This window comes from Quercus robur, chromosome 8, assembly GCF_932294415.1.
Source record: "Quercus robur chromosome 8, dhQueRobu3.1, whole genome shotgun sequence".
Classification (NCBI taxonomy): domain Eukaryota; kingdom Viridiplantae; phylum Streptophyta; class Magnoliopsida; order Fagales; family Fagaceae; genus Quercus; species Quercus robur.
The window spans coordinates 31,622,213-31,694,301 of NC_065541.1; the positions used below are offsets into that span (position 1 = coordinate 31,622,213).

General features: G+C 33.8%; 3 protein-coding genes and 1 pseudogene across 3 annotated transcripts; all 4 read left to right on the top strand.

Moving 5' to 3' along the window:
* The first annotated feature begins 6,973 nt into the window (after positions 1-6,973).
* LOC126695215 (cytochrome b561 and DOMON domain-containing protein At5g47530-like) lies at positions 6,974-9,750 on the top strand. Its single transcript, XM_050391883.1, has 3 exons — positions 6,974-7,812; positions 8,657-8,908; positions 9,245-9,750. Exons 1-3 carry the CDS (start codon positions 7,192-7,194, stop codon positions 9,569-9,571), a joined length of 1,200 nt encoding a protein of 399 aa, XP_050247840.1. The 5' UTR covers positions 6,974-7,191; the 3' UTR covers positions 9,572-9,750.
* Positions 9,751-29,361: 19,611 nt separating this feature from the next.
* Positions 29,362-30,848, top strand: LOC126696155 (zinc finger BED domain-containing protein RICESLEEPER 2-like). The gene is made up of 3 exons (XM_050392940.1): positions 29,362-30,253; positions 30,329-30,436; positions 30,580-30,848. The coding sequence occupies exons 1-3, from the start codon at positions 29,362-29,364 to the stop codon at positions 30,846-30,848; spliced, it is 1,269 nt and encodes a 422-aa protein (XP_050248897.1).
* A 2,343-nt stretch (positions 30,849-33,191) lies between these two features.
* On the top strand, positions 33,192-37,562 carry LOC126695220 (threonine--tRNA ligase, chloroplastic/mitochondrial 2). Its single transcript, XM_050391889.1, has 8 exons — positions 33,192-33,599; positions 33,991-34,137; positions 34,273-34,420; positions 34,944-35,197; positions 35,336-35,713; positions 35,953-36,261; positions 36,499-36,699; positions 37,050-37,562. The coding sequence occupies exons 1-8, from the start codon at positions 33,273-33,275 to the stop codon at positions 37,308-37,310; spliced, it is 2,025 nt and encodes a 674-aa protein (XP_050247846.1). The 5' UTR covers positions 33,192-33,272; the 3' UTR covers positions 37,311-37,562.
* Positions 37,563-40,840: 3,278 nt separating this feature from the next.
* Positions 40,841-45,251, top strand: LOC126696157 (exopolygalacturonase-like; annotated as a pseudogene).
* Positions 45,252-72,089: the final 26,838 nt, after the last annotated feature.

Genomic DNA, 72,089 nt, shown 5'->3' on the forward strand with positions numbered 1-72,089 from the left:
TGAGTTTTCCTCCCGATTTGGGAGGAAAAAATTTGTGAGTCCGGGAGAGAAAATTTTATCCCGAATTTTCCACCCTTCATATTTTCTTTATATTCCCAAATAGTGGAAAACACTGTTATATCCCTTTTTTCCTTTCTATATTTTCTATCCTTCCTAAATTCCATCCCACCAAACATAGTGTAACAGAAAGCGTGAAAGAAATGTTTTTGAAGATTCATATAATTTCATTTCTTGATTACAACTGGCCTAAAAATGAAATAGAAAACCATATAGGGTGGAACTTATATTAACTAGAGCTGTCATGCATTTTATAAATACAAGTTGGCGAAAGGCATTCATCCGAAAAAACAAAACATAATAGTCAATAGAGGGGGCAGTTGGGAGTAGTTTATTTTATATGAAGGAGTGCATTAACAGTATTACATATGAGCCATTGACTCCTGCCTAATTTCTCGAAATTTGTCCCTGAAATTGCTGAGGGTTGCTCATAATTGCTAACAGTATCAAAATCAAATACACTATTATGCTAGTTTCACCAACATACTTTCTTATTTTTTATGGGATTCACCAACATATATACTCACACCTGCCTAATATCTGGAAATTTGTCCCTCAAATTGCTCACACTCTATAAAGGTTCCTCATTGCTAAAAATATCGCAAATCACAATCAAAAACATTCTTGTGCTAGAACTAAAGCCTGGAATTACAAAATTTAAAAGTTGATAAAAGTGCCTCAAATCTATATATGTAAAGTGTGATCGAAGGGAAGGGATGTTGTTGTTGACATGATCACAGGAACAAGGTTGCTTTATATCATACCCTAGGCTGAGAATATTCTGGATTGATTAATGATTACACTTATTATTTGATGGTAGATGGTGGATTAGTGCGCCAACATGTGCATTTATGTCCTAAAAGAAGCTCTCGACTCGTGTGTGGGATTCTATTTCTCTTGTTAGCTTGGGTAGTTGGGTTGGTGATTCTAAATTAGAAAGAAAAGGAAGTAGTAACTATACAATATCCAAAATTAAACTGTTGGAATTCGCTCAACAAAATTAATGTTTTTTTTAAAGAGAATTTTAATTTATGACATTCATTCTTGATGATAGTTCTTTATCATCAGAACAAGACACCAATCGGTTTTTAGTGTAAGTGGGGATTGAACCTTAAATCTCTTATTCAACTATTAAAAACTTTACCAGTTGAACTAACTAGAATCTATAAATTAATGGTTTTTAGAATTTTGTTTTGGTATGAATGTCATTTGGCTAGAGCATATGTTAACAATTTGTTGTACTTCACTCATTTCCACTTGCACTTATAATTTTGCAAATAAGATACAAATACAACATAAGATTATAAAAAGGACGGTGAGGATGTACTTTCAGTAAGGGAAAAACAAAATTAAAAGAGATGTTGTGATATATTCCTATTCTTCACAAGAAAAAGAAAAAAAAGAAGAGAGAGAGAGAGAGAGAGAGAGAGATGTGATATCATGTATGATTATATACTAGGAAAACATTTTAATGTTTTATCATCACACAATGGTCGACGAAGCAACTTTTCCATTTCTGCACGTGACCATCTCAGTTACATACAGATACAGCCTATAAGTATTATACAACAAATTAAAATATCATTCACATTAGAGCACGCCATTTAGGTCCACATTTGCGGCTTAATTAAGTCTTTTTTTTCTTCTTACTTATTCCTTCTTAAATATCTCAAGTTCACCTTCTCAAAAAAATAAATAAAAACTCAAACTTTTCACCTCACTTTCATCTATACGTAAGATATTGCATTTCTGACTGTTTCCTATTTGCTTCTTAATTTAATGCCTATAACCTTTCACATGATCAAATGTATAAAAAAATTGATCTTATGGGTGTTGTCGACATTTTCCCATATTATTTCAAGCCCTCTGTTTTGACATGATCTTAAGGTTCGATCATTTTTAAGTTTACAATTAGGACTCACATAACTCTATTCACATTTTGAAAATGACCATTTAAAAAGGTTGATTGGTTCGATATAGTGTTCATTTGGCATGATTAATTTTGCCAACTTATTTTACTATTCAGATTATTTTTGCTATTATTCATGGTTCCTACTGTACTTTTTGGTACTATTCATGGGTCACACTATACTATTTCAGCTAACTTTTACATTTATGTATAGTACTTTTAACAAAACGTTTTCAATTCCAACAAAATAAGCAGATCCCAAATAGACCCATAAGCAATGGGAACCATTTTAGGATGATTGCAACTCTAAACTTCAAAAAAAGAAAAGAAAAAAAAAGCAGGAATATTATACAAAGCTTAAAAAACCCTATATATGATGAGTATAACAATATTAAAAAAAGGGGGGGGGGGGTTAAATTACCATTTACCTCCCATGGTTGGTCATGTCACAATTTAGTTCACAAAATTTCATTGGTTACATTTATCCCCCTTAAGTTTGAAGTAATATGAATTTGGTTAAAAATAAGCATTAGTCATATACGTGAAATGTGTGGGTGGAATTTTTAATGGTGACTTGAAAAAGTACCCTTAAAACTATGGACAAAGTTTAGTTACAAAATAAGTTATAATTTAAAATTACAACCTTACTCAATATCTTTTTATTGGAAGTGAATTTTGACAAATCCACCATTGGATTACATTTTTTTCTTATATCTTCCATGCTTGCAAAAATTTTAAAAAATTAAATATCAATAATTATGTCATTAATAAATTGTTTAAATTGCAAGTTTTTTTAGTTTAAAATTATGCATAAAAAATAAGCTTATAGATTATATAGTAAATAATATTTGATTAGCACAAAATTTTAAATGTGTATTAAGAGCATAAAGAACATGCAATTCAACCATTAGATTTTCAAAATATGTAATAATATTAATTTTTTTAAAGGAAGTTATAGTCTTAGACTATAATCAATTTTGTAACTAAACTTTATCTTAAAACTATCATTTCTACTATTTTTTAGCTAGAAAAAGTTTAGATGCAAACAAGTTTGGAGCTATCACCTTCCAATTCATTATGTGACTATTGAAGAGATCATCCACATATAATTTTAGTCACATGATTTTTGAATGAGTCATGTAATTTGTTTAAATAATACGCATAGATAGTCCTATAAATCGTCACGAAGTGGGTCAAAGGAGATTTTTTCAAACTGGTTTGGAGCTAATCTTTGTCCTAGTTAGCCCCTTCTCTCTCTCTTTCTCTTAGAATGTCCCTCTAACACTTCTCTTTCTCTCTAATAGTTTTTCGTTCATTGATTATGGCTCCACCTTTGGGAATACTCGACTTAAATTTGGTTGGTTGGAGATGGACTCAATCTTTGATTGGGCTATGTCACTAGATCTTTTGGAGGGAATGAGCCGTCGCTTATGGCAACAAGTAGATATGGTTTAGGTTTTGGGAGTTCCTTAAATATTTTTTTCCCCTCTTTTTGTGGTTGTGATGGGATTTGGTTTTGAGGTCCTCTGATGATGACCACCATTGAAGAACCAATTGTTCATTTTAAGTGACCCCCCCCAAAAAAAAAAAAAAAAACACACACACACACACTCACACACTCACACACTTACTGATATCAACAATTCAAGAACTTTTAATTTAATAACAATATAAATGAACTGGAATCTATTAATTTCTAGTTTTTTTTTTTTTTTTTTTTTTTTTTTTTTTTTTTTTATTGTATTGGTTAATGAAGAAATCGTAATTTGTGGGAATTGAATTTTGGGACTTCAATTTGCATTTTTTTTTTCTATAAGTTTACTTTAAAATTTGTGTAATGTTGTGTTTTTATGGCTTAGAAATTGTGGAATCCACATGATATAAAATTTGTTGATTGATTTGGATGGAATGCTAATGGTTTTTTTTTTTTTTTTACTCCAAATTTTAGAAGTATAAATGTAGCAAATAAAAGTTTATGGACTAAATTGTGACATGATCAAACTATAGGGATAAATTATAATTTTATTCTAAAAAAATAGTTTGAGAATAGTAGATCCTACCAAGGAACTTTCGTAGATTTGAGATTTATTACCAAAAACTAACAATTTAGTTTCTATTTCATCAAAGAAAGTATTGTGTGTGGTTTATTTAGGCTTCTGCAACATCACTGAGACTCTAAGGGCACGTTTGGTAGACTGTAATAAACACTGTAATGCAATAGCTACTCCTATGATATAACTATTCCGTTGTTTGGTTATGTTTTTATTACAATGAATAGTTATTCTTTATAAATAGCTATTCTTCAAAATGAGGAATAACTATTCCTTATTAAAAGTACTGAATATAAATTCCTTCATGTTATATAATAACTTTTTTTAAAAATTTCCTAAAAAGCCATTAATTGCCACATCTTCAAAATGAAATAAAATAAATTTTCTTTATTGTTAATAATTAGCTCCATTTTGAACACTCTAAAATAAGTGTATTTTAGGAAATTTGACTTAAAAATGATTTAATTACACATTTTTTTTATACTCTACTAAATTGTGGATGCATATTTAGAATTTTATTCCTAAATGGTCACCAAACTAATAAATAGTAATATTTATTACATTCCAACTTAATGTATTTCTTGTAATACTTATTCCTATTCCCATGTAATAATCAATTACAGTTCCCATGTAATAATCATTACAGTGTATCAAACGTACTCTAAATAAAATTTCAATTCAACCCAACATACCAATTCGATGTGTCTAGTTGGGTTGGGTTGAGTTGGATTAGTTTTGTACCATTGGTGGGATAGATGTACACGTCTACTTCTTACCAAATAGGAAAAATTGAAAAAGGTAAAAAAAAAAAAAAAAAAAATATTTTTCTTTTCTTTTTTGAAGCCAAAAAATAATATTTTTTATGTTAAGAGTTTTGTGACTCAACTCGCATCTTATAATTATAATGTATCAAAAAAAAATATTTAAGATTCAAATCTCCACTCCAATGGTAACCATCAAATTATGAAAAATAAAATTAAATGTTTTTCACACCAAAACAAGCTTGAATTAGATATTTGCTTTATCAAAACGCCCAGAACAGCTTTTGATGTACTCCAAACGTAATTGCATGAAAGTTTAAATTAATTCAAAATTGAATTGATATATATATATATATATATATATATATATATTGACTTGGAGTCAAGGCAAACCCCAAATATTGTAGTTTACCAAACACCCCATAAAATTAAAAAAAGAAAATAAAACAAAAATAACCGGCCAGTTTGAATTACAAATTTCCAACCCCATCACAAGGTTCACGACGCCAAAAATGGAAAGACACATTCATAGAACGTGTTGACGTAGAACTGACGTTGATTAACGCCACGAAATCATGACACGTGGTGTTGATGAACCGACACGGCATGTAAACCCCCCCATTAACGTCGCTTTTAAGTTTGGTCAATGGAATAGACTGGAACTTTTGGGTGTGAAGTGTGAACGTTCGTATAAAAGAGGGGAAGGAAGGACTCGAGTCAACGCGTTTTATTTTATTTTATTTCATGTTTGTTTTTTTTACAAAGTTCGGCTCAAATCAGTATAGAGTTATTTTTTCTGACTATTAGACGGTGGTTAATAAGGTTATTTATTTATACTATGTAACAAGTTATATACCTAATTAAGAGTAGTAATACTTAGTTGTTTGGATAGTTTATAATATTTTTACAACAATTTTATAATAAATTTTTATGGAAAATTATTAGTGATAGGTGAAAAAATAATGTTAATAGTAAGACTAAATTATAATTAATAACAATTTACTCCCTAAGTTTTGTTATGAAATTTATTGTGAATGTAACATTACTTTATTATGTAACTAAAATTATATACGATAGTCATTATCACTTAGTATGTTAAAAGAAGATATTTCTAAGGTTTAAAACAGAACTTTTTTTCTTCTTCTTTTTTTCCCCTTATATAGGCTCCGTTTGAGATCTATTTATTTTGTTGAAACTAAATTTTTTTATTTATTTATTAAAAGTACGGTAAATAAAGGTAAAAATTAGCTGAAATAATACAATGAAACTTATAAATAATACCAAAAAGTGTAATAAAATCTATAGATAATAGTAAAATAAGTTGAATAATAAAATAAATTGGTAAAATTAATTTTTACCAAATGAGCACATAATAATTAAAAAAGAGAGAGAGAGAGAGAGAGAGAGAAAAGAGGTTCATTTAATTTTTTATGGTACTACCATGACCATGTTCTGTACGTCTATTTTTTTTTTTTTTTTTTTGAGAAATTTCTGTACGTCAATTTGAGAATTAATTTAAAGTTTATTTTTTAAAAGACATAATTAATAACCAGATTTAGTCTCTTGATTATGTCATATGTCATCACCAGTTTTGAAAAAAATTGCTGAGTCTTCTTAATCATCTAATCATACTTGTTTGAACTTAAGCGTTGGAGAAAATTTCTCTTCGGTGGTAGGTGCTACATTTGAACTTCAGCCATGACTAATTACAAAATAATAATGATGCCGACTTTTATTTGCTCATTGCTGATTCAACATGTGGGGCCGCTCATATTTATTTTATTTTATAAATATATTTACTTTCTTGGCGACTATTCCATATTCTAAGAATACAAACTAATTTCTTGGACACCTATACGCGTACAAAAGCAGATGTGAACAAGGAGAGTGGTTGGACTGTAAGACCAAACCAATGTGTACTTTTCAAAAGTTAGAAATGTAGGAAGCAAACAAAAGCCTGTGACTTCTTCCTTCTTCCAATATTGCTTTGGAAACAAAAATCTTTCCTATCAATTTTGCCAATTCTTTATTTCATATTTTATTTTATTTTTAAAAAAACAAAGAAAATGATTTCTTATAGTTTATATTGGACTGTCAGCAATGCAAATCGACAGTCATGCATATGTGTATATATATATATTTATATATTCTAAATACAACAAGAACAAGTCAACAAACCCCAACTCTTCCAACAATATTTTAACGCCCACTTTCCCTTACTCTTTCCTCCATGCTTCCTCTAACATCTATAAATTATTGAATTTTGATCCATAACTTTGATAATAAGATTGAGAGAGAACATACCTTAGGAAACAATTTCAGATCTGGAACATAACCTACATACTGAAAACTTGTTTTCTATTGAGGTGTTCATCTCTACATACTGAAAACTTTATAGTTGTGATCACCAACCATGAGTAAAGCTTTGACAACTTTGTTGTTTTCTTGTATTCTGTTCTCTCTCTCTGTTTCATCCTATGCTCAGACCTGTAACTCCTACACTTTTTCCTCTAACACGGTATATGCCTCATGCCAAGACCTTCCTGTACTGAATGCATTCCTTCACTATAACTATAGCAGTACAGCCAACACACTTGATCTTGCATATAGAGTCACTGGAGCCACAGCTACAAATTGGATTTCTTGGGCTATCAACCCTAGTGGACAACAAATGAAAGGGTCACAAGCCCTTGTGGCCTTTCAAAACTCTTCTGGAGCCATGCGGGTATATACATCCTCAGTAGAAAGTACTGGTATTTCTACGCTGTCAGAGAGTACTTTGAGCTTTGGGGTGTCTAATCTCAATGGATCATTTGTGAACGGTGAAATGACCATATTTGCTACTTTGACACTTAGTAGTGGCATGACAACTGTGAACCAAGTCTGGCAAGTTGGTCCAGTCAGTGGAGATAATCCTCAATCGCATGATATCAGTTCCAATTCAGCTAACAAGCGATCAGTGGGCACTTTGAATCTTCTTGATGGAACAACTTCTTCAGGAGGAGGAACCAGTTCAAAGCTTCGAAGACAGAATGTAAGTGATTCAATCTTCAAGTTTTTTTTAGCAAGTAGATCATATTTTTGCTTAATTTTACATGATTGTTTGTTGCTAAATTTGTTAAAGGGTTCCTTTCCATCTTAACTACCAATCTTCTGGGTTCTTTTGATGAGTTTTTGTGCGATTTATACCTATTTAGAAACTTAAAATTAACCATAAATAATAGATACCCTCGTGATTAATTCTATTGTATGATTATAAATTAACATCTTTGTGATGGTTCCTATATAGGCAAATATTTAATTGGTCTTAATTTTTACCGTTCAACCTTAGTTCTTTCATAGCTGTACTTGAATCTTGTCCTGCTAGGCAAGATTATAGCAAGAGACAGATTCTGTCTCAGTAGGACATGTATTTTTTTTCCCCCTTTTATGAGATAGAATTCTATTTAGCCTAATCTAACTCTATGTTTGGTTTGAGGGAATGAAAAATAAGAGAAAAAGAACAAGGGAGAAGGGAAAAATGTGAGCCCAAGTGTAAGTGTATGTATCCAACCAGCGGAAAGGAGTTAATTTCTCTTACTTTCTCTCCTCTTCCCCTCAAACCAAACATAGTGTAAGTATATGTGGTGGTAAAACACATATACTTGTAAATGACCATCACCTCAAGGGTAAGTGGTGGTAAAACACATATTTATGAGATTCTTTTCCTGAATAAAGACAAGCACTAAAAACAAAGATCTACGCATTTTTCTCATGCTCAACAACATGAACCATTTGTCTGTGTTACTTGTTTGTAAGAATAATTAAGAAACAAAAAAGAAACATCTTCTCTATATTCAAGGGTCTAATTTTTCCAATATTGGATTGACTATTTTCAGGTTCATGGAGTACTAAACGCTGTTAGTTGGGGAACATTGATGCCTTTGGGAGTGATCATTGCTAGGTACCTGAGGGTGTTTAAGTCAGCAGATCCAGCATGGTTTTATCTGCATATTGCATGCCAAACTTCTGCCTATGTTGTTGGGGTGGCCGGCTGGGCAACGGGTATGAAACTAGGCAGCGACACTAGCGTTCACAATTATCCACATAGGAACATTGGCATAACCCTCTTCTGCCTTGCAACACTTCAGGTACTCCATTATTTCATCCATACATGAACTCTAACTCATTGCTTATGAGATGAAATTATCATTCTTGATCATTTAAACTAGTTAAGTGTCATATTATGAGGCAATTTATCAACAATTCAATGTTCTTTCCTCTATGTCATTGAATAACATTCAGCTTATCCTTTTTATGTTTGTTTTCCTCCTAACCGGCTCTGCCTCTGATGTTTTCTGAACATGACTAAATCATCTTAAACAAGTCACATTTACTAATACTATATCAACTATGCAATTTCCTTTCCTGCATGCTTTATAATGTGTCTATTGTAGTTTTCTTACAACTGTGTTAAATGGTTGTAGGTGTTTGCCCTGCTTTTGCGGCCAAAGAAGGATCACAAATATAGATTATATTGGAACATCTACCACCATGCAATTGGATACACTGTCATTATTCTGAGCATTGTTAATGTCTTTAAGGGACTTGACCTCTTGGAGCCTGAAAAGAAGTGGAAGAAGATATATACCGCGATTCTAATTTTCTTGGGCTTCAATGCAGCTATGTTGGAAGCTTTTACTTGGTACATTGTCATAAAAAGGAAAAAGACAGGCTCTGACAAGTACCCTTCCTATGAGAATGGAGCGAACGGCACCAATGCGTATGGTGCGAGAGCACAGCCGGGAGTGTAGTTTGTAGATTAGAACATCTTTCTTAGATGCCATCGGTGAGGGTATTTGGGTGTCCCACTTATTTGGGAGAGTTTATTACTTTTATTTTATTTGATTTTAGCTGCTACCTAGTAGTTGATGTTTGGAGATTCGTAGGGTGTAATTTATTGCAGTATATAGATTGACTTCCTATTTTGTTATTTGTTTTCAGATTGATCTTATTTAATTCAATTATTTTGGAGCTTTTACTAAGACTATGGGGTTCTTCTGATTTGACAATTTTAAAAAAATAAAAATAAAAAGAAAGAGCCTGAACATGAGGGAAGACCAAGTCCCTTATGTTCTACTAAGGACAGGTACGAGTCCTAAGTGGATGTATATTATCCAGGCTGTGTCTGTGTCACGGCCTTTAAATAAATGTATAAGATTGAAAAGGAAGCATGAATCATGGATGTACTCTGTCACTTTGCGTTTGAGTTTCAGTCGATTCTACGTTAAACAATTAAAAGGTATTGAAAACATAATAAGAATTGAGGACCATTACTGAAAGGAGTGAAGTGGGGTTTGTTTCTTAGAGCGTTGATGTTTAGTTAAGGGGCATAGTGTTCTTGGCACATGTCTTACTCAAATCTAGCCAAGCCAAAGGCATGTTTTTTAATACGGCTAAATGTAATATTAAAGCGTCACAGAGCTTATGCACTCCTACATGAGGTCTCTACTTTTATATATCTATATTTATTCTATATAATAACTAATAGTCGAAACGTTTGACTTTTTTGTTGACCGCTTCTTATTGCACCAAATGGCGATACAAATTTTTGCCACATTTACTTAAAACAATATCGAACAATTGTGACTTTAGGATTTCCGTTTCATTAGCCACATGGCGATATAAATTTTTGCCACATTTATTAGGTTTTTCCGTTTCAGTATATATATATAAACATCAAAACAAAAAATTGCTTGGAGAAAACATATGAATGGCGTAGGAAGAGAAAGAAAGAGAATGAGAAATCTAAGGGCGCTACTATCGTCAAGCAAGCACCCCGTTCAGGCCGACATCCCACAACCGCAACTGGTACAGGTATTCATTGATTGTACATATATACTATCAAGTCTCAATCCCTAAATCTTGATTTAGAAGAGAAAGATAGTGAAAAGGAAGAAGGATATCGCCCTTCTATCTCCTTGATGAAAAGGTCAGAAAATATTTTAAAACTACTATACTTGATTATTCAAAACCCAAATTTAATCTAAAAATTAATTCAAATTCTTTGCATTTTGCGCTACTTTGTTGTAAGCGCAGAATGGATCACATTATGTCCTACTATGTCGAAAATTGAGTGAAAAATATGTAATTAGACTATAAAAAGGTTTTCTGGGCAGCCAACTTTAGTGCCTAAACAAAACTTCAGGCTTATTCTAATTTTTTTTTTTTTTGGAAGAGGCTGTCTTTCAACTTCCAAATTTGAAACTAATCGTTTTTTCTATTTTTTTTTTCCTTTTTTCAAATGTTGAAGATTTACTTTAGAGGTTTGTGTTATCTGCTCCCTCTAAGTGTTCGTGGAAATGCCTAGGCAAAACTTTCTGTCATTTAGGAATTATAAGGGAAAAAATCTTATAGATTTCTATCATTTCTTAAAGTTATTTTGTATCTAAACACTAAATCCACCAATGATATCTTAACTACAAAGTGAGTCCCAAGCATTGTTTATGTTTAATAGCAAACTGGAGTAGTTTGAATCACACTTTAGCATTGAATATGTTCAATTTATATTTTAACAATTTTTGTAGTCATTGTTCCCTGTTTTAGTAATCTATCTAACAGTAGATATTCCTCTATACACTCTTATGCAGGGTAAGACATGAGTGCATTGTCATTATTAGTCCATGCTCTACTATTATGTCTTCTAGTGCAACCATGGATTTCTTTTCCGTGGAACGTGTCACTTCTGAAACTAATTGGTTGATCTGCAATCAATGATTATCGATTATTCTTCAAAGGGTACCTGCTCTTATCTTCTTTTTTTTTTTTTTTTTTTTTTTTTTTTTTGGCTTAGTGTCAACAATTTTTTAGTTTGATTATTAAATTTTTTGGCACTTTGGAAGTTCTAATATCTGAGATTTTAGGTTTTTTTTTTTTTTTTGGGTTTATTTTGGTGTTAAAAGTTAAATCTTTCGAAAAATTTGTAACCTACACGATTATCTAACTTATGTTAAATCTTTTGAATTGTGGTTTATCTTCTCAATCTTGTGTTTTTTTTGTTACAAATGCAAGATTGTCTGAAAATTTGTAGCTTCAAATTCTGTTTGGTTGTTTTGAAAATGGACAAAAAGGAGATGAATTTAATTTGAGTCCTATGTTTTATTTTTCTTTTTGTGGTCGTTTCCTTCATGGTATATAATCATTCATAACCAAATGTAGCAGATGGGTTATTTTGTCAGATTTATGCTGGTACATACATTTCATATTTGCTTTTGTTTATGGGTGTTTGAATTTTAGGCTATGGAAGCATTATTTACTTACTAATGGTTGTGAGGTCTAAATGGTTTTGATTGTACACTTCTTTCTTACTTTTGTTGTTGGTGGTATCTTAAGTGAATTTTAATTTTGATGTTTTTAATATGTTAGATGCACCTTCTTCATAATTAACATCTAGAACTTAGTTGCTCTTATGATGATCCATAATGTTGGATGTATAGATTCACACAATTGAAATTTAATTGTAAGGAGAGTAATTATTAAATTAACAACACTGTGTAGCTTTGTCAAGGGTGAATCTCTTTATTAATTTGTAATTGAGTGAAAATCCATAACTTCATATGTATACATTCACACACAATTGGATTTGTTGGTCACGAGAATTTTTTAAATGAGATCAATGTTGCATGACTTTTGTATAGGTTGAATCTATATTGAGGTGTAGTTTAAAGAAAATAATTGATTACATAAGTTTAGGATTTTAGCTAGAATTTATGCGCTTCTCATAACTTTTGAGCTATACATCTGCTTGATGAACAATGAGTGTGGTATATGCATTTTCAAAGTTATCTATAGTGAATAGAACTTTTCTTTTTTAAATATTTTTGCTTCTATATTGATTACTCAACCTTACCTAATGCATGCTTATTATGATGGAGGATTCATTGTTGCTCAACAATGGACTACAATTTAAGGGCTGCAATATATGCTTTAGATAATCTTTAGAAAAATACACTTCATTTTATTAATGAAAACTTCAAATAATTAATTGATGCGCATACTATATGCTTTTAACAATGCTAATGCATATTCTTCCATTGCATCTTTGTCATGCTTTGAGTTTTCTATTTTTTTTCCCTTCCAAATCAGGAAGAACAAATGGCCGTTTATCTTGATCAAATGTTACAACAAATGATTATATATGCTAGGTGTTAGATAAAAGGCCTAAATATGTATTTTGATTCCTTATACTCATCTAATCTTATCTTCTTTTGTTTCTATTTAGCTTAGAGGTTATATACCACATTTGGACGTTAAGATACATTAAGAAAGTAGACAAAATCAATCTTGATTAACTTCCAAAGTTTTTTGGGATGTAGTGAAATTTTCTCATTTTAGCAATTAAACAGATATTTTGAGGAAGAGTTAGGAAAAGATATTAGGTTTTATTCATGGTGTTTTCTTGATAAAAGAAATTTGTAAGTTCTACATTTTGAAATGAAATAATTAATTTTGAAAGCTTATATCCACTTGCAGTTTTAGTTATTAATTTCTCAAAAGGTTAGAAAGAGAGAGATTTGTTTCTTCAAGATTCCAACTTTGTTTTTTCAATAAAGCTTCTTCAAATGCAAAAACATAAAAACACTTTTTTTTGTTATAATTTGTGAAAGCTTACAGGATGCCTCTCATTTCTCAAATTGGAATACAACCATCAGATTGAACTGAATGTACCTCCAGTGAAGTGTACAAGGGTATAATTTAATTTACTACAAAACATGAGTTTAATTATAGAATCTATGGAGAAGAAGAGTTTAGCCTGACATTTAGATGAATATCAAAATAGAAACTTCACAAGTTCCTTTATACATCCCAACGGTACTTAAAGCCCCTAAAAATTATTTTACCTTAAGGCTACAATTAACAATAGAAAAATGACGAGTATCGTTGTCATGTATAATGCACATGACTTATTAAACCATACTTAAATTATTTTTTGAGAAGACAAACCATACAATCATTTCAAGTGATTATAACCAAACTTTGTCCACAGTATTTTGTATTCTAATTTCTTAATGCATATCTCCTCAATAGGTTCTATTGACAACTTGTAAAACTACAATGGAAAAGATTTACATATTCAATTGAAAAAGAAAATAACCTAATGTTTCTTTAGATTTATGTTGAATAAGAAAATAATGCAATGTTTCTTAAGGTTTCATTATCAGTAATTTTACCGTGCATCGCACGGGTTAGCGACTAGTATATATATATTCAATAATAGAAATGTCTTTAATGACTTTGAGCTTTGTTTGCTTCAAAATTTCCATCCTCTGCAACAAATCAGTGTTGTATTTTATGTAATAGTTTAAAAGATAATGTACTGAATTGTAGATTTCAGAATGTTTTCTAACTTTATCAATGTTGAAGTCACCAAAATTCCATGGAAAGTTATATAAAAAGCTCATGGAATATTCAAAAGCCCATGGCAACCATATATAAAAATTGCATGGAAAGTTATAACTATTTATTTTATGACCATGGAAATTATATTCAAAACTCATGGCAATTATTTATCTTCAAAACCCATATAGCAATCATTTGCAAAAAAAACCTATGGAAAATTATATCATGGTAATTATTTATCTCACTAACATTTGGATCTCATGAATATTATCAATATCAAATCCCATAACACATTATTTATAAAAGACCATGGAAACCATATTATAAAAACCCATGGAAAATATTATTTATGAAAGATAATGGAAATCATTATTTAAAAACCTATGGCAAATATTCATGAAAGCCTAACATTTACACTATTTTTGCTAACAAAAAAAAGCTCATGTAAACTATAAACCCATGGCAATATATCTTATAGGCCGAAGAGTTATATCAAAAGTGCAAGCCCAAGTGAAAGATTCCCCAAGACAAGGCCCAACTTGAAAAGTTTAGCCTTCATGGCAAAACCCAGCAACAAACCACAGCAAAGGAAGCCCACATGTGAAACTAAGTCAACCGGGCCTTGACTGAATGCCAGCTGGACAACACTATAAAGCAACTATGTGCCCAAACCAAATTGAGAACAAACCACCTGTTAAAATAAGGTCATATTAGCCCCTTTGTCACTACCACCTCTAACGTGAACGGTACCTAGCAGGTGGGCTGGCACCTAAAAGCCGAAAAGCTAGAGAGCAATAAATGTTTTTCTTATTCTTCACTTTCTGGTCACAATTCAAGGAGGCCATGACCAGTGCTTCAACTAATCAGATTATTGCTTGCTAAAAATATATATAATTGATTCATGGACCAAGCTCATGAATCACAAAAGGGAAAGTTTAGGGAAAAGTGATTTGGAGAGCCTTAGGAGATTCCATCAGAGTTCTCAGCAAGTGGCTTAGAGTGATAACCAACACTTATGAACTTTGATCCTAGTTGCAGCTAACAAGATCATTGGTCCTAATGCATGCTCTAATCCCATGGGCTTAGGATAATCTCCTAAATCCTAGCATTTAGTGTCAAGGTTGCTGAATCTCAGCCTCCAGCTGCCATTACCCAAAGAAGCAAAAACCTCCAAAAGCAAATCACACCATTTTTGACCAAATCCTAGGATAGATAATTTGAGATTCCCTTGCTAATCACTCCCTACAGCTCCATTATAAAATGAACCCACCATCAACTCCTAAAAATACGCCATCTTCTCATAAATACTCCACTTACTATCTTATTTTCAATTGATAAGTTAGTATTCTCAGCTTATAAATTAGTCTCTTAGTTCATATAATAACCTCTTAGCTTTTAGTTCATGAATATCTCCCATACACTTACCCACAAGCATTCTTCCCCACTTCATCAAAATAATTCCAACAATACCCACCAACACTATTATCTTACATCTCCTTATTATATTCTCATAAATACTTTATCCATCATGCTATTCTTACCTCATAAGTCAGTTCTTGAGTTCATAAAATATCTTTCAATCCATAAACATCCTTATATGCATATCCACAAACACTCTCTTCCATCTCATCAAAAAGTTCCAGCAGTATAAAAAGCCTTAAATGTCATGTCTAAAAAGAGCTAAAGACTAGCTCATCCATCTTCTATATTTACACATACCTACCCATCAATCTCCACAAAGTAACTTCCATCATTTACTATATATAAACACCTCATTATCAACATGGCATGACACAAAGATATTGTTTTAATATTTGCTGCATTAGCTGGAATCTCTCTCTCTCTCTCCCTTTATTTCATCATAATTTTTCCTCTTTTATTTGTAATTATGGAGTTTTTAGTCCTTATTTATTGCTTTTCCATTGAAAGCTATAATCTTACTATGAAATTCTTTCCTCCTGTTCACTTAATAATAATAATAATAATAATAATAGAGAAAATACATGATTTTTCTGATGTGAACATATTTCTCAATCTGTCGAACGACCAACTGCTGGACCTTTCTCTTGTTTCATTGTTGGACTATTATTTGAGCACTTGTTGTGGTGGACCATTTTTTGTGCTAGCTTATCTTTGCAAGAGGTATTCTTGGGGTTTTATTATAATCCAATGTTGTAATCAAGACCTTGAGCAAAAGTTGGCTTTTCCCATTTCACCGATAGCCTTTGAGTCATTTTCTGAGCCCAACGTCAGGTCTTGCTCTTAGTTTCCCAAATATTTCATTGGCAATAAAAAACCACCCCCAACAAGATTATATATATATATATATATATATATATGCACCCTCACATTTAAATTCTCGTATGGAGGAATATTATGTTACGAAAGTTACAATTTGAGGCGGGATGAAGAAGAACTTATTTGTTGCATTTATTGATCCTCAAGGATGGGAATGTTATTTTGTGAAACCTTAAGGGAAGTTGATGTAATTTATTCTAATTTTTTTTTTTATTATGTCAACATTTGTCAAATCACTAAAACCCTATTTGTTTTGGCATAAACATTTTTTCAAAAATATATTACTCATTTTTGGACATTTAGGATGACTAAAAATCTTGGTCAAACAAAAATAATTTTCCATTGATTAGGAAAAACATCCACTTTGGGGTTGCAAACATTTCACTCTTTTTACCATGGCTGAAAATATATTACACTTTTAGAGGGCATACAACATTTTCAACCTCAAGAGTTGCAAAAATCTCCTAAATGACAAAAATATTCCCAAGATATTCAAAATAGAGAAAAATACCCTCAAAACCTCCAAAATACATTTGAAACCTTCAAAATAGCTAAAATACTCACTATATTTCTAAAATGACCAAAATATGTCAAAAAAACCTCTAAATGACAAAAATATACTAAAAACCACTAAAATGACAAAAATACCAATAAAATCCTAAAAATGACTAAAATACCCTCAAAACATGTGAAATGCCATTGAAAGCTTGAAAATTATCATAATGCCTCGAAACATCTACATGATAAAAATTTACCCTTGAAAATCTCTAAAATAACTAAAATACTTTGGGAAACATTAAAATAATAGAACTACTTCTAAAATCTCTAAAATGATCAAAATACCCCAAATTTACAGGATGACCAAAAAAAAACCTTGAAATTTCCAAAATGACTAAACTACCTTTAAAACCTGCACTATGATTGAAATACTCCCCTAAAACAACCAGAAGGATCCAAAGCCATTAAAATGATGAAATTACCTCTTGAAACCTAACAAAAATGACCACAATGATTGCCCACCAACTTTTAAAAGTAAAATAAATAAAAAAAGAACTTGCAAGTGTTATTTTGGAGGTTTTATATGTTTGTGATTATTCATATGAATGTGTAAATTTAGTTTTTTGTTTGTCATAAATAGATTTTCCTTTTTTTGGTTTCACTATTATTTTAATTGTACATAGTAATGTGATTTTCAATAATTTTACTGTGGTTGTTCTTATTTTAAAATTGTTTTTGATTGTTATGATGAATATTTTAAAGTAGTGATTGGGGAACAAAATTTGGGGGTAGCTTTAAGATAGGTTTTGGATGCAAGACCTCATAGATTTCATGAGACGTTAAAAGTTGCTAGCTAGGCCAACAAAAAACCTCATAGATAGATTTCGAGAGACTTTAAAAGCCACTAGGCCAGCAACTTAATGGGTTAAATACAATAGTTATTTAATATAGAATAGTAATGAGTTAAAGTAAAAGGCAAGAGGGATTTGAGGAAAAAAAAGTTGTCAAGATGGAGGCTTGTACGCTATAGAAAATCTGTACATATAAAAGACAAAAACATTAGGGTGTGTTTGTTTGGAGATCAAATCGGGTGGATGGAAAACTTTGGATAGAAAATGGGAAGGAAAACTTTTTGGAGTGTTTTTGGTTAGGTAGAGAGGAAAGAAAATAAATGGTGGGGCTCAGGTGTTTTCTCCTCGGGCCCACCAAAAAGTTTTTTTCTCCAAATTGGAAAGAAAACTCAAATGAAAAAATGAGGCTCCGTAATGGACAAAAAAGCCCATGTGCAATTCGTTCAATTCCTTTTTTTGGGTGCTGTCTTGGAAACGTTGCCTCCCTTTTATCTTTTATCTTTTATCTTTTTTCTTCTACTTTCCTGGGCTGGCCATTGCCTTTTTTTTTTTTTTTTTTTTTGGATTTCCTAGGCATAGCCTTCTTCTTTTTTGTTTAACTGGACATGATTTTTATTTTTCAATAAATTGGGTGATTGTTTTTTTTTTCTTGGTTGATTGTCACTTTTTTGTTTTAATTGGCCATTATGTTTTAACAATGGTATATGAGTAAATTTATACAAACTCACTTTTCTATCCCTCCACTTTTTCACTCCCAACCAAACGGAAAGGACGAAAATTAAAATCTTCCACTTTTCCACCCCTCCAATCAAACGATCCCTATGTGGCGTTTGGTATGGGAGAATCCACATTACTCCTAGTATCTAGATTCCTAAGAATGTGATTCATTGCAATCTGGATGCCTAGGAATGTAGCTATTCCTATGTTTGGTTTTATTAGGAATCTCTTAAGATTCCTAGGAATATGAGATGATAATGTTTAGTTTATTCCCAGGAATCTTAAATGAATTATTTATTTTTCCCATTCTATCCTTAGATTTGAATGTGAACTACCAAGTCTTTTTTTAAAAAAATCTTCCTCTAAATAAATAATAAAAAACAAAATATAAACTATTAATAATTTGTTGAGCAACACACACACCACAGCAAAAGTGAAAAATACCTGGCAATATGGAGGGCCCCCTTCAAACTTTTTTTTTTTTCCACACGTGAAACCTAAATAGAATTTTGTTAAAGAATATATCAACAAAGTTGTCTATTCAATTTATGTTATTTTGGCGGAAAAAATATTGATGATTTGTTTTATATTTTATCTTAATTGTTTAAATGATAAGGAAAAAGGGTTAAAATTGTCAATTTATAAAAAAATACAATTTCCTTTAAACTTGGGAATTTGGATACCTATCTGTTTTAAAGGTAATCCACATTCCTACTGAGAGGGGTTTAAAGGGAGAATCCAGATTCTCCTAGCATCTGATTCCTTGGCGTAATTTGCAACCAAATATGGGAATTTTTAAACATTCTTGGGAATCCTAAAACATTACCCCGTACCAAACGCCACATTAGAGTATTTTTTTTAAGAATGAAAGTACAATTCATATTTAGGAGTAGGTGATACTAGTGAGTAGTGCCAATTAGGGCTGTCCAATGGGTTCAGAACCCGACTAAACCAACTGAATCCGATCGACTGGAAGCCTAGTGGGTCAACCCGAATCCCATGATCGGTTGGGTTCGGGTCCTTTTCTAAGAAAACCCGAATATTCGGTTTGGGTAGTGGGTTAAGGGTCTAAAAACCCATATAACCCGACCTGATCGAAAGTTTTAGAGTAAATATATATATATATATATATAATATGTTCTCTGTCTCTCTGTCTGTGTTTACCCGAAATTTTGATATTCCGTTGTTGTGTTCCCTTCTTACTGCCGTTGGCGCCACCCTAGTTGTAAAGTGAATTCCTAGAACCAAACTGTAAGGCCCGTTTGAGCCAAGAGAAGGCGTGTAAGACATGAGAGGTATAAGGTTGGTTAGGGTATGTATTACGAAATGCAATGGATGTGAGAAAAACATGATAACTGAGTGTTGAACGTAGGATAGTATGGATAGGTTGTGGAGATCCAACTCCTCTATCAGCTCCAGGACTAGTTGTCCTCCTGATATTGTAAATGAAGAAGATCACACCATTGAAGAAAATGAATTGATCCCTGATTTTAGTAAATGGAATGTTCCTAAAGTTGATACTAAAACTGTTTATAAAACTAGTTTGGTTGAAAGTACTTTTTATTTTGCTTACAAAGCCAGAATTGTTGAACAAATTTTCTCTATTTCAAAAGTTCATGAAAAATGTTGTTTGTTCACTAAAAGAAATATTAATGAATTCCTTGCTGCTAAAAAATTCAGTTATTTGCATATTGGAATGGTTCAAGTTGCTATTAAACCACTTACCCGAAAGGGTATTAATGCTTCTGTTCTCATGTGTTTAAGAGATGCTAGATTTAAGATTTTTAAAGATAGCATTCTTGGTATGATTACTGCTTCTATGTATGATGGTCTTGTTTATTTTAACTGTTATCCTGATCTTACTCTTGCTTTGGACGATCCTAATATTGTTAAAGCTTTGACATTGAATATTGCTTCATCTGGTTATCACATGGAAGAAGGTAGTAAGCCTTTTGCTTTGATCTATCGCATTTATTATAGACTGATGGGTACTCAAATGAACCCATGTGCTAAGATTCCTAGAGAATCTTATGGTAAAACCATGTTAATTCAATGTTCAACCCTTGATGCTAAAATTCAAGTTCCAAAAATGATTCAATGGCAAGATGTTAAGCTTCCTAATGATTGGTTGTTGGAACAAGAATCCCCTCCTGCTAAACCTGTTTTTGATGAACTTGATCTCACCCATATTCAACAATATCTTGATGGTACTGTTAAAATAAGTTTTCAAAGCAATACACCTTTGAGGATCAACGAAGGAAGACATTCCTTTGCTGGATCTGAAAGTATTTCAAAAAGAGATCAAGAGATCAATGATTTTTTGAAAAAGAATTTGGAAAAACCCTCTGATTTAAAGCTAAAAGGAGTTTCTAGTGGTAATTCACAAGTTAGCACTCCTTTCTATTCTACTAAAGCTGAATCTTTCTCTCCTCATGGCAATGTTGCTGTTGATGATGAAGAAGACTCTGTATCTATTACTCCATTAGACTTTAATTCTCCTCCCATTGAAAATCCTCCTGTTTACCAAAATCAATTAAGAGTTTTGACTATTTTAAATGATGATTTTGAGATTGATTGGGATTCTTTGTACAATGAGTTTATGCTTTAAAAAAACAGACCTAAAAGAAAATATTTCCAAAATAATTTTGCTCAGTCTGAAAAAGACCGTGTTAAGAGAAAATGGTTGGAAAAGATGAATCAATTGAAAAGACTTATTTTGTTTTTTGATTTTCTTGAAAACCATTATGTTTCAGAAGATGAAGTTTCAATACAACATTTAAATGTGATAAAAAAAATCAAATTTTGTTAAAGCAGATAAAACCATTATCAAGTCTACTCATCCTCCTCTTGAAACAATTTTGATAACTACTAAGAAGGATGAAGTGACAAAAGAGGAAATGAAGGCCTCTCCTTTCAAAATTGCTGACGATCAAACTCCCATTGTTAGTCTTATTGAACAAAACAATTTTACTAATCAATCTTTGCATATTATTGGTCAATAGCTTGACTATATTGAAGAAAAAATTGTTGAAAAACCTGTTTCTGAAAAATCTGTTTCTGTTAAAACTGAGAAACCTTTGATTGATTTACCCAGTCAAAGAGAAAAAGTTATGTTTAAAACTTCTCAGTCTAAGACTCTTGAAATTGTTGAAAAAATGCTTTCTGATTTAAAAGTTAAAACTGAGGGTACTTCTACAAGTACTCCAGCTGCTCGAACTATTTCTAAAAAATAAATTGTTTCTGAAGAAGATACAGATTCTGATACTGTTTCTTCTGTTTCTGCAAAAAGAATCTTTGATGATGATTTACCAGAAATTAAAAGATTTGTTGGAAACTCCAAACCCATGTCTTTTACTAAAAACTAGTATTGAAAACCCACTCCTCCGGATATGCAGTTTGAAGAGAGATATTTTCAAACACAGTTTTCTGTTTTTGCTGATAAGCTTTATGAATGGAATATTGATGGTTTGTCTGAACAAGAAATCATTAATAAAATGAGTCATATGTCTATGGTTGATATTGCTTATCAAAATAACCATGATCTTGATTAACCTGAAATTGTTAATTTACTTGTTACTGGTTTTTCTGGTACTCTTCGTGGATGGTGGGATTCATATATCACTGAAGAATCCAGAGAGTCTATTAAACATGTTGTTAAAAAGAATGGTGAAGATTTACCTATTTTTGATAAAAGTATTGGTCATGGTATTTCTGATGGTGTTAATATCTTGATCTATACTATTCTCAAACATTTTGTTGGTACTCCATCCAATATTTCATCTCGTGTTTCTGATTATTTTTGAATAATTTGAGTTGTCCTACTATGTCTGATTACAGATGGTATCAAGATGTTTTTACTTCCAGAGTGATGCTCTGGAAAGATTGTCATAAGCCTTATTGGAAAGAAAAATTTATTGACAGTCTGCCTCCTATCTTTGCTCATAAGGTAAAACAAGAATTAATGGGTAAAAATGATTCTATTGATTATGATAATTTAACCTATGGTGATATTTTCAATACTATTAAAAAACTTGGTATCAATATGTGTAATGATGAAAAATTGTTAAAACACCAATTAAAAAATAAAAGGAAAACTAAATATGAAATGGGAAATTTCTATGAACAATATGGTTTACCTCCTATTGCTCCTTCCAGGCAAAAAGGTAAAAAACATAATAAAAGCCATAAAAAATATAAAAAATACAGAAATAACTTTGTTAAACCTAATGATTTCTATGCCAAGAAGAAAAATGTTTCTTAAAAATATGTTAAACAAAGATCAGGTAAAGGTAAATGTTTTAACTATGGTAAACCTGGACACTTCAGTAAAGACTGTAAAGAAAAAACTGGTAAGTTAAAAAACAAATTTAACATGTTAAATATTGATGATAAAGAGCAAGAAGAATTATTCAGAATCCTTGAATCAAACAACTCGTCTGATTCTTTGGAAGATGATTTTTCTTCTTCATCTGATTCTTGCTATCAATCTGCTGATGATTCTTCTAATTCTCCTAATATTAAAATTGGTTGTAGAGATTCTTGTTGCAATGTTGTTAAAATTGTTAATGCCCTCACTAAGAGTGAAGAAGATGAAAAATTAATAATTCAATTAATAAATCAAATTCAAAACCCTGAATTGGAAAAAGAATATTTGGATAGGTTTAAGAAAATTTTGATAAGAGATGAAACTGGTAAAAAACCAAAATCTACTATAAGCTTTGAAGAAACTTTGGAAAGATTTAATAAAAAGAAATCCAAAAAATTAACTGTTAATGATTTTCAACATGAAATTAATATTGTTAAACAAGAGATAAATGAATTAAAACATGAATTTAAAAGCATGAAAAGTGATAAAAATAATCTCAAACAAGAATTGATAATGCTAAAAATTGATAAAAATCTTAATAAATCTGATAATGAACAAGATAAACAAGATGAGCACAACGATGGAGCTGAATCCAGTCAACAGGCTCTTCTTTCTGATAGAGGTATTGTTGATAATTCTCAACTTAATCTTGTTAATAAATCGCTTCCTCAAAAATGGTTTACAAAAGTTAAAATTGTTGTTTCTCCTGATTATCATTTCACTGTTGTTGCTATGATTGATTTTGGTGTGGATATGAACTGTATCCAAGAAGGATTGATTCCTTCAAAATATTTTGAAAAATTTACTGAAAGATTGGTTTCTGCTAATGGTTCCCAAATGAAGATCAAATATGAATTGAATAATGCTCATGTTTGTCATGATAATGTCTGTTTCAAGATTCCTTCTGTTCTTGTTAAAAATATGACTGATAAAGTGATTCTCGGTCTGCCATTTATTAATGCTTTGTATCCCTTTCTTGTTGAACATGATGGAATTACTACTGATCCATTTGGACAGAAAATAAAATTCAAATTTGCTTCAAAGTTTGAAATTGATGTTGATACTTTAACTTTGATTCATGCTAAAATCAAACATCTCAATTTCCTTCAGCAAAAAGTAAAATACAAAAAAAATTGCTGAACAAATTTCTGATAAACTGTTGTAATCCAAAATTGATAATTTTCATAAAATGTTGATTGATGATGTTTGCTCTGATGTTCCTAATGCTTTTTGGCATAGGAAGAAGCATATTGTTGACTTGCCTTATGTTAAAGATTTTGATGAGAAAAACATCCCTACTAAAGCTCGTCCTATTCAGATGAATGCTGAAACTGTTAAATTTTGTAAAAAAAGAAATCCATGATTTGTTAGAGAAAAAATTGATTAGGAATAGTAAGTCTCCTTGGTCTTGTTCTGCTTTTTATGTCCAGAAAAATGTTGAGATTGAAAGAGGAACCCCTCGGTTGGTAATTAACTACAAACCCTTAAATAAGGTTTTGGAATGGATTAGGTATCCTATTCCCAATAAAAATGACCTTGTTCATAGGTTGAGTGAAGCTGTAGTGTTTTCCAAGTTTGACATGAAATCTGGGTTCTGGCAAATTCAGATTAGTGAGCATGATAGATACAAAACAGCTTTTACCACTCCTTTTGGACATTATGAGTGGAATGTTAAGCCATTTGGTCTTAAGAATGCCCCAGGTGAGTTTCAAAACATCATGAATGACATTTTTAACTCCTTCAATTATTTCACCATTGTTTATATTGATGATGTTCTTGTTTACTCTAGCTCCATTGCTGAACATTGGAAACATTTGCATTCGTTTCTAGATACTATAAAAAGAAATGGTCTTGTTGTCTTTGCTAAGAAAATCAAGTTGTTTCAAACAAAAGTTCGTTTCCTTGGGTATGACATCTCTGAAGGAAAAATTCGTCCTATTGATAGAGCCATTCAATTTGCTGATAAATTTCCTGATGTTATCACTGATAAAACACAACTTCAAAGATTTCTGGGGTCATTAAATTATGTTGCTGATTTCTACAAGGATATGAGGAAACAATGCAAACCTTTTTTTGACCGGCTAAAAACTAATCCCCCTCCTTGGTCTGATGTTCATACTTTCCTTGTTAAACAAATCAAATCTCATGTTAAGACATTGCCTTGTCTTGGTATTCCTACTGTTGGTGCTTTCAAAATTGTTGAAATCGATGCCTCTGACATTGGTTATGGTGGTATTCTGAAACAAAGAGTTTCTCCTGGGTCACTTGAACAAATTGTTCGTTTCTATTCAGGGATTTGGAATAATACACAGTTAAATTATAGTACTATTAAAAAAGAATTTTTATCTATAGTACTATGTATTTCAAAATTTCAAAGTGATTTGTTAAACCAAAAGTTTTTGTTACGTATTGATTGCAAAAGTGCTAAATATGTTATTGAAAAAGATGTTGAAAATATTGCTTCAAAACATATTTTGGCTAGATGGCAAGCTATTTTAAGCGTTTTTGATTTTGATATTGAATATATTAAAGGATCTCAAAACACTATCCCTGATTTTCTTACCCGCGAATTTCTGCATTGTCACAATGGCAAGTAGAAGACCCAAAGATAATCATCCTGCTGAAACCTCCAAACAAATTGTTAAAAAAGAACTTGCTTCCCCCCTTGAAATTACTAATCGTTTCACCACCCTAAGAACCATCCCTAGGCCCAATTACTCCACTGTTCTTGCCTCGTCCTGTGACCCTTATGCCATAACCCCTGTTAACCAGCCTATTAAAACTGCTTTTCCCAAAAATTCCTATAACCCTCAATACATCAAAAAAAATATATTTCCAATACTTGTTTTATATTGAACCCAACAGAGTCTCCATTTCTGATCCCCTCAAACTTGCTAAAAGTTATTTCCCTCCAATGTTTCACTGGATTCCTGAGCACAGAGAAAAGAATTTAAATTATTATTCTGATTTTCTACGTCATGAAAAATCTATTATTATTAACACCATATCTGACAGAGTTGATACCTCCAAAATTATTTACCACAGTGTTTACTTGGTCAATTTTATTTCTAAAGAAAAATGGGGCTCTTCCCTTACTTCTACCAGAACAATGCCAAGTTTCCCCATTCCCTATTCATATTATGATTATATCACTGCTTGGTCGAGATTTATGTTGCACCAGAATGAAAACATGTCTCATTCCTAGTTTGTTAACTTTGACAAAAGTTTCACTGGTTATTTGCTTCCTTGGTTCAACTGTTGGTGGACCCAATTTGGCCCTATTGCTGAAATATTTCCTGAGCCATTGCTTAATGCTTTCGAATGTTTCAAGAAATGTTATCGGTGTGATGCTTATGGAGATAAATTCCCTGCTTTGCTTCACTTTGTTAAAAAACATAAAATACCTTGGATATTAAAATGGCAATATGAAAAAGAAGGTGATGTTCTCTCAAGACATTGGTATGTAAAATGGTGGGGCAAATTTCCTCACACTCAATGTATTATTGCTACTATTTCCAGAGAATTTTCATCTACTGCTGCTCTACCCATTGCCAAGGATCATTCCCTAGTTCAAACCCCGGCCCTTACTGATGCTCCCTCTTCTTCTTCCATCAAGAATGCTAAGCCTCCAGCAAAGAATAAAAGCTCCCCTATTGACAATCTGAGAAAAAATCCTGATGCTCTTTTGGCTTTACTCAAATGGGTAGAAGAAGTTGTTGCCAATCAAGAAGAATCCAATGCCTCTTCTAAGGAATTTGTTGCTCACAACCCTTATTTCCCATATGACCATGAACTGTTCGGACATGATGAAGATAACACTCCATATCTTCAAGAAGATTGATCTTATTTGTCTGGCCTGCACAAAGGCCAAAAATGCTACAATGTTTACTTACTGGTGAAATTTCACTGTTGTTTTCCACTACTGATGATAATGTTCTAAAAAGAAGATTCTCCATGATTCCCGCGACTTTTAGTCACATCAAGATTGCTTTCAGCAAACCATTACTGTTAACTTTTACTGTTCACAAGTATTGTTCATTCAGAATTTTGCCTATTTAAGGGGGGTTGTCCCTTATGTTTGGAACAAGTTTTACTTAAGTTTTGCTTCAGAATTTCCTTTCCTTAGAACTCCTTCTTTAGGAAGCCTTCTGAGAAAGAGAATTCCTTGTTTCTGCTACTACTACTACCTTGTTCACTACAATCTTTGTAACTCTACAAACCTTGTAACTAGGACTAGTTCAAGTTTTGTAACTGTCAACCTGTTCTGAGATCTTGTATTAACTACTACTACTGCTGTAAGTGTTTTGTACTACTTTCAATAAACAAGTATTTTCAGTCTTATGTTCATCATACTATTTGTTGCTACCGCCACCTTGGATGGATTACCACTATACCGGACGGTTCTAAATTGCTTTCATTTACTTTGAACTATTGCTTTCATTTACTTTGAATTATTTTGATATATACTGCTTGGTTGGTTCTACCGCCTTATTATTGTTATAACTTATTACTTTACTTCATTTACGTTAAATCATTTTGATATATACTGCTTGGCTGGTTCTACCACCTTATAATTGTTCTAACTTATTCATTTACATTACTTTCACTATATTTAACTGTGCTTCCGCCATCAGCTGTGCGTCTTTCCCCCCTTATGGTATCAGAGCCACTCTTTTCTGGTTGGTGATAGTGTGGTTGTGTTCATTTACATTACTTTCACTATATTTAACTGTGCTTCTGCCATCAGCTGTGCGTCTTTCCCCCTATATATATATATATATATATATATATATCTCAGTTCTTTTGAGGTGAGCACTTGAGACTGAGTATGAAAAGACTAAAGCACTGTCAAATTGAGAACTACACACATCTAGAGCCTTACACGCAAAAGAAAAAATCAAATCAGCAAAGTAAAAATCAAATCACCAGAAGTTCAGAATGGCTAAAATTGAAATGGAAATCAGCCTTCCACAGTTCCACACGTAAGCCTCAGTCTTCACTCTTCAATCCCATCTCAGACTTCTCCCTGTTCTCAATATCTCATTCTCTCATAAATCAAAATCTCACTCTCAATCTCAGTCTCCGTTCTCTCTACACTCAATCTCAAGTCTCTCTAGTCTCAACCCTTCACTCCATACCCTCCACAATCCACACTCCTTTCCAAACCTTAGCTGTTGCCGCTGCAGCCTCATCACCACAGTCATGGCTTCACCTCACTTTCCACCATGGGTTAAGCCTTCTCATGCTCATGGATCAGCTTTTTAGTCTCAAGACTCTCAGGTATATTTTCTTCCTTTTTCATTTATCTTTTTCTCTATTTTGAGATATGAGTTTTTCATCTTGTTCAATTTATTGAAAACTTAAAGATCATAGTTGTGAGAAATTGCTTAGCCGTACTGCCATAGAGTTGCATGTGCTTGATTCCACTTCGAAACATTGTATCCAATGTAGTCACTCTCTCTAGTCTCTGTACTTTTCTGTTTGATTTAAAGATTAGGGGACCAAAACAAACCAAGTGATTGGATTCAAACTTGAAACCCTGATTGTCTTGATTTGATTTGTTAGGTCAAAGATGAACCCCTAATTTGAGTGTGCTCGTTTGTGTTCTTTTTCTTCATTTTTATCCTGTGTGGTGGTCCTGTTTGTATTTGCCCAATTTCATTCCTTGTTCTGTTTTTTTATTTTTTTTAATGAGAATATACTTCTATCTTCATTGTAAAAATTAAAAAAAATAAAAGATGAATCCCTAATTTTAAAAGATGAAATCCTAACACATTTTCATTTTGTTTATTTGATTGTATGTTATTGCTAATTTATTTGATTCATTTTGTTTTCCTAATTTAAAAAATTGAAACCCTAATTTTACACAGGAGTTGAAATTTGTTCAAGTAGGCTACTCTTTTTGCTTCCTCTTCAAGGTTGAATCCCTAATAGCTAAGGATTCTCTAAGGTATCATTTATCTTTAGTTGTTTCTCTTTTTAACTTGTTGTTGTTTGTCTGTTATTTTGTTGTTGTCTTTGTTGCTGCTTTGACCTATTGTTGTCGTTGTGTCACTTGAGTGTGTTCTTGTTATTGGGTTAGTAGTGTCATTGTTATGGTAGTTTGCTAATGCATAAATTTGATTTCTTTCAGTTATGGAACCCTCTAGTGATGCACCCCCTTCCCAAACAACACCTACTGCCCAAGCTGAACCTACTACCACTCCAACTAATGCTGAGGTTCCTTGACTTCCACCTAAAGGTAAAGGCAAGGTGTGTAATAATAGGAAAAAGTCTATTGCTTTGGACCATTTTGAAAAAAAATAGATATTGGTGAGGGTCATTTTAAGGCTGTTTGCAATTATTGTCAAAAAACTTATCTAGCTGATAGTAAGGGGCATGGTACTGCTAATTTATTGAATCATACGCCAGTTTATGTTAAGAACCCTAATAGAGATGCACTTAAAGGGCAACAAACGTTAGCGTTTGAACCCAAATGGATGGGGAGGAAGGGTTTCAGCTTATACCAATAGCCTTTACTGTTGAGGCTTCTAGAAAGGCACTCGCTAAAATGGTTATAATAGATGAGTTTCCTTTTAGGTTTGTTGAAGGGTATGGGTTTCAAAGATATTCGACAATTGTACAACCTAAGTTACGAATTAGGGATATCCCATCTTGTCAAACTTTGGCTAGAGATGTGATTGGCATTTATGGTGTTGAGAGAGAGAAACTAAATGGGGCCTTGAAGGGTCATAGGGTGTGTCTTACTACAGACACATGGACTAGTATTCAAAATCTGAATTATATGTCCCTTACATTTCATTTTATTGATGATGATTGGAAGTTGCATAAGAGAATTCTAAATTTTTGTCAAGTTGAAGACCATAAGGGGAAGACTATAGGTAGAAAGATTGAGATGTGTTTGTGTGAGTGGGGTATTAATGGCATATTCACTTTAACAGTGAACAATGCTAGCTCAACTGGTGCCACCATTAAGTTTTTGCAAACTATAACTAAAGATTGGAAGGGGACTGTTTTAAAACATGAGTTCTTACATATGAGGTGTTGTGCACATATCCTAAATCTAATTATGGGGGATGGTTTGAGAGAAATTGATGCATCCATTGCTAAGGTGCATGAAGCTGTGAGGTATGTGAAGTCCTCACCAAATAGGAATCAAACTTTTATGAGTTTTATTGAGAGATTAGGTATTGAGTCTAAGTCTCTTCTTTGTTTAGATGTACCAACAAGGTGGAACTCTACCTATCTCATGTTAGAAACGGTAGAAAAATTTGAGAAAGCATTCATACGAATGGACTTTGAAAATGATAGTTATTTTTCATACTTTATGAACAAGGAGAATAGTGGTGGTATGGGATCTCCTAGTGGTATTGATTTCCAAAATTTTAGGACATTTGTGGGTTTTTTGAAGCTTTTTTACAATGCAACGAAAATTTTTTCAGGTTCTTTGTATGTTATTGCAAACACCTTTTTTGATGAGATGTTTGTCATTCAAGAGAATATTGCCCATTTAAGTAAATATCAAAACTACCTCTTGAAAAACATGGCAAGTAAAATGGAATCTAAGTTTGATAAGTATTGGGGGAAAGGGGATAAAATTAATAATTTTTTTTGTATGTGGCTGTGGTTCTTGATCCAAGAAAGAAGTTGAGGTTTTTGAATTTTTCTTTCTCTAAAATTTATGGGAATGAAGTGGTTGATGAGATGATTGAATTGGTGAGGGGTACCTTGGTCAAGTTGTGTGATTATTACTCTTGTGTTGATTTACCAAATGTACAAGTACTAAGTGGGAGTGAGGGGACACACATAGAAGGTGAGTCAATTGGTTGTAGCAATCCATATGCGATGGTTAATTCTAGGTTTGAGCATTTCTTGGAGGTTGAGCAGTTCATAGGGTGTAGCAATGAGATCAACAAATATTTGGTGAAAATTGTGAAAGTAGAAGGGGGATGTGAAATTTGAGATATTGGGGTGGTGGAAGGCCAATTCAAATAGGTATCAAGTGCTGTCCAAATTAGCTAAAGATGTGTTGGCTGTACCTGTTTCTACTGTTGCTTCTAAGTCAGCATTTAGTACCAAAAGACGCATACTTGATCCATTTCTGAGTTCACTCTCTCTACTCATGGTTCAAAATCTTGTTTGTGCACAAGATTGGCTTTAAGCCTTGGTTCCAATTTCTTTTCGCAAATCAAGGAATGAGTTTGAGGCCTTGGAAGATGAATTATATGATTTAGGTAATATTTTAACTTCCAAACTTTTTGTCTATTAAGTGCTAATAAATGTGTCTTATTCAAATGAAATTTAATCTAATAGCCTTCATTTCTTTCTCTTTTCTAGTTATAAGTCAAGCAACAACAAGTGGTGGAAGTTCATGCTCAAGCAAAGGTATCTCAGTTAGTGTTGATGACTAATCACTAACTAGGTAAGTTTCTGCCCTTACTGTTATTTCTATTGAGTTTGGTTCTGCCCTCTCTATTGTTTTTGGTTATTACTATTCTGTATTTTTTGGTCTTGCCTTATATTTCTATTGATAAATATCTTTTTGCCCATTTTCTTGTAGAAGGAAGGACACATTTTTTATAGGAGGCAGATTTTTGGATATATTTTGAAAGCTCTTTTGGACATATTGCTTTTCTAACTTATAATTTATAAATCAACTCTTGCTTATAGGAAAGAAAACTTATTAAGTTTATAGGTTTTCTTTTCTATAAGTCATGGACTTAACTATAGTATAGTTGCTCTTTAATGCTTTAGAAAAGCTATTTTTTGGAAATACTTAGTTATTTCATAATTGTAGCTAATTATAACTAGCTACTGCCTTACACACTTGCAGTAATTGCCTTTCTGCCTTCTCTGACTCTTTGGAAATATTGCAAGATGCTCTTATTATCTGTTGTTGCCATACTTGTGGTGTGGCTGTGATTGATTTATTTGTTGGAATTTTTTTATTGGCTTATGTTACATGTATGGAATGGTTGACACAACTTGGCAGGTTTAATAGGTTGAGATGGGCTTTTGTGCTTATTAGACTTTCTTGATTTGTTTTGGGATTTTTAAGGTACTGCCCAGGTCTTAAGGCTAAGGCATTTTGAAAAATATTTCTTTTTTGTATTGTGTGGTTTTAACAGGTGGTTAGAAAATGATATTATGTGTGTTTTTATGTGCTTGCTAATTTGCCTAGGTTTTTACATGTTACTTACTATATTTGTTGTCATCATATGTGAGCTAAAAACATTAAATTTAGACTGATAAGGCCTAGAGGCCCAAAAGATTCAAAGTTGTGTGTGACATACAAGCTGAGCTTGAAGTCCCAATTTGAAATAAAGGATGTGAAAAGAGGCCCATATGATATATATACATGGTTCAAAAATATATAAATCTTTGTTAAAAGTAAGCCCATTAATTTGGGCCCAAAAGGCCTGTCAAAAATTGAGTTAAAAAAATTCATGCAAATTCACAAAATTGGCCCAATTCAAAGCCCAAACCTGCCTAACCGACAAATCCGACCCGTTCAACTGATGATCCGAACCGTCGGATTTGACCCATATATTTGGTCGGTTGCAGGTCGCATTTTTGGTAACCTGACCTAGTCGGGTTGAATCCGAGTTAGGCCCAAACTCGGGCCGAGTAGACTTGACTCGTGGACGGCCCTAAGGGTGTGTTTGTTTGGAGGTGAAATAGGGTGGATGGAAAACTTTGGAGAGAAAATAGGAAGGAAATTTTTTTTTTGAGTGTGTTTGGTTGGGTGGGAAGGAAGGAAAATAAATGGTGAGGTTTAGATGTTTTCTCTTCGGGCCCATCAAAAAGTTTTCTCCGCAAAATGGAGAGAAAATTGAAGGGAAAAAATAGGGCTACTTAATGGACAAAAATACCCATGTTCAGATTCTTTTTTATTTATTTTTTGGACAACTGGATGTTGCTTCCTTTTTTTTATTTTTTATTTTTTTTTTCTGGGCTGTGGGTGGGCACGTTGACATTGCCTTTTTTTTTTTTAGGACGTTGATTTTTTTTTTAACTAAACTATTTTTTTTGGGAATATGATTTTTATTTTTTAATAAATTGGATGATTGCTCTTTTTTTTTTAAAATTTTTTTTTATAGTTATTTGTCACTTTTTTGGTTTTAATTGGCCGTCATTTTCTTTAATAATATATGAGTAAATTTATACAAACTCACTTTTTTTTTATTCCTTTAGTTTTCTAGTCTCAACCAAACAAAAAAGAGATAAATTAAATTCATTTTTATCTTTCCATTTTTCTATCCTTCCCCAATTTTTTGCCCTTCCATTTTTCCGTCACACCAACCAATCGAACCATAACTGCCATCACCCCCCAACAAACAAAACCAAAACAAAACTCCCACCACACACGAATGTTCAAAAGCTGAAATGTCAAACGTCATTCTTCCCAGTGTGAGAATGGCAGTCTCCTCCTCCAACTCTTTCCTATCCACATCTCTCCTCAAACCCAGCTTCTCCCACTTCCCTTTAAAACGCCTCGTTTCAATTCCCACCTGTCTCTACAACAGCAACAACAACAACAAGAAGAAACTTTCAACCGCAACACCAGCTTGTGCTATTGCCACCGATTCTTCTCAGTCTCACACTCAGACTGCCACTTTCTCCCTAAACGACGGAACCCAGATTGACAAAACCGAGAAACTCGTCCTTCCCACCAACCAATCCTCTCAGAATCTACTCAGAATCCGCCACACGGTAATTTTAATTTTGTCAAAAAGCTCATAATTCTTTCGTTTTTATTTTTTATTTTATTTTATTGTCATTGGTAGATAAAGCAATTGATTTGTGAACTTGGGTTATTTATGGCTCTTTTATTCTTGATTTTTATGTTACAAAATGGTATCTAAACAAAGGGGGTTTTTGTTTTTGTATGCCCAAAATACATACAAGTGTTAAATTTATTTGTAATTGGTTCAATTTTCTTTGCATTAATAGCCCAGCAAAATAACAGTTCATTTTACTGTTTCACATCTTTACTTTGTTCTACGAATTTAAGTAATATATGTATGTGTGCCATCGAGTGGGACTATGACTCTTGGTACAGTGTTTTTGGGGGACTGATTGATTTATTTGCATCAACATATAGTGTGCACATGTGATGGCCATGGCTGTCCAAAAGCTATACCCGGATGCGAAAGTGACGATTGGGCCGTGGATAGATAGTGGATTTTATTATGATTTTGATATTGAGCCTTTAACGGATAAAGACTTGAAGAGGATCAAGAAAGAGATGGTAAGTATACTCTTTTTTTTATGAGTAACTTTTTCTTGTTTTTGAAATTTTAGAATGGAAGCTTACGAGCTTTGGAAACTATTCATTAGCCTATGGTTTCAGGGTACAGAATTTATTTCTTACATCCATCTGTAGGATCGGATCATTGCTAGAAATTTACCGCTTATAAGAGAAGAAGTTTCAAGAGATGAAGCTCAGAGAAGAATAATGGCTATCAATGAACCTTACAAAATAGAGATTTTGGAAAGTATTAAGGAGGACCACATTACCATCTATCATATTGGTATGACTTGTCACTGCCTTTTAATTATTGTTCCCCATGTCTTATGTGCTTTAGTTAAAGCTTGTCATTTCATGTGCATCCCCTTTGCTATACTGCTTGTCTAAGTATAATGTCTTTTTAATTTGTTAAAAGAAAGATTACCAATTGCCCTAAAAGCTTGAGCTATTAAAACAATACTGAATTTAAACATTTAACCGTTATTTGAACACTCCTCACTTGTGCACCTAGACTCCCCCTTAATAAGTGGTGCCCAACATGTGGGATTTTTAATTTTTTAAAATGGGAGATAGAGTAAAGACACAGTCCAAACTCAAGACCACTTGCTCTGAAACCATGATAAATTATGAATTGTCCCAAAAGTGTAAGCTATTAGGAAATTATGAATTTAATCATTTTTTAACCATTATTGTAGCAAGACAAGTAACAATTTTTCTTTGTAGAGTTTGATTCTAAACGAAGTAGTATGCAGTTAGATGTGAACTTATGTAAATCTTCTGATTGTATTATTCTATTTTCTTTCCAGGTAATGAATGGTGGGATCTTTGTGCTGGGCCTCATGTTGAATCTACTGGAAATATTAACAAGAAAGCTGTTGAACTTGAATCTGTTGCTGGTGCATACTGGAGAGGGGATGAAAAGAAACCAATGCTGCAGAGGATTTATGGCACTGCATGGGAAAATGAAGAACAATTGAAAGCATACCTTCATTTCAAAGAGGAGGCTAGACGCCGGGATCACAGACGCCTTGGCCAAGATCTTGATCTGTTCTCCATACAGGTACTTGTTCTACATTGAACTGATACTGTTCTTTGCTGCTTGTACAGATTAATTAGTTAGAATTTCTATCTAATTCGATTTTGTTGTTAGATTGCTGATTTCATTCTATACTTTAGCTTATTGGCTACATTTATGCAGGATGAAGCTGGTGGTGGTTTAGTTTTCTGGCATCCAAAGGGTGCTATTGTGAGGCACATAATAGAAGATTCATGGAAAAAAATACACATTGAACGTGGTTATAATCTGTTGTATACTCCACATGTGGCCAAGGCAGACCTTTGGAAGATCAGTGGCCATTTGGATTTCTACAGAGAGAATATGTTTGATCAGATGAATATCGAGGATGAACTTTATCAACTTCGACCAATGAATTGCCCTTACCACATTCTAGTTTACAAAAGAAAGCTTAACTCTTACCGGGATTTTCCTATTAGAGTTGCAGAGTTGGGAACAGTATATAGATATGAATTATCTGGAAGCTTACATGGCCTTTTCCGTGTAAGAGGTTTCACCCAGGTATATTATTATTTCTTATTTTGTAATTGTCACTCCATGCATTCAAATGCCCTAGATGTTTTTCCAATCATATGATCTTTCATAATTATAGGAAGACCAAAGCCAACTGTCAGTCTTCATGGTGTTGTATAGTGACTATAACATAGCAGAAAAGGTGGATAGAAGTTGGCCCTCTTTCTGCTGTCACAACATGCATATATGACCTGGTTTTTGGTTTAACCTCAGGACCCCTTTTGCAGGATGATGCGCACATCTTTTGTTTAGAGGATCAAATCAAAGATGAAATCAGTGGTGTCCTAGATCTTACAGAAGAAATATTACTGCAATTTGGTTTTAGCAAGTATGAAGTCAATCTCTCTACAAGACCAGAGAAAGCTGTTGGAGGCGATGATATATGGGAGAAAGCAACATCTGCCCTTAAAGATGCTTTGGATGATAAAGGGTGGAGCTATCAACTTGATGAAGGTGGTGGTGCCTTTTATGGCCCAAAGATTGATCTCAAGATTGAGGATGCTCTTGGAAGGAAGTGGCAATGTTCAACCATACAGGCAATTTCTAAACTCAAAAAGATCTGCAGAATTTGATGTGCATTTAGATTGGTGCAGCTAGACTGTCTAAATCATCTCTCTCTCTCTCTCTCTCTCTCTCTCACTTTCCATATATATATATATATGCACACACTTCTGATAGTTCTTAAAAAGTGTTTGGTCAGGTTCAAAGCATTCTTTTGAATGATATAAAAAGCACTGATTGTTTAACTTCATATTTCTTTTCAACATTTGCAGGTTGATTTTAATTTGCCCCAGCGATTTGACATCACCTATGTTGACTCAAACTCAGAAAAGAAGCGACCTATCATGATCCATAGAGCTGTACTTGGATCCTTGGAGCGATTCTTTGGAGTTCTCATAGAACATTATGCAGGGGATTTTCCTTTGTGGCTTTCACCTGTCCAAGCTCGAGTTTTACCAGTTACAGATATCCAGGTATATATTCTCTTAGGTAGATTTATGGAGCATGTTTGGTTATCTAAGCAATTTGTGTAGCCCGGTTTTTATTTTGCATAGAATATAATGCATAAGTTCATCATAATAAATGGGACAGTTTAAGCATGGCAGCCATCATCATACCGTTTGAAATGGGGTGTTTCATGAAATTCTGAGGAATTTTTCTATCCCATCAGTCTGGTGATGACTAATTTCTTCCAATGGTTCCATGTAAGATGATGAATTTGTGCATTAGATGGTATGCGCAATTTGAGCCAACCCAACTATCATGGGTAACCGAACTTACTGTGAAATGAGTTGAAAGGAAATAATTGCATGTCTTTAAACAGCTTGAATACTGCAATGAGGTGACAAAAAAATTGAAAGCAAACAGCATTCGAGCTGAAGTTAGCCATGGTGAGCGTTTGCCAAAACTCATTAGAAATGCAGAGAAGCAAAGAATTCCATTAATGGCTGTTGTGGGCCCCAAGGAAACTGAAACTGAAACTGTTACAGTTAGATCTAGGTTTGGAGGAGAGCTTGGAACAATGACGATTGATGATTTTGTAAGCAGAATCAAGACTGCCACTGAGAACAGGACTTCATTTTGAGGTACACGTAGCTGAGAAAAGATGGTGTTCTACTTATTTTAAGGATGTTTATGCCAACAGAAAAAAAGAAAAAAGAAAAAGATGGAACAATTTTATGATATGTAGGTATTCTTTTACATGAGTCTATATATATACTGGAGTACCATATCATTGTGTCCATATGTTCTTTAGTAATCTTTTTGGTTGTAATGTGGACTGGAGTAGATAGAATTGTTTTAGGAGGGAAAGAAATATCATTACAATTTTAATTTACATACCATTTCTTTCATTCAATTTTCCATGTTCATTGCCAGCTTTCTCGTTCCCTGCTATTACAATTTTTTTACAACAGTGAGTTAGACGTTAGACCAGACAGACATTAGCACACATCCCGGCTAGCAAGGGATTAACTATTCATACAGTACATTAAAGAACTCAAAAAAAGAAAAGAAAAAAAGAAAAAGATTCTTAACTATTTTGATTTGTCAAACTGTCGTAGCAATACCAAGCCCTATTTAGTGAGCAAGTTCAAATATATATTTTCACATTTTAAATAATTTTACACATATTTCAACATACTTTTTTATCCATACGTATATAAAAAATACTCAAATAACATTACTTAAATTCCTCTACCAAACGGGCTCCAAATTTCAACATCAATTTCCCATCATGAATTCATGATTAGATAACATGGATGTTGAAATGAAGTCTCCATTTGAAGATACCTAGTAAATGTTGTCTATTCTTAACTTTAAAATTGGCCTACCAAAGAAAGGCACGTGTGTAATGGAGATGCATCTGTCAAGATTTCTATGGATACTAGATGGCCAAATATCATGTGTACAATCAAGTAAAAAGTTATAATCAAGTAAATAGTTATAATATATATATATATATATATATATATATTAATAGGAAAAACTTGGAAAAAATCTAAATAAATTTTAAATTAGAATTCAATTAAAGTTTAATTTTATGCTACATGTCTTGTCCAATCTAAGTTCTTAAAATTTTGAGGCAAGTGAGTTAATTCAGTGTAAAAATTGGATTTCAATTAGAGTTTAATATTGTGCCAAATGTCCTATCTAATTTAAGTTTTTTAATTTTTGTGTCAAATGAGTTAATTTAGTGTAGAAAACAAGATGTCCAATATAAATATATAATTATAATTTAACTCTATATATAAAATTAGAGGAAGAGAGATTTTTTTTTTTTTTTTTTGGTATAACTAAAATCAATTCAAATTTATAAGCCATTTATGTAATATACTATGACTATGTATGGTTCATTACTAATTAGATAGTACGTATGTACGTACGTACGTCTGTACGAACGTACGTCTGTACATACATACATACATACATACATATATATATATATATATATATTAACCCAAGTTTAGAGAACAAAATTGAATTTTGTTTTTGTTAACTTTCCATGCAAATTAAATTGTTTAGATTTTTGTTGTTATTTTTTCTCTCAACTAATGAGCATATTTTTTATACTATTTCTATTCAGATATTTTATATGCGAAAATATTGAATGTAATAAACTGTAATTGAGTTGAATGATTTTATGCATCTATCCCCATTCAATTTAGGAGATATTATTTGACCAATTTATTATTTTATTGTGTGTTATATTTAGTAGAATTTTATAGACAATAATTGTGAATTGATATTGTCTACGTAGTATTCAATAGTGATTTTCAAAATTATATAAGTAGTAGCAATATAATGAAAAACTTGGTGTAACCAATATCATATAAATTGTAAGGAAAAATTATTTTAGTACCTCCAAATGTCCAGGTCTAACTATGTCCTATATGTTTAATAACCTAAACTAACGTCAATAGCACCACTACAATTCATCATTCTCGTGTGTGAGCACATGTTACATACTAGTTAATATCAATTAGTGCAGCAGAGTTCAACTTATATCTTTTGGTTTTTCCATTTGTTGTTGAGAAGAATGGTTTTTCCAACTTAGATACAAGTTTTAATTGGGGAATCTAATATACCATACTAAGTCTTACTTTTTCAATGGAGATGTTGAGGTTGAAATTGTCGTGGCCCTAACTATTCAATTAAAAAAAGAAGAAAAAAGAAGAAGGAGACAAGTAGTAGGATATATATGTCGGTGACAACCTTTGAGACTAAAGTTGGTGGAGTCTTCAATACATTTCAGAACTTAGCTCATTCTGTTGATGTAGAGAGTGAGTGATTTATTTATTTATTTATTTATTTTAAGTTGGTTTTGAGAGTTTCAACATATAACGTTCGTTTTTGATGATAGCTTCTTATCATTAGACAAAGAGACTAATTAATTTTTGAGACTAAAGTTGGTGGAGTCTTCAATACATTTCAGAACTTAGCTCATTCTGTTGATGTAGAGAGTGAGTGATTTATTTATTTATTTATTTATTTTAAGTTGGTTTTGAGAGTTTCAACATATAACGTTCGTTTTTGATGATAGCTTCTTATCATTAGACAAAGAGACTAATTAATTTTTGGTGTAGGTGGAAATTGAACCCCAGATATTTTATTTAACCATCAGAGATTTTATCAGTTGAGTTAACTAAAACCCACTAATTATTTTAAGTTGAAGTTAAGTCTTAGCTTATTTTTTTAATCTCACTTGCATTCGAATTTATTGTTTTAGTCAAAGTTGAATGATGTCACCTCTTAATTGAGGGTTGAGGCAATATCGAATCGAACTCAAACCTTTGATTTCAAGAAAAATCATACCAAATATATATATATAATATAGGTCCATTCATTTCTCTAATATATATGTAGCTTAACAAATTTTACTAAAAGATCATCTTGTACCTAATGTCTTTAAAGATAAAATGCCAACTTTTGTGATCGGTTTGGATTTTTTTTTTTTTAAATTTATTATTATTATTTTTAATGCCAGTGTGATATGCAATCAGAATACACTGCATCTTGATGTGGAAGTTTGACCCTACCATCTTATCTAAACTCTCTTTTTATCACCACCTATGTTATTAATAACGTTTGACTAAATGAATAGTTTCATAGTTTGTCCACCATACATGATCTTTCAAATGTAACATAAAATCTAAATAGCAAGAACTAATGGCTTTAATGGCTGGAGGTCAAATAAGCTTCAACACAACACAAGTGGTTCCTTATAATATGTGATTGTTCATGCATGTGAATTTTTAGAGCCGAGAAGCCTGCCGGTAAATTAATTAAGCATGCACAATGACCCTGATAATGGATGATCATTTTACTCTAAAGAAACGAAAACTACCACCAACATACATGATACATACATACATTTTTTTTTAAGTCAAAGATATAAGACCACCTAATATTAGGTTGAAGTTTTTGTGGTTATTGAGCATCCCTGATTGCACCATAAATGAAGCCCTTAAGGTTGACTTACATCTTCGTTATTTAAAAGATTCAAACTAAAAGAAGTTACATAAAAAAATAGATACTATAAAATAAAATAAAAAGAAGAAGAAGAGAAATACAACATGGATTCAAAATTTACCATAGGAGCAGTATATATGCTTTATGATAATCTGGCTTGCATTAATCAGAAAATCCCAAGGTGCAGATATCAACGTAATAAAATATGGAGCAGCGTATCAAAAATATATATATATATATATATATATGGAGCAAAGGCTGATGGCAAGTCAGATGATAGGCAGGTAAACAAATTTTCTCTCATTCTTGAGAGTTTCATTGAAATTAACTTATTAAAATGTTTTCATTTAATGCCTTTTGCATTTGATTTCTGAAGTTTGTTTTGTGCATGATTGATGTTTAGGCTATTACTAGTACTTGGAAAGAGGCATGCACATCTACAGATCCTAGCACCGTTGTGATACCAAAGGGAAAGCACATGGTTGGTCCATTGAATTTCCAAGGACCCTGCAAGGCATCAGTCAGTATTCTGGTTCAAGGATACATGGTGGCTCCAATTGACCGCAACAAGTTCAACCCGCAGGACCATTGGACTGTTTTCCAAAATATTGATGGGTTGATGGTATCAGGAGGTGGAACTTTTGATGGCCAAGGATCACTTGCTTGGTCACAAAATAATTGTGCAAAAACTGGGATATGCGATTCACTGCCCATAGTATATGTGCTATATATCGTCTCGTATGACACTCCCAAATCTCTAGCGTGTTTGTCTAACATAACACATATAATAGGATCCTCTCCATTTTAAATGGATCTATTTTATAAGTGTAGATTAAATATATTACTAATACAAGGTTTTGTTCAATTTCCCATTATTTACAATTTTAAATGATTTGACATTCTTTAGATTGCTAGATCCCAAAAAAAAAAAAAAATTTTAACTGTGAAATGAATTTCGTTGGAGAGGATCTTGTTTTGCCAGACATGTATTCGTGTTAGAGGCATTGGAGACACTTTTGCATTCATGTTCTTGGTGTGTTGTGAAGAAAAAATTATTATCATTTTTAAAATTAAAAAAAAAAACATTCCTTTGTTTCTATATATGTTTTTAAAGACTTCGACAGTTTTTATTTATTAAGAAAACTTGTAATACAACTTAAGTGAGGATGGAGAAACAAATTTTAGATATTTTTGTAAGAAATATCAAGATTCAAAGGTCATTCACTTAAAAATAAATATAAAATTTTCTTATAAATAAATAAATAATATATTGGGCCAAAAGATTTTAAATAATAAATTGTTATATCCTCATGTTTTTGTGTTCTAATTTTTTAAGAATTGTCGTATTGTTGTTTCTTGTGCAGTGTTGTGTTGTGTTTATGTCCATAATTCTTAGACTTTGAATTTTAAGATTCTTAGTAGGTATTTATGTTTTCAATTTTGACATCTTTTTGCGTAATTCCTTGTATTGAAAATTTAATAAGCTAGAAATATGATTCATTGTATATATTTCGATTTTATGTACAGAATTTGCGGTTCACTGGGGTTACCAATTCGAAGATTCAAGACATAACATCACTGAACAGCAAGTTTTTTCACATGAACATATTGAATAGCAAGAATGTGACCTTACAAAATATTACCATTAATGCACCCGGAAAAAGCTTAAATACTGATGGAATTCATATTGGCCGGTCAAGTAGGATCAATATTACTCACGCAGACATTAAAACTGGGGATGACTGTGTCTCCCTTGGTGATGGAAGCCAACAAATAAATGTTGAAAACATGACCTGTGGACCTGGCCATGGCATAAGTGTTGGAAGCCTAGGCAAGTACCATAATGAATAGCCTGTTATTGGAGTTACAGTGAGAAATTGCACGCTTACAAATACAATGAATGGTGTTAGGGTTAAAACTTGGCCATCTTCTCCTAGTGGTATGGATTCAGATTTGCATTTTGAGGATATTATCATGAACAATGTTTGCACGCCCATTCTTATAGACCAACAATATTGCCCGCACAATCAATGCCAATCAAAGGTACTTCACAAAAATATTAGAAAAAAGAAGTAATTCAATGGTTCAGTAGTATTTTGTGTTGGGTTTGACTTGCATCTAGTGCAAACCGACACATACATAACACATGTCCAAGAATGATCATTGTGTGCGCAATGTGTGGTGTTGGGGAGAATGCCTCGGCCGAGTGGACCGGGGCGGAGAAACAAAGGAGTTGCCACCTAGTTTTATGGTCTAGGAACTATGAATATAGTGTCCTTACGTGAAAGGACCGATCTTACTACCAGAGTATGGGTTCAAAGTTTCAGTATGGGGATAGGAAGGTGTTAGGCACCCAACCCTGCCTCACCCGTAGGTTGGTTTCCAGTCATTGTTTCTTACATCTTAATCTCATTTAAGGAATGTTCAACATTGTATTCTACACACACACACACACACACACACACTAACATGCATCTAACAATCAACATGACATCAAACATCCCATAACCCTAGCATACATCTATCATGCATCTCATATCATCACAAATCCTAACATACATCTATCATGGCATCTCATCATCACAAACCCTAGCATGCAGCTATCATGGCATCATATCCAACCTAGCATACATTACCTTACATAGCATCATATTACATCCAAGGCAAGAACATGTATATATCAAGGTAGAAACATAGGTAGCAAACAAATCATGTTATCATTCGAAGCATGGTATATAGACTTGCATATACATGTTTATCAAAGGAAGGCAAAGCTTTTATAACAAACAACTGCACGTTCATGTGAATGCATGACTTACCTTACTTACCTTACTGCATCTCAGCACCAATGCATCAATGAATGGACATGTGAATGCATGTTCATGGTATCAAAGCAAGAATTACGAGGAAAACCCTAATCTAGCATGTTAAAGCCAAACAAAAAGTTAAATAGAGGAAAAGAGACTTAAAAAGCATAAAAGGAATAAAATAGAGGCATATGGTGTAAAAGAAAAGAAGACTGGAAGCGTAAAACTTAGATTAGGGTTTCTGAACACGAGTACATAGGCTAGTTGTATGCGTACGCATACTTCGAGCTTGTATATGCATGTAGGAAGCATCGCACGTAGACACACCCTGCAGAACCCTAATCCAGAAAACAAGAACACAAACATAGTAGAACTTTAAAATGAAAATTCTAGCAACCTAACAGGTTTTTAAACACAAAAACTACTAAACCCTAGGATAAACAAACATATCTAAACACAAACAAAGCAAAGAAACAAGATTGAAAACAAGATTAAAGCATAAATGAAAGGAAAAAAAAAAGGTTATAACATATACCTCAAAATAAAAAGTTCTTTTGCTTGATTTTGACCATTCCCCTCAGTCAAATATATTCACAACCAAACAAAAATGATTAGTAAACTTCAAAACTCAAGGATCAAGTCCAAAAAAGGTCCCAATTAAAATAAAATTGACTTAAGGATATTTTGTGAAAAACTCCATCTTTGATTCACTATTTCTAGTAAATCTTAGGCTTTCCCTTAGAATTTTCTGTGTTTTTGAAATATACCATGTAAGGCTTTATATAGTTAAAAAATAGAGGTTTGGAATGGCTCCCAGACAATGTGGAATTCATTCCAAACCTCAGTCTTTAATGTAGAAAACTTGCATTTCATAGGTTTTTGAAACCCTAGTTGCGTGCGTAGGTCCGTGCTTACATACGCATGAATCAGACCCGTGTATGCAAGTCCTTGCCTGTGTACGTAGGCCAAGGGTTTCCTTGGCCTTCATTTTCCTTGGGCCTTAGAATTTCGGTATCTTTGGGGAACAGGGGCCCGAGTCGTAAATGGTACAAAATACGGTGTTTACTATCATATATTCGTCTCGTATCCCATCTAGTACATCGAAAGCTTTGGTTTTATTCATTTATTTATTCAAGCTAGCTTGGACAAAAAGTTTTATTGATTTGACGGTTTCTTTTGCATATGGGTTCCCTCACATGTTTAGATTAGCAATGTTAGCATCAAGATCATTTGGGGCACGTCGGCAACCTAGCTTGCTATGAAACTTGCTTGTAGCACAAGCATTCCTTGCTAGAATGTGAAGATCAGCGACATTAACTTGACATATAGTATGTGTTTGGATTCCACGTCCACAGCTACATTTCGCGTTTCACGAGTTTTTTTTTTTTTTTTTTTTTCGTGTTCAGCCCACAATGGTTGACAAGTCAACTATGAACAGTGCACTCGTGCATTATTCACGAGTCCCACAAATTACACTTTTCAACAACTTTTTCATTAAAAATAGGTCCCACAGTACTATTTATACATTTAAAAATTATTTCGCTACACTGTTTTCAATTTTAGTTTTCAGTTTTAGCAAAAATAAATTGTATCCAAACGGACCCATAATAGTTCCTCAAAAAAAAAAAAAAAAAAAACAACTTGACATATAATAGAAAAGATGTCAATATTACATCCGAATGTGCAATGTTAATCCCACAGTTTCTGGCAAACTTGTCCCTCCTGTTTGTGCCAAGTCTTCTACTTAATCTTTTCTTAGATTAAAAGAAATTCATAGGAATAGGAACAAAGTGATTCGCAACACCTTCATGCTTGTGTGCACGATGAGGTGAGAGATGAAACTATAATTCTATGTGATTGATGTTCAACTATATTTCATAACACTTTGTTGGAAATATTGTATGAACATTGCTCAAATTAATTAACAAAATTAAGAGATATTTCAGTATAGCATAAAAAATTTAGAATTTAGAGTAGGAACTAATCAAATTGTTGAGATGAAGCATGGAATTGAATCTGCTATCCTTTTAAGAATAGATTTCTCTCCCACTAGGAAATCCTTTGATGCAAATGGTTTAGGTAGTCATATTTTCAGGATACAACAAACAACTCTGCTAGTGAGCACTCATAGCCATAGTTTCGAATTCGTCCCCTAAGGAGAAAGTTTTTCATTATAAGACAAAAAGAGGGGAAAAATCAGAATAGTGTCTTTTTCATCTTTTGAGAATGATCTCATATAGAAAACCAGTGTACATAAAGTAGGAAATAAGCAAGCTTTTTTTTTTTTTTTGCCTACTTAATTCACGTACGGAGTGTTCTCATTGAAAATCCCCAAATGCAAAGGAAAATTTTCAAGGGGTTTGAGTGTTTAGTCTTCTCAATAATTTCAATCTTCTTACGAAGGAAAATATATAAGAATAAATTGAGGAGGTCGTTGGGTATTGTTGAAAGGAAAGGAGAGGATGTTGAGGGATTTTTCTTTTTTCATCTCATCCCTGTGATGTGAAGCCGCTGATTGCCAAAGGCGAAATCCAAAAGGTGCAAAGATGATTTATTTATTTTTTATTTTTCCACCGAAGAAGACTCTAGAATATGGGCTTGTGTCTCTTTCGATTTTAAGTTATTGAGCTTGACATTTAAAATAAACCCAACACTTTCGTACCCTTTATTTGTTTTGAATGTATGGCTACTCCTTAGAGATAGATTCAGGATTTTAACGTAGGACTTCAGAGGTTAAAGTATAAGTATAAAGTCCCAATTTGTAAGGATGGGTGTAAAATTAAAACTTATATTTTACACAATTTCATAAGAGATTTCCACATTATTATTATTATTTACTTAAAACTCAATATATCCCACCACACTTAACAACATCTTAATAAACTCTCAATTTGGTTGGATTTTAAATGAATACATTAAAATTTACATAAATATTTGGAAAGGTTCTCAACATTAATAATATTATGAATTTGCTCAATAGATTTTGTGAAGACAATCAAACTACAAACATGAGGTACTATAAAAGATGTCATTATTATTCGACTATCACTTGGACCTAAGAAAGAAAGGCTCATTTCACGACTTAAATGAATTTTAGTTTCCTTTGTATATTTGACAATAAGAATCCAAATGTTAAAACTTAAAAGTTTCTTATTTTTTGTTTGGTTTACAACACTTGATAATAAAAATAAACAATACATTTTGTCACATTTTTAACAACACTTCTTGTAGAAACCTAAAGCAACATAATTTCATTGAGGCAACAGATCAAAAAAGTAATACATGTAAATTTTCGTAAACTTAGAAGAGTAGATGTTATCAATGCAAGTCAAACATATCTTTTATGAACACTTCATAGCAAATCTGTCATTGAACATAGACATTTGTCCATTTGCATAGTAGTCTATTGTTTATTGTTTTGTCATTGTGTCAGCGAACATTAACACCCTATAGCTGTGAACTAGTTCTGCAACTGTGTACATTAAACTCATCACTAACAGAAGATGATTTTATTAAAGTAGCAATGGTTGAGCTAGAAACAAAGCAAGAACCTTAGCCTTACCAACCAAACATGAGATGCTTGTCTTCTTGTTCTCATTTCCTCCATGAAAGTAGGATCATAATTGGATGGAGTTATCTACCTTTTGTCGATGATAAACCAAATCTTTCATACCTCTAGGAAATATCAGCAACCCCTTCAATTATAACAACAATCCTAGTAAGTTAAAGCAAAATCACCAACACCCTTTCAAAAAGACTGGAATGTGCAAACCACTTTTAAATTAGAATCTATATTGCTTAAAGATTCAAACAATGATGCTTTTTCTCCAAGAGTTTGTAATATATTTTCAAAGTCAAATTGGGGTTTTCCAAATGCCTATAATGTTGTCAAGAATCACCACATATGTTAGTAGTACAGTGTAAAACTTTGAGAGAATGATAATAAGAGATTTCATGCATACAATCTAATAATAAATAATGTCATAAAAATTTAAATATTTCTTCTCTTTCTTCGTGTCTTTGGTGACATCCAAGAAAGACTTTCAAATCTGTTGTTTCTTAGCAACAAAGTAGCCAACAATGTAATTTATTTGAGATTATAATTTGAAAGATTAACTTTAACCACTACATTCCTTGATTTCCTTTAGCAACCAAATAGAACCATTTTTTTTTTTGGGGGGGGGGGGGGGGGGGAAGACATCTATATAAAGAAGATGCCCAAATCCCAACCAAACTAAATAAAAACCCAAAACTATTCACATGTATTATATTGCTACACTTTTTTAGTAACCAAACAGAAATCATTATATATAAATTTTTTTTTTAAAATTGCAATGGCACAAAAAGAGAGAGGGTTTAAAAGAAACTAACCTCATATAATATGCGAAGGTACTCATTAGAGTCCATTGGCAACCCATGTAAAGAATACTTGTAGTCAACAACAGTGCAAGGTTGTAAGCAATATGCTATGCAGATTATGATCATTCCCCAAGAAAAGTTTTTATCTAAAATGAGAGAGGGGAATGGGAAGGACATAGATAATAAATTTGATTTATGTTATTAATTTAAATTTTCAAAGTTTTGGGACTTTCATATGAAAAGTTGCTAGAGCCACACATCAAGGAATTTAGGATTTTGAACATAATTGACTCAAGATTAGTAACAATGAACAAAATAGTCCATCGGCTTTGTGTAGAAAATTCATCAAATTTAAAAGCAATTAATTCTTAAACTATTACATCAACTGGGGGAAAAAATAGAACTTTGAGAGGATGAAGATGAACTCACTCTTTAATGTTTTGGGCCTCACAACTCACTCTCATTGCAGCTATGCTGTTAGACATAGGAAGATAGAAGGAAAATGTTAAATCAAACACTTGAACTTGTTAAAATAAATATCTACGTAGAGTAGATATAAAACCATATTTTCTATAGGAGGTCAAGTTAATTTAGAAACACAAATAGGTCCAGTTTCAGATTCTTTCTAGAAAAATACTACCAATGAAAATGCAAGAAATAATAGGGAATAAAGGGGAAGACCGGTAAATACCTGGGCTGTTCTCATCTTGCAGTTTCTAAATTGTTCAAACAGTAGGATAGTTGTTCCCTATTAAAGAGAATAGATTGAATAACCCATCATGTAACTGCAAGCTTAAAAGCACTACACATGCAGTCAAAAACTTAATTCTGAAGAACCAAAAAGCAAGCCTTATAGGAGCATTAAAATATTTTGCAACCCCATCAAAGAAAACATTAACCGTTCAGTAGAGAGCCGAAGGTCAATATTTAACTATGAGAAGACAATACCAGAGTTAGCAATTGCCTTTGTCCTATGCACATGACAAATAATTGAGAGGCCAGAGTGCCCAATCGGACTTCCTTCAGGATAGAAAGGCTCAGCCAGAGCAATTAAAAGACAATGTGGCATTGGATTTTAACTTAAAACTTAATATAAACTCCTGATTTAGTTGAATTTTCATATGGGTATTAGAATGGATGGAATATGGTTGTGCTTATCTATAAATGCTATATAAGAGATCTGGCTCTCCGTGTCACAAAACCTAAACCCAACGCATCAAACTTCTCCACTGCCTCTAACCGCTCCTTCTCCTCACCTCTTTGGCCGCCGCTCACCAAGTTTAGTTTTTTGTTTCATTGGTGGTTTTATGGATTTAGTATTTAATTGGGTTTTATGAGTTTTGTGGGTTTTGTAAGGTTGAATTTACTCAACCATCTAATTGGCTTTATTCCGTGCCAAATTTGCTTGTAATTCAGCATTTAGTTACCCTGTATTTAGGTGGGTTTGTTGTAAGGGTAGTGAGTGAGATAGAGTGAAGTTTGCTCAAGAGTGTGCAAGAAAACAGAGACTCGCGGCTGGGACTCGCGGGTGGACTCGCGGCTGCAAGCCGCCAGAAGCTGCACACGTGCCAAGCATGCTGGAAGATGAACAGTCATGCTAGCTGGAGCACTATAGGACAAAACAGGACAACTGGCCATACGGTTAACTCGCGACTGGATCTCGCGACTTGGTCAAGCCGCGAGGTCAAGCCGCGAGGTCAAGCCGCGAGCCACCCCTGTTTTGTAAAATCCTGACGTTTCACATTCCTCTCCCACTCCAGTATAAATACCCCTTTAACCCACGATTGAAAGAGAGCTTCCAGAGAGAATTTTGAGAGAGAAACCCTAAAGAAAAACCAGATTGCTTCACCCACAATCTATACCTTAGAGTCTCTTCAAATTCCCTTACTCTCTTCCTCTCCATTGTCAAATCCTTGAGAGGCATTATACCAAACTTGGTTCTCACCATCATCATCTCTGTGAGACAGTCGTTTGGAGTTCTGGGAAGCAGTTAGGAAGGAGCCAATCTTCATTGGTTGATGCTACGGTCTAGTAGCGGAATCCGGGAAGCTAGAAAAGAAAAAGGTTCGGCGCAACCTCGTTGGAGCAAGAAGCTTGGAGGGCTTAGGTGCACTGGGTAGATTAGGCTTGGAGGGTCTATTGCTGTCCTTGTATCCCAACTGTATTTTCTAGTGGATTGATTACCACTTGGAGGGCGGCGGAAAGGTTTTTCCCCGAGGACTTCGGTTTCCTCTTCGATAACACATCGCGTGTTGTCTTTGTGTTTGTATCTTCCTTCCTCTCTATCTTTGCCTTTATTTTATCTGCTGTGGTTTTATTTTGTTATGGCTTAGATAGTTGTTTAACCAATTTCATATTATAGCATGTGTTAAGTTTCCGCACACTAGTTGTTTGACATATTGCTTGAGTTGGTTAAGTTGTTTTTGGGGGTCTAAACGTTCAAAGGTGTTTTGTACACGTTTTTGAACTTTCAGGTTTGTAATGGAAACTTTGAGGTTTTTAATTTCGTGGTTTACTAATTACTGTGTTTGTGGAGGGAATCTAAGCAAGCATTTTGCCCCTCTCTCTCTCTATTGTACTTTTCGGTCCGATTGCATATTTTCTGATAGTCTAATTGTTTTCCCAGTGCATCACAATGTTTTGTTTTCCAATTGCGTTTAGGTTTAGAAATAGTTTTGTATTATAAATAGTATTATTTTTGTGGTTGCTTTTTAGGTATTCAGACAGACATTTGGTGTAAACAATCCCTTTAAAAGCAGTGTATGTTATCTTTACCTTGAGAATTGCATTTTACTGTGGATGATAATTCTTAACCTCACTTTGTGGGTGGGTGGGTACACATCTTCTGCTGGCAACTTTTGTTAATGAGAGATTTTCCTCCCCTAAGAAATGTGAGACAAAAAAAAATACATGCCTATGCTTTTTCACCAATTACCTAATTGTTGTTGATCGTAGAGACTATGGCCCAACATTGAGTTAATGGAAAGTTTTCTTTAAATTTGAATGTGTAAATCTTTAATCATAGTGGTTACTGTTATTGTTTTCTCTATTTAGATGCTTGAATTTCTTGAATTTGCTGCAAACCTTCATGAGTATTACTTAATAAAATTTATGTCTCATATATGTGGTTAGCTGAAACTTTCATGCCCATTGCTATTGCACATGGAGGGGTACGTCCATGACTTTTTTATTTTTTATTTTTTATTACTGCATAACATTAATAAAACTTAAGTGCTGCAAGCAGCTACATCAGAGGCCAAAGCAGCTTCTAAAAAGCTGGGGGTTTCTTCAACCCATGCCTCAAAATCGACTACAAACTTAGCATGATGAGCTAGAAGATGGGCTGGCCTATTGCCTACCCTTTTTATGTGAGAAAAATCAAAAGAACGAAAAGCTTGAAGGTGATAGAGAATGCCTTCCAACACGTTAGCAACAGCAGGTGGGACTAAGGAGCCTCCTTTAAGAAAATTGTATACTTGTAGTGAGTCCCCTTCGAAAATGATCTCTTGAATTCCAACATCCCTTGCAAACATCACAGCAGCTTCCATTGCCTTAGCTTCAGCTTCAAGAGCACCTAATGGAGCATATATCTGCTAAGTTAAGGCACCAACAACTTGAACATCAGCATCATGAATAATCACACCCAAGCCAGCAGCAAGTTGCTCCTTGAACACAGCTCCATCAACATTTGCTTTATACATACCAGGCATGGGGGGTATCCACCTAGTATGGAGAGGGATTGTACGCAGTTTAGGGCGATCTTGAATAGCCTGAAATTCTATTATTAGCCGAGAAGCTTCAAGAACAATATTTGTCATAGATTTTGGCACATCATCATGTCGAATCCCATTTCGGTTGTTCCATAAATTCCAAGAGATGGCCATGAAGTGAGCAAGTTCAAAAACTGTTGGACCCGAGCCATTCCTACATTCCAAATCATATCCTCAAAAGTGCAATTTCTATCCACCACCAGACCGCAAGCTTCCCATACTAATTGAGCAAAAGCACAGTGCAGAAGAACATGGCTTGTTGTCTCCCTACCTTGGTCACAATGGTCACAAACCTCAGAACTGATCACTTTCCTGTGGAATAGATTAGCTTTTGTAGGGAGTATATTCTGACAAGCCCTCCAAGCAAAGTTCTTTATTTTATTGGGCACATTAGCACTCCAAATGGACCTCCAAAGTTGCTGTTGTCCGCTAGGGCCTAAGGTACTTTCATTTTCTGCACTTTCCATATCCAAAGCCAACCAATAAGCACTTTTCACTGGGAACTTACCATTTGGTGTTGCTGCCCAGACCACTTTATCCCTAGGCATATGAGTGCTCAGAGGAATACTAAGGATAATATCCACTTCAAAGTTTAGGAACAACTCCCTTACTAGATCAGATCTCCAACTTGCCAACGCATCCCATGCTTAATTATTGACTGTGCTGCTAGAATGCTCCGCCAAACATAGGACGGATTCCTGCCTTGTTGAGCTTGTACAAAGGAAGTGTCAGGGAAGTACTTACTTTTGAAAACCCGATAGAAAAGTGAGTTTGATTATTGTTGCAGTTGCCACCCTTGCTTAGCTAGAAGGGCAAGATTGAAAGATCTTAGGTCCCTGAAACCCATACCACCACAAGCTTTCGAAGTACACAACTTTTCCCATCTCATCCAAGCTAGTTTACGCTCATCATTCTTCTGCCCCCACCAGAATTTGCTTACCATACTATTCAAGTCATCACAAAGGGACTTTGGTAGTAGAAAGCAACTCATAGTATGTGTTAGGATTGCTTGCACAACAGCCTTAATCAACACCTCCCTACCTGCCATAGACAAAATTTTTTCCTTCCAACCAGCTATTTTGTTGGCCACTCGTTCCTTTAATTGTTGGAATGTATTACACTTGTTTCTACCCACTAAGGATGGCAAACACAGGTACTTCTCATGTTGACGGATGATATCTGCCCCAAATCTTTGCTTAGTATCTTCCTGGATCTCCACGGCTGTATTGGGGCTAAAAAATTACGAGGTTTTTTTGTCTATTTACTTGCTGCCCTGATGCTTTTTCATAGACCAATAGCAATCTTTGGATTTTTTCACAGTCCTCAATGGTAGCATTACAGAAGAGAAGGCTGTCATCGGCAAAGAAAAGATGAGTGATGTGAGGGCTTCTCTTGCAAACTTGGAGACCTTGAAGGGTGCCCGCCTCAGAAGCTCTGTGTAATAAGGCTGAAAAACTTTCTACACACAAAAGAAACAAATAGGGAGAGAAAGGGTCTCCTTGACGTAAACCCCTAGTTGGAGTAATACGTCCTTGGGGAACGCCATTAATACGAATAGAATATGTGACAAAGGTGACACAACTCATAACCATAGATATCCACCTAGGATGAAAGCCCATCTTAGTCATGATTATTTCTAAGCAACTCCATTCAACCCTATCAAAAGCCTTACTCATGTCAAGCTTTAAAGCCATGGCTCCTGTTTTCCCACTTCTCTTTTGACTAATAGAATTCATAATTTCAAAAACAACAAGCACATTATCCGTAATAAGTCTCTAAGAGAAAAGCACTTTGATTTTCAGTGATAAGAGATGGAATAAGAGTCTTAAGTCTATTAGCAAGAACTTGTGATGCCACTTTATAGATGACATTAGATAGACTAATGGGCCTATATTCTGACACCTTTGTAGGGCTCTTTACCTTAGGAATAAGAACAATATGTGTATCATGAAAATTAGGAGGTGCCACACTAGTGTTTAAAAAATTAATAACACAATTAACAACACTATCCCTAACAACATGCAAAAAATACTGATAAAAGAGAGGGGGCATACCATCCGGACCTAGAGATTTTAGAGGGTACATCTGATCAAGGGCCTTTTTCACCTCTGTAGCACTGAATTCTCTGGTGAGCATATGGTTCATTTGAGGGGTCACACCCGAATTTATTGCATCAAGAAATTCCGGAGTAATATCTGGTTAAGAGGTGGTAACAGCTCCTGGAAGTAATCAATGATCACCTCAGAAATCTTGTCCTCATTTTCCTGCCATATATTGGTTTTTTCCATGACGCCGATAATTGTTACGCTGCTTTCGACTAGAGGCCTTTGCATGAAAAATTCTTGTATTTTTATCACCTTCTTTCAGCCAGGGGTTACAAGACCTCTGTTTCCACATCCTTTCCTCTAGATCAAGCAAGCGGTTCACTTTTGCCCTATGTTGACATACCTCTAGTGTGTTTGACAGCTCTAATGCTCTCTCCTCTAAAGCTTGGAGTAAGTCTTGTGCGTTTGCCAATTTTTTCCCAATATGTCCAAACTCCCGAATATTTCATCTGGTCAGAGCCATATGGCATGAATCCAGACAAGCCGCAAAATTATTTTCTACACGCCCAAGTGAACCTTCAGCCCAAGCTTCTTCCACAATCATGCCACATCTATCATCTTTAAGCCACATGGATTCGAATCTAAAGAGCTTTTTTGGCTTCTTTCACTGCACCCCTTGAGAACTAATCCTCAACATTAAAGCACAGTGGTCAGAAGTAGAGGAAGCCAAGTGGTGTAGTCTCGCATTTGGAAACAAATTTAGCCACTCTATTGTTGCAAACATGCGATCAAGTCTTTCCCATATCCAACCCAAATCATTTCTAAACATACTCCACATAAACCATGAACCGACATATCCAATATCTTTCATCCCACAAGTATCGATACAACGCCAGAAATTTTCAATCTGCCTACTCGGCCTATCCAACCCACCCTGCTTTTTCGTAACACTGAGGATCTCATTGAAGTCCCCCACACACATCCAAGGGAGATTATTCACTGTAGCAAGTTGAGAAAGACGAGCCCATGACTCTGGCCTACCACCTGTATCGGGGTTGCCGTAGAAACCTGTCAGACGCCACTTCCCAATACAGCTCCCAGAATCAATGACAGCATCGATATGCCACCAAGAGAAAGATTGAATATGAACATTAGTCTCTGGTTTCCAAAGCAGTGCAATTCCACCACTCTTTCCCTCACTTGGGACTACCAAACCTTGTGTCAATCCAAGAGAGTGTTTAACGTTGGACATTTGTTTCATGGATTTCAAAGGAAGTTTGGTTTCCATGAGGAAGACCAAACTGGGAGCTTCAACTTGCACTAATTTCTTTAGTGCATTAACTGTACGGGGGTTCCCAAGCCCCTGACAGTTCCAACTTAAAGTATTCATTGTACTCGGCAGGGTTGCCTAGCAACCTCCACCGATCCAAATTGATCCTCAAACACCTTCCCCAAAGACACAGCATCATCCAACTTGATTTTCTTTTCTGCCCCTAATGTCGTAGAATTAGTCCAACCTTCAAATTTCCTCTTAGGCTCCTTTTTTTGAATTTCCATCACCATATCCTCAGATGCCTCTGTTTTTTTGGGTCTCGGTCCAGTTCCTTTTGTACCCTTACAACCACCTTTGCCCTTAGTATATTGCCCAGATTTTTTTGACTGCACATGAACAATCCCACCTTTTGAATTTGCCACCTGAATAAAATTATCTCCAGGACCTATAACGAAAGCAACAGAGACCTTATTAACCTCACCTTGAGGTACTTCAAGAGCAGGCCCATGTAGAGGGGTGATATCAGCCCCATTTGACTTGGAGCCAACATCATTTGAAAGTGGGGATATAGAATCAGAAATTTCCTTATCCTTTTCAACCATCTCCAATACTTTCCACTCAAGCGCCTTATCAATCTCCCTTATATGCGCCTCAAAATCAATTAGAATGGCTGAAATTTTTTGAATTGAAGGGAACTCTGGATCTTCAGGGACATGATGTATAGGTGGAGAACTAGTTACAGAAATATTGGGATTTGAGAGTACCTTGTGCTGCACCGTATCCCCTGTACTCCCCACATGCTCCGCCACGGTCCGACGTAGATTCCCAGGACTTTTGGTATAGTGGTTGGCTTGGTGAGTATCTTGACAACTAACCCAAACTACTTGCAGCTTTTGTAAATAGTCAGGACTAGCTCGGAGCCACAGACCATATGGTTGTGCATCTCTGTTCAAAGAACCATTGCTCTGAATCCACAAACGACAATCTTTTTCATCGTGGTCAAGTTTGCCACACTAGTAGCAGAAAATGGGAAGACGCTCGTACTGAAAAGACACCCAGTGTCGGTCCAAACCACCCAACCGGACCATTCTGCCTCGACATAATGGCTGGGTAATGTCCATTTTCACTCGCACACGCATACTGGTTCCCCAAGCCCGACTACCCTCAGGAGCATCCACAAAGACAACCTCACCCAAAGAGCTCCCAATGAGTTCTCCATTTGCCTTCGTCATGAGTCGGCTTGGTAGATTTGAGATCTAAACCCAGAAAAAAGCTTTGTCACAGCGAATAGAGCCGACACATTCATTCTCACCCAACCTATGAAGAACCAGTAGATACTTATCAAAAGTCCACGGGCTCTGCAATAAGACCCTAGTCATGTCAACTTTATCGGTGAAAACAATAAGGGCCTTGTTATTTCCCAAGTCCTTAAATTCAAAATCGCCATCAGACTTCCAAACACTTCGAAAAGTCCTTGCTACTGCTTCGAGGTTAATCTTCCGTTTTGTAAAAAACTTGGCCACTAACGCGAAGGAATTGTCTATCACACCATCTATAAGAGCACACTCATTGCCCTCAATATCGGTCAGAGAGAGATTTTCCCACTTCTTAGTACCGTCATCCATGGAGAGTGTAAGGAGAAAGAGATAAAGCTGTTTTAGAGAAATAGAAGGGGGCTGTTTTTTTTTTTTTGAACATGGTAAGTCCATGACTTCAACTTTTCTTTTTCCTTTTTTTTAATCTATATTTTATTGCAAGGTTAGCAATCTGACACTGACCCCAAAAAATGAAATAAATGTGACTATAGGCATATTTTGTTTTGAAGATTTTCAGTAGCTTTTTTTTATTATTTATTTTTATTTTTTTTAAAGTATATACGATATATGCTTACAATAATGATTTTGTGTGTGTTTATTAGTGCACTTCCACTTTCATGATTTAAGTGCTTCTTGTTTATATATATATATATATATTAAGAAAAAGTTCAATTAGAATTTGAAATTAGATCCAATTTTGCACCACATGTCTAAATTTATGTGGGGACCATACTATAATTATACACTTAAGTTTGTGCCATGTGTCCACTTAAGTTTTTTAATATTTGTGCCAAGTGAGTTAATAAGTGCAAAATACTAAGAATCTAATAATAATGAATTATAAAATTAAAAAAAAAACCAATTACATATACTCAATAAAAATCACCATATAACAAAGATCACCACACGTTTTATCTTATTAAAAATGTCAAAATGCAAAACTCACCTTCTAAGTATCTCTACTTTTCATTTTAGTCCTCAAGTTCGCAATCTATCATTTCTATCCTCTAAGTTTCAATCCTCCTCAATTTAGTCCTCCATTAACATTCCATCTATTTCTGCTGTTAACTTACCCTTAATTTAATATTTAATTATTTATTTCTTAATAGAAAACGTTAATTAAAAAAAAAAACACCTAGAAATTAAAATAGCAGACATCTTGTCCCTCCCCATCTGAAGAACACAAATAGAAACCCCACCCACCCCTAGCTTAACCCATTGATAACTGAGCAGCAAATTTCCAATTGGCATTCCACCTTGTAAGACTTAGTTTTGTTCTAATTATATAATAATAGTATAAGAAAATGTTTGAGAATAATAGAGAAAAAACTAGCATTGAGAATCACCAATCATAATCATCAAGAAAAAGAGATACAAAAGTAATGCAGTTTGTCAGCTTTGGCCATTGACTTGTTGGGATTGGAAGCGGCCATGGCTATGGGCTATGAGCTATGGCTAATTCCGTGGTTTTAGACCCAAATCCCTGATGCAGTTGCAGCTTGCACTTTCCACTTTCCAAATTCTAGCCTGTTTTACTTTTTATTAATACTACCCTCCCCTTAGCACACTTTTTTCCCTTTAACCCAGATTTCTCTCTCTGTCTCTCTCTCTCTCTTTAGTCTCAGTTATCAATGGGTTAGGCAATGGGTAGGTGGGGTTTCTATTCTTGTTCTTCAGATGGGGAGGGACGAGTGTTTTAATTTTTGGTTTTTTTTTTTAATTAATGTTTTTTAAATTAAGAAATAAATAATAAAATAAAATTTAAATATTAAATTAAGGGTAGGTTAACGGGCCAAACAATTAATACCTCCCCACGTACAAAAGTGCTTGGGGGTCTAGGAGGGAAATGGTTCGAGTTTTAGGGTTAGCAGCATATTGTATTTATTTCTCAAAAAATGTTAGGTTAATGACAAGAATGGATGGAATGTTAACAGATGACCAAATCGAGGAGGATTGAAACTTAAAGGACTGAAATGATAGAATACAAACTTAGAGGACTGAAATGAAAAATGGTGAAATTTAGATGGTGGGTTTTGCATTTTGGCCTATTAAAAATTAGAAAAAAAATGATCATAAGTAGTATTAAATTTAGGTAAGAATTTTAATATGTAACTAATTATGTTTACTTTTTAAAAAAGCATTTTAACTAATTATTTATATTTTTATGATAAAAATTGTGTTTAATTTTAAATTTATCTATACGTATACATATATGTGTTACATGCTTATTGTCTTTTAATAATCTGACTAATTATTTATAATTTTATAATAAAAATTGTGTTAAATTTTAAACGTATCCATGCATTTGCATGGGTTACATGCTAGTTTTCACGGAAAATTATTAGATACTCCTAGAGTACCATAAATGCGTACTCTCTCATCTCACATGAATGGTGGGTTCTACCATGAATTTAATTAGTGAGACTCACCATTCATATAAGAGAAGGGAGTACACATTTACGGTACTCCGAAAGTACACAATAATTTTCCAGTTTTCACTAATTGAGATGTACTGTGAATTATTTTATAGTTTGATTAGCTTAATTTTTTACTTTAAATAACTGAAAAATTGGTTCATATGAATCAGATTTGATCTCAATAAGATTAGATTGTGTTTCTTTTGTTTGTAAAGTTAATCTATTCTTACATTATTGATTTTTGTGTTTATCTCTTTCTCCAATTTGATCTAGCCGCTCTGTATTTGCTCTTCACCACCTCTTTATAGTATCTCTTCACAAATTTTGTATCTTTGATAAAGAGGTATTGACGTGCAAATACAGAGTGGCTAATTACTATTTTGTTAAATTAGATGTTACTTATAAGATAATTGAAGACAAGCTATGAGTTTTATACGTTAAAAAGTCTTAATCTTTATAACCCCCCAAAAAAAAAGTCTTAATCTTCATCAGAATCTATAGAGGCTTTAAAAGAAAAAACTTTTCTAGAATATTAGTTTGTTTTCTATTGAAACTAATGGAGTTTGTATTACTTTCTTTATTTATTTGGGTTGGTTGGCAATTCTAATGATGGGTGGGATTTTGTTGGTGAAAATTGCTGGGCTGCATGTAAAATTAAAAACTAAACATTAAATTTGATGTTTCTATCTCCTTCCATGATCAGATTTTTATTACTACAAGAGCCAATTTTGAGTGGATGGGTCAAATCTGTTCAAACTCTTAATGTTCACTGTATCATCTTCCTTTGTTTTTTGTTTTTTGTTTTTGTTAGTCCTAATCTCTGTCTCATTGGCAAGCTTCAAGCGCAAGAATGGTGCACAGAGTCTTGTGCTAATAACCATGTAAGTTTGTATTGTTTTCATATGATATTCTATTAACTTATAATGATAATTAGATATCTATTTGCTTTATTTTTGATTTTTTTTATTTTGATTTTTGATTTTTTTATATTTCTATCAGATCTAACCCTCACTTTCACAAAACGTAAGGTATTTACATCACAAAACTTAAAGTAAGGTATCCTATTCTTTCTTTCCTTAAAAGCAGATTTTAGATCTATTCCATGCGTTTGTCTCAGGTTTTTGTTTTCATTCAAAAACAATGTGTACCTTTTTTTTATTTTAATTTTGTTCTTCTTAAATGTTGTTACACAGTATAATTATATATCGATTAATTGCTGCATCATAATGTCATAGACGTCTTTCCAATTGAATTTTTGGCTGCCACATCTGTAGCCCTAATGCTGAATATCACATTCTAGCATGTATAAACTACAATATCTATAATGTGTGAGTGGTGATTGAAGTCTGCAAGGTTTTTATAGTTATTACAAAGTTGACAAAAAAGCTTAGTAAAATTGTTGACGTCTACATGGATTTTGTGCAAACATGATTTTTACGCGAAACCATGATATGGAAATTGGTTCAGCTTGGTTTCTATTTAGTAGCTACACTCCAATAAGTTCAAGTGTTCCCTCAAATATTACCAAGTCAGCATTGAGTAAAAGATAGACCCAGCATTTGTAGTTATGATTGTTATTTATTTATTTTTTTTTCAGTACTAGGTTGCCTTCTATAATAATTTGATGTTAAATAAGACTTTGTTGATGGTGGTTATCTAAGAAGGATTTGGCTCCAGGAAGATTGAAGCCGAAAATCTGTGGAGTAGCTGCAGATTTATTTGGAGGGTGTTTACTTTTGTGGCCAATTGGACAAGTGGTTATTCAGAAGGCAACATAGCTAGGTTTCTTTCGGATTATTTTCTCAATTAGCAATAAAGGTGGAGGATATTTTTACAAGTAAGAGGCTTGGGGCTTGGTTAGACATCCGAGGCTTGCTGGCTCTGGGAAATGCAGACATTCATATGTTGTACAAAGAAAGGTGTTGCCTGTGACAGTCTTGGTGTTGGTGTTGCCTGTGACAGTCTTGGTGTTACATGTAATACTAATCATAGTGGTTAGTGGTTTTTTTATTACCCTGTTAATCCCAATGCTCTTCTTCAGGCCGGCTCAACAACTATGGGGGGTTTGAAGGCAAAAATTTTAAGTGGAGTCTTTTTTTTTTTTTATTTTTATTTAAATATTAATTAAATAATATTTATTGAATTTTTATTATTTAAAATCTATCTTTCTTACTTTTTGAGATGCAAAATTATTAATTAAGTTTCTGTATCTAGGTTCCTCTAGCATATAAATATTTTCTAGTAAACATTTATAATGAGAGAATATTTATAGATAAATGAAACACAATTTACAATTAAAAATGATAATTTAACTAAAAATAAATTTTAAAGTATAGAATAATAGAACCTGATTATTGCAATTTTTCCAAAGTCATGACCACTTTAAAGTCTAAACCTGCACAAATAAAAATTAATTTATTACATGGTTCAATAAATTAGTATCACTATAATACAAATGAGTTGATATGATATACATCAAATTATTAATTGGCGTGATAATTTATAATAATTGATAAAGTAAGAGTTTGCAATTTTTTTCATTTATAAAAAAGATGTGATAAATTATTAATCAGTGTGTGGTGGGGCCAGCTATGATGTGCTGTGGTCTGTGGGCAGACTGTGTAGTGCTGTGTGCACTGTGCAGTCTTGTCCACACAGCCCACAGCCTATGTGTAGCGTGCACTATCATTGTGCAGTGCTATGGGCTGTGCAGCTTGTGCAAGACGTGTTGTCCTATTCATCAAGTAGTGAAGTAGGTTAAAAAAAAGTATAATTTAAAATATTTAAATTGAATAAAAAGTACACTCATCAATCTTAATTTTCGAAAAGATAGAGAGGGAGAGAAGGTTACCTCCGCTATGCCCACAGCCCACGCTGCCTCTCTTTAATTTTGAATTTACTGTGAATTGAAGGGAATGAACAAAGAATGATTTCAAGCTAGACTGAACTTATAGAAAAAGATGAAGAATCAAGATGAAGAAAAGAAAGATAAGAATATAGATAGAGAGGCAGAGAGAGAGAGAGAGATGAGAGAATTTTTCTTTTGTTTTAGAAATTTATAATCTTTATTTTAGCATATTTCAAGACAATTACGTTGTATTATTAATGAATTTATCTAGTATTAATTTTGATTTTAACATATTTCAATAATGAGTTAATGAATTTGTCTCCTAAATTTTAATTTTGTTTGATGAAGTTTGACTATTTTTGTTTTTTCCCTTTTTAATCTTCTGCATTTTAGGATACAATGAGACATTTTTAATGCGTTTTATTGACCAATAAAAGTACTTAATTTTTTTTTGTAATTAAAATATATAGATAAATATTATATATATATATATACATATATATATTTTTTTTCACAAGTGGGGCTTTCTTTTATTTGGGGGCCTTAAGCAATTGCATCAATTGCATCAACTATACAGCTGACCTTGCTCTTCTTAGTACTCTCTTTTACCACAATGAAAAAATAAAAATGCAAGTTCCCTATAATATAAATGTGAGATATCTTCTTCTCAAAGTTTGTATTCTATCTTTCTCTCCCTGAACAAAGTTTGTAATAATGTAAAAATACATGAATAGGTGATGGTTTTTGTGTTGACACATTTTTTAATTGAATAAAATATTTTCTCCCTTACACCCTTTAGAAAGTGTTGAGATTTGGCATTAGTGGTTGATTATCCGGCAAAGTGTTTAATATTTTTTGTTTTGGGTTAAATACGTTTTTTTTTTCCTCACAAAACAAATTGTTCTTGGTTTGAATGCAATAGTTTTGAAAAGTTTCTTCTTTATAATTGCTACATTTGTTGTTAGATCATTTACAATGCTTTTATTTTTATTTTTATTTATAAATGAAAAAGGGTAAGGGGGGCAATCAATGTGGCAATCCTACTTGAGCATTACAATAATAGCACCCCACTTGCTGGGTCTGGGGTCCTATTAGGGTGCAGGGGGACCACGGTGAGCTATAGTTTCCCAGCCCCACGAGGGATACTAGTGAACTCTGAGTTGTTGAGGGAGGCAACCCAAGTGAGTCCATATTCGGACTCAAACCTTGGACCACACACTCAACACATCTTGTGCATCACCCAAGACCACTAGACCATACCCCTTGGTGGTGATCATTTACAATGCTTTTGTAAGAGCATGAATACTTTTCATCTCTTTTGGACTAGTAATTGCTACATTCGGTATGTTGTTAGTGTCGTCTCTTATTTGTAAGCATTTCATTCAATTATGTAAAGTATTCTAGATAAATTATAATGAAATGAGGACTTGAAATAATCTCTTAAAATACCTTAAAAAAATGCAACATAAACAAAATTAATGATTTTTATTTTTTAAATATCATATTCAATAGCTTTCCTGTGCATTACTCAGATTGACGACTAGTTTTGTAATATGTGATAAGATGATGCAACATGTTGAGAATGGAAAGTGTAAAACTTGGGTTTTATATCACATCCTTCTAGAATTTAATTTCATGAGTCCAAATTTGGTAAGGATGGGGTTTTAAACCCATGTTTTACACCATCTAATAAAAAATTTTCATATAAGCATTTTACTTAAAAATCAATATATCTTACCACACTTAATAACATCTCAATAAACCCCTAATATGGTTGGACTTTTAGATGGGTATTAGAATGGACTGGGTGTAGTTGTGCTTATTCTTTAATATATGACAAGATTTTTTTTTTGAGAAAATAATATATATATATATATATATTTATATATATGATAAGATGATGTAACATGTTGGAATTGGGGGGTAAAAAACTTTGGTTTTACACCATAGCCTTATAGAATTTAATCTCATAAGTATATATGTTTCTAATTTATGAAACTCCAAATTTGCATATATCTATTAGCAAGATATAAACAACAAAAGTGAGTTTCAATTAACTTAATTGGTTAAATCTATTATCCTCCAATATGAGGTCTGGAGTTCAAACCTTGCTTACATCAAAAACCAATTGGTGCTAATGCCACATGTTGAAATTCTATCATATCTAAAAAAATCAAGCAACTCTTCAAGAGCCAATGAAAAAAAGCATGTAACAAGAAAATTTCACTTAAGCCAACCCAACCAACCTCAAGATCCCTATCACAACAAAAGAGAACCATGTGAGATAAAGAGATCCGAGCTTTCTGATCTAAAACTCAAAGCTCGAATGGTTAAAGGAAATGATTGCCTTGTTTCTCTTCAGAGCCCTAATTTCTCTAGCCAAAATGACTGCCGATTCTGCCAAAATTATTGGTGTTGTCTCCAAGAAAACAAACCCAACATAATTGAGGCACACAATGGTTAGCTTCCTAACCAAGTTGGTTGCCATTACTTGCATCTCAATATTTTGTGGTTTGGGTTTAGGTTTGGGACCTAGCAATGTATTATGGTGTCTTCTCCCATGCATGATTTGCTTAAAAAGAAAAATATGCAAAGAAAAATAAAAAGCAAAAAGATCAAAATGCTTTAAATATGATTGCAAGCGTGTATTCTAGGAGATGTGGGAGTTATAGGATGTACCTTGAAGGTGATAGTCCCCATCAAATAGTTATGATTATGTGTGAGTTAATGTGATTTTCTCATATCTCAAATTATCATAACATATATACACTTATGCAATCTTGTGATGTTTTTCATACATAACATGCAATATTCTTTGCTACTCCTGATACATGTGCAGGTACAATGTGATTTGGCTATCACAAGGTTTACATGTGTTAATGTATGCTCACTAAACTGTCTTGACTTGTTTTTGAAATATAAAATTGGTTAGACTCGTTTAGTGTTAGTGTGTGTGTGTGTGTGTGTTTTTGGGATCTATATGCTTAAAAATTGTTGTTAAGAGATGATTTTGAGAGTTTAAAATGTTGATTGGATCATTGGTTCAGTTTCATGCTTGATTGCATTCATATCTGTGTTTTCCCCCTTCTTGAAAAATTGTTTTTAAGCAATCTTGACACCTTCTAAACACCTGGCTATCTGTCAAGCTCTTAAGTTGTTTCTTATCACAATCTTGACACTTCCTCGACAGCTAGGTGGATCGATCGAGAAAGTTCCTGGATCCTTGATAGCCTCTCGATAGTTGGTGGATCGATTGAGCTTCTTGTCTTATGTCTTTGCCTTGTACCTCGACACCTTCTCGATAGCTTCATCTATCGACGTTGTTTTTCTCTACACCTTCCTCAACAGATGGCTTGACACCTCTATCTGTCGAGATTTATTGACCTTCTATATAAAGGTCCAGCACGATTCGGTTCTCATTTCACTCGATCTTTCTCTCAATAGCTTCGTGTTCTCTCCTCCCAAACCTTTCTCACTCACTCTAAACTTCTTCCTCAAGGTTTCTTCAAGCTTTTACAAGTTTTTCTTCACTTGGTAAGCTTCAAATCTCTCATTTTCATGCATTTTCATGTTTTGAAACCTAGGTTTTGGGGTTTTTGAAAATTTTTTGGGTTTTTCAAAATTGATGAAGTTTTGGTGAGAATTTTGGGTTGGGATATGCTCATGTGATCTTAAAACTTCATGCATTGCATCTTATGTGCACTATAACAGTATTATCATGCATTTAGATATGTGCAAATTGATTGTGTACTAGTAGGATTGGATTGGGCTGAGCCCATGATGCAATTTCTTTTGCATGTCACATGTTCATGCATTCCCCATGCATACGTACTCCTTTTTCAATATACTTGCTATATTTGAAATGTGTTGGGACTTTTTTGATTGTCTCTTTCTCTCCATCTCTTTTTTGTTTACATTAGTCGTGTCTATGGCACCTAAGCGTAAGTTAGCTCCGTCCCAGAACCCTTTGCGTTCTAGGGCATCATCTTCGTCTTCTGATCCTACTCCTTCTCATATTTGGTTCTGTGATAAGGATGCTCGAAAGGACTTCTCGGAGAACTTTTCTCGACGAGGTGTTCATTCAGAACGCCGAGTCATTTTGGCGGACTTCGCTGACACTGACCTACCCGATGTCATTCACAGTAGGGGTTGGGAGTCACTGTGTGACGTCCCGGTCACATGTCCATCCGTGCTGATTCAGGAGTTTTACTCTAACATGCATGGATTCGATTCTTCAGTACCTCTCTTTTCTACTTGCGTTCAAGGTACGCACATTGTTGTCACACCGTAGCTTGTTGCGGATGTGCTTCGTGTTTCGAGGGTAGAGCATCCTGACTACCCCGGATGTGAGCGTCTGAGGACTGTGTCCAAAGACGAGATGATCTCTACTTTTTGTGAGCGTCCTTTTGATTGGGGTGATCGTCAGTTTACACCATGTAAGGCCTTTGCTAAAGGTCCTAGATTCATAAACATGGTGAGGACCTTTGTTTTGCACCCACTCTCTCACTACAATTCTATCACAAAGCCTCGTGCTCGATTTTTGTTGTCTCTTCTTGAGCATCTTACTATTCATTTTCTTTCACATTTTATTCTTTCTCTTATAGATATGTATAGGGATACAGTTACCCGTGATAAGCTCATTTTTCCTTCGGCTATCACACAGATTTTATGCCATTTTTCTATTCCTTTTCTCTCTTCTGACTATTTTTCTGTCATGTGTGCCGTAGACGCCGCTACCGTTAAACGTAGCGAGGCGTAGTTTAGGTCACGGTAGTTGGATTTAGCAGCTCCTTCTTGTTCGGCTCCATCTCGTTCTGCTTCATCCACATCCGTTCCCTCCCTCCTTTTCTACGAGCGATGTGTCACTCAGAGACATCATGGCGCAGCTGCAGCACATGGATGCTCGCCTTGATACACTCTCTACAAAGTTGTATCAGGTGAAAGTTCATGTCGGTCATATTGCACGTCGGTAGGCGATCATGGGTGGCTTTTCTCCTAAGGCTTCTCCTCCACCTCCTCCAGTGGCTTTTGATTCTGAGGATGAGGATGATGATGATGGTGATGATGATGATGCTTCAGATGATGATGATGATGGAGATGCTAGCTTTACCGACGAGATGTCTACTTGACACTCTTATCCTTTGTCACTCGTGATAAAAAGGGGGAGCAGTTTTGGATATGAGAGTAGTCATTTTTAGGGGGAGAGTTAGTGTAGGACATTTTTGTTAGGGGGAGTGTTGATATTTTTGAGGGATGTAGTGACAATTACATGTATCTTTTTCTTTTCTCTATTTTAGATACATTTATTCTTGTACATGGGTCTTGTGACCATTATTGACATATATTGTACTTATCTTCTTTATATATGTTGATGTATGTTTCTTTCACCTATCCTTGCATGTGTTGTTTCTTTTCTTTCTTTACACACATGGTTCTTATTACTTGTATGCAATTTATTATTTCTATTTCACACAACGATGCCTTGAAATGACACAAACCTTTGGAAGTTTTTATGAATTTTTTTGTCTGAAGTTGATTGATTTCAACACTCAATTAAATTGTATTGTGCTATTACTAGAATTTATTGTATTTAGTATATATATCCTAAATATTAGTTTTTCTTAGACAATTTGACAACATTCTTAAATCTCCTTGGTCAATGGTTTGCATTTAGGTGAAACTCAATAATTTCTTTATTTGTATTTCTTTGTTTGTCACTCTACATTTTCCTTTGGTGTAGAATTTAGTGAGGCTATTTACTACTGTAGTTTGATGCATTTCATGGATTAATACTACAGGATTTGAATATCATAATATTGAATTATGAATTATTCTTTGTCGAAGTTACTTATATATGCTTCTATTAAAAAAAAATAAATATTATTTCTCTTGAATAATAAATCTTGGAGTAAAAAAACACTTTCTTTTTACTTAAGTATATGGGTGGTAAAGGAATATATATATATATTTTTTTTCTAAGAGATCTATTTAAAATTTTGTTGAAATGGGCACAAATTTCAAGATTAGATTTTGAAATCTCTATTAAAAAACACCCTGAATTTAGTTTTTTTTTTTTCCCCTTGCAAGTAATTATTTGCTTTTTAGTACTATAAATAAAAGTATCCCGCACATTGTGCGGGTTATACGCTAGTTTTACATAATTGGCTAATCCTTTGACAAAATGCACTTTACTTATAATTGGGTAGATCTAGGATATGTTTAAGACTTCAAGAAACATGTTACTCAAATCAAGTATTAAAGACATGAAGATATGACCAAGAAACAAGTGAAGAAAATCTGTTCATTAAAGTTCAATAGCAATCTCGACAAAAAGACTTCTATTAAGATTTAATGTTGAAGCTCAACACAAGCTGTTTCTGTTGAGACTTACGAAATCAGAAATTCTAGATCTGATTTTTGGGCCATGCTGAAATATTTGTATAGAGTTTCTTTTCTTATAACCTTAAACATATATAATGCTTATTTAAATGCTATCGCGCATTCAGATAGCGACCTAGTTCTTCATTCTCTTTGAATAAGCTACTGCGTCTTTACGCCAAGGGTTTTGTGACCAAAGAGCTTCCTGATTTTCATTGTTGATGAACTGAAGAACTTTGCAACAAAAAATCTTCTTCAAGTTGGTGAGTTAGTCACATACTGGGAACCAATGCATCATTGGTTAGTCATGTACTACGATGCATGCTTTGAATGGAAAGATTGCCGCTACAATACAAGTCCAATTAGGCATTAGGGTAAGGGTTCAACTGTAGGTTGGTATTTGTTAGGACATATGTGATTCACTCGTTAGGAACATATGTCACTATTTTATGTAGTTGGCTAATCCTTTGACAAAACACATTATACTTGTATTTGGGTAGATCTAGGATGTGTTTAATACTTCAAGAAACTTTGTTTCAAGATCAAGTGTTGAAGCCATGCAAGTCTGTCCAAGAAACAAGCTGAAAGTGCCTGTCATTAAAGCTCTATAGCTAGCCATATATCGAGCTTAAAAGAGCTTGTTGGGTTCTAAGACTTTAGGTTTAAATGTATTAGAACTTCAATTTATAATGTTGGCAAATCATGATCAAAACGTTTTAGTCTTGTTTAGACTTGCTCAATGTATTTGCTTTTTATGTAAAGTTGGAATCGAGTTACTGCAAAATTTATTGTGCAATTCTATCTAGCTCAATCGATCGAAAGTTGTGCAGATTTTTTTTCAGCAGAAATTTCCAACTCAGCCCAAGCCCATTTGACGTGTAGGGTTTTATGTTTTTGTCTTAAGTATAAAAGGGAAAACCCTAGCCACATTTTGGAGATGCTCCTTATACTGTGCATGTGAATCTTTTGTGAGATCAAGAGGTATTTACCTTCACATATGCTTAGGGTTTCCAAGTTTCAAGATTATGTTAAGAACTTGGTGATCGATTCAGTTGCTACAATAAGAACTTAAAGATACACAAGCGGGAGTGCTTGTAATTGCTGGGAGTCCAAGAAAGAAGTAGTCCGTGGACTCAGAGCTATCATGTGGTCGTGGTAGTAAGTTTCCTACCCGAGGTAGCAATAGGATGTTAGTGGTCTAAATTGCTATTGTGTAAACTTCAATTATTTCATAGTGGATTCAGGTTTACCTTGAGAATAGCTAGGTTAAATCCTCCCCAGATTTTTACCGGTTTGGTTTCCTGGGTCATCATATCTTTGTGTTCTTTATTTCTGCACTTTACAGTGATATGATATATTTATATTAACCTAGATTTGTTAATTTGACTAAGTAATCACTTGGCTATTTACGTAGATTAATCTGGTTGCGTTTTATGGGGCCTAAAAACGTACAAGTGGTATCAGAACGGGTTGCTCTCTTATTGTTGATCTTTTAATCACTGAGCTGATCCTTAACCCCTGTTGTCATGGAACACGGATACTCTCTTGTTATCCCACCTCACTTTGATGGGAATAATTATGCTTATTCGAAAATAAGGATAAAAACATTCCTGAAATCAATTGATGAGAGAGTCTGGAACTCCGTTGGATATGGATTGGAGAAGCCCACTACTCCTGTTAGTGAGTGGCAAACTTCTCAAAAAGAAGCAGCCACGTTCAATAGCAAAGCTATGAATGCTATCTTTAATGTTGTTTCTATGGAGGAATTTAAGAGAATCTCTAATATTGAGGTTGTTCATACTGCTTGGAATATCCTCCAGATTGTGCATGAAGGCATAAAGGCTGTTAAAATTAATAAGTTGCAACAATTAACAACTAGATTTGAAAGCATTAGAATGTCTGATGATGACTCTTTTGATGAATTCTATGCTAGGCTTAATGATATTGTTAATCTTGCATATAATTTGGGTGAAATCTATGATCAACCTAAAATTGTTAGGAAGATTCTTAATTTTTTGACTGAGGATTTTAGACTCAAAGTGACAGTCATCACTGAAAGCAAGGATGTGGACTCCATCCCTGTTGATGAACTTGTAAGATCTCTTCAGTCCTATGAGTTGTACCTACCTAAGACTAGCAAATCTAAATCAATGGCTCTCAAGTCTGTTAATGATGTTGATGCTAGTAGATTTGATGATGAACTTTCTGCTACAGAGATTTCTTACCTTGCCAAGAACTTTAAAAATTTTCTTAGGAACAACAACAGAAAGGCAAGAGGTAAGAACACTATTGAACTTCGAAATTTTAGGAGGAATGATCCCACTAAGGTTAATAACACTGAAAAACCTAAAGAAAAAGTAGGCCAACCTTCTAATAATACTATGGGTCAATAATGTTTTGGATGTCAAGGGTATGGTCATGTGAAATCTAAATGTCCAACATTCTTGAGGTCTAAGGTTAAGGCTATGGCTGTAACTCTTAGTGATGTTGAAGTTTCTGACAATGAGTCTGGTAGTGATGAGGATGGAAACTTCATTACTTTCATTGCTACTGCTGTAGTTAATGAAAGTGTTGCTATTGAGGAGAACCCTTCTGATGGGGAACTTTATGAGGATGCAGATTTACAAGAAGCCTACAATAAACTTTGTAAAGTTGCTGCAAAGGATGCTATGAGTGTTGATTTAGGTTTAAAGAAAATTGCATCTCTTAAACTTGAAAAGAAAATTTTTCTTGTGAAACTGTTTGATGTTAATGAATTGTTGAATAATGTGAAGACTGAGAATATGCTTTTGCTTGATAAAGTTAAGAATTTGGAACTTGAATTATCTGTTTCTAGAGAACAAACTGATAGGTTTGCAAGCTCCAAACTTGATCACATACTGAGTGTTTAAAAGTTTCCCTCTGACAAAACTGGCTTAGGTTCTGTAGAAAGCATCTCTGTGCCTGCACTCCATTCCACAAACTTTGTTCCTTCTTCTTCTTCCGAACCCCCTGTGAGTGAGGTTGTCAAACCCTTTGTGAGTGAGGCTAAATCTGTAGAAGTTACACCTCCTAGGAAGATTAGGGTTGATCTTCAAGAGTCTAAACCTAAGGCTCCTATCCCTCCTAAGGGCAAGTTGCATGATAAGCCTGCATGGGTGTGTCATTTTTGTGGAAAGTCTAGGCATATTTGTCCGAACTGTTTCAAGCTGCAAGCTGCTAAGCGAGCAAACAAACCAAAAGTACCTGTGCCTCAAACACGAGATCCTATGGTACTTATTGGTGAATTGGTAAAGGGTCTTAACCTTTATTCCAAACATGGAGTTGGAAATCATTCTAATGTGGATAAGAACTCCAATGCTAGAGGTGCATCTAAAAAGTTTTGGATGCAAAAGGCTCAATCTAAGTGAGTCTTTCTGACATGGTCCTTGTGCTTCTTTACTCTACTCTCTTGTGACCATTGCTCTTTGTTATGGTTTTTTTTTTTTTTTTTTTTTTTTTTTTTTTTTTTTTTGTTTCTAGGATTTGCATTGCATAACATTCATACATTTCATTCTATGTTATTTTGATATGTTAAAAAAAAAAAAAGGAAAAAGGAAGCAAAATGTGTTTTGCATTATTTTCTTACACAAGCGGGAGTGCTTGTAATTGCTGGGAATCCAAGAAAGAAGTAGTCCATGGACTCGGAGCTATCATCTGGTCATGGTAGTAAGTTTCCTACTCGAGATAGCAATAGGATGTTAGTGGTCTAAGTCGCTATTGTGTAAACTTTAACTCTTTCATAGTGGATTCAGCTTTACCTTGAGGATAGTTAGGTTAAATCCTCTCTAGGTTTTTACTGGTTTGGTTTCCTAGGTCATCATAACTTTGTGTTTTTTATTTTCCGCACTTTATATTGATATGATATATTTGTGTTAACCTAGATTTGTTAATTTGAATAAGTAATCATTTGGTTAATTACCTAGGTTAATTTGGTTGTGTTTTAAGGGGCCTAAAAACGTACAGAGCTGTTCAGCCCTGTGGCTCGACAGCAGCTCGACAGATAGGGTATCTGTTGAGGTTTATGAAAAACAGAATTTCATGTTCAGTTTTAACTCCAATCCGAGGTTATGTGTTTGGGCTTTGTTTTCTCATAACTCTAGACATATAAAAGGATTATTTTATGGGCCGTCAAAGTGTTCACAAGTTGCACAAGTGTTGA

Excerpts from the sequence above, each read along its gene's own strand:
- LOC126695215 (XM_050391883.1), top strand. The coding sequence starts at position 7,192 with ATGAGTAAAGCTTTGACAACTTTGTTGTTTTCTTGTATTCTGTTCTCT. Across the intron at positions 7,813-8,656 it reads CAAAGCTTCGAAGACAGAAT|GTTCATGGAGTACTAAACGC; the intron begins GTAAGTGATTCA and ends GACTATTTTCAG. Across the intron at positions 8,909-9,244 it reads TCTGCCTTGCAACACTTCAG|GTGTTTGCCCTGCTTTTGCG; the intron begins GTACTCCATTAT and ends AAATGGTTGTAG.
- LOC126695220 (XM_050391889.1), top strand. The coding sequence starts at position 33,273 with ATGTCAAACGTCATTCTTCCCAGTGTGAGAATGGCAGTCTCCTCCTCC. Across the intron at positions 35,714-35,952 it reads GTGTAAGAGGTTTCACCCAG|GATGATGCGCACATCTTTTG; the intron begins GTATATTATTAT and ends CCCCTTTTGCAG. Across the intron at positions 36,262-36,498 it reads GGCAATGTTCAACCATACAG|GTTGATTTTAATTTGCCCCA; the intron begins GCAATTTCTAAA and ends CAACATTTGCAG.
- LOC126696155 (XM_050392940.1), top strand. The coding sequence starts at position 29,362 with ATGGATGGGGAGGAAGGGTTTCAGCTTATACCAATAGCCTTTACTGTT. Across the intron at positions 30,254-30,328 it reads TGGTATGGGATCTCCTAGTG|GTTCTTTGTATGTTATTGCA; the intron begins GTATTGATTTCC and ends AAATTTTTTCAG. Across the intron at positions 30,437-30,579 it reads CCTCTTGAAAAACATGGCAA|TGGTTGATGAGATGATTGAA; the intron begins GTAAAATGGAAT and ends ATGGGAATGAAG.